Genomic DNA, 71,246 nt, shown 5'->3' on the forward strand with positions numbered 1-71,246 from the left:
CTGATGTTTTACTGCCTTGCAACTCAGTTCTACCTCCCAGAGGGAATATTATCAGGTAAACATTTGTCGACTACACTTCAGTCATTTCAGTTAGTTTTGCCAGAAGACTGGATGAATTGCCTCTGTTGAGAACTGGCCCAGAAACTCCTCCACTTTATTTGCAAATGCACGTCGTGTTTTTCTCCCTTCATACACTGTTGATAAGTAACTGAAGTGCACAGACACAAGAGGTTTCACAATGCATAAAATCTTGTTATCATGACCCAGTGTCAGATATTTCTGATGATACTGTTGCATTCTAAGCTCTTTGGTAAACATTTCTGCTGATGTCAATTTGCTTTTTATTTGCCTCTGTGATCCAGAATAAACCCGGTACAGAAAATGAGCCAGACAGTGGATATACCTGAACAAACAAATAAGCTGTCATCTTACAGGAAGGCCAGCAGATCTGAGCTGTCAGATTTCATCTGCTGTGTACACCACCTCGCAAGAGTCTCGGAAGATTGGACCGCATGTGAAACTTGTCTATTTTTAATCACAGTGTTCTCTATCAAGACTTACAGGGACATTGCTGCCTACCTATCTGAATCTTTGTGCTTATTTAGTAAATCAGATTTCTCTGCTTCGTGAACCAGAGACACGAGGCTCCCCGAGTCTGTCTTAAGATTAGGCAAAAATGCATATCTTTTATTGTTTGCTTTGTTTGATCGTAATTACAGTCAGGAGCAGTTTGTGCCTGTCACTGTGAACTTGATCTTTGACCATGAGCGTGTTTTCACTTCAGTCTCAAGTCCCGGTGGATATTTGTGCAAATTTTGACAAAAATTTGCGAAAGGTCTTTCTTGAGATATCTTAATCATGTCGGGTGACAATGACCTTCACCTTGACCACTGAAATCTTTTCAGTTCATCCTCAAGCCCAAGTGAATGTTTGTGCCAAATTTGTGGAAATTCTCACAGGTGTGTCATGGACAACCTGTCAGCCATTTGCTTTCATCCATTTCCGCTTTGAATAAAGCTTCAATCCTTTAAACCTGGACCAGAACACGCGGACACATCTCACCCTTGTCAGCCCCCTTGTGTTTGAGAAATCTATTTGAGGATCTTTTTAATTACTTTTGAGGCTCTTCATGGTCTATCTTGGTGTTCTAATTCTGACCTTTAAGTACCCGACAAGTCTTGTAAGTAGTTTAAGATCCTCTGGGAGCAGTTCTTACCCGCTATAGCAGCCCCGTTTGAACCCAGAGAGGATAGAATCTTTCCCTGCTTCAAGAAATCCAGTTGGCTGAGTCAGCAACATGATTTAAATCAGAACAAATATTTTAAACAATTATTTTTTTTCCTGATTTAACTCAGCCTTTCATTTTCGCTGTGGTTGTTTTTCACTTTTAACTTTTTGTCTTTAAAATGTCACATCATTGTTTTTCTGTTTTTGTGTTGACGCAATCTTGCCTGCAACACTTTGAGCCCACCGCTTTTATTAGAGATCTCTTTCACTTTCAAAATACTCATTAAAAAAAACAAACCTGTTAAGCCTAATGAAAATTCAAACACATCTAAAGCAAACTTGTTAAGTGTAGCTAGGTCCGGCGAGTGAAACCAGCAAGCGAGGCATCAGTTTGTGTTAACTGTTGGCTCCAAATTAAAATTTGCTGAAGCAGTGCAGACTTGGCATGATCTAAAAAAAAATAAAATAAAATAAGCTCAAGGCCAAATCATCACTTGAACATCTCTGTCAGCATCCCAGCATAATTTGTAAAAGAAAAAGAGATACACTTGTGTTACCATCTTCTGGCCTAAGATTGCTGCAGCTTACAGCTAACAGCTAAAACTCATGAAGACCTGTGAACAAGATAAGATGAGATAAGATAAGATAAGAAAAGATTCATTTATTAAAGAATAAATATGATCATATTAGATCATGAAAAAATGCATACGGTAATACAACTTTGTTCAGTGTGTTTGTACTAGAAATTATTAAAAAGCTGCTATAAAGATATCAAAACTGTGCGTGTCAACGCTTTATCTCTTCGTTGATACAAGTAATGTTTGTGTTGAGTTCAAAGATGGCACTGAAGAGGCCTCAAAGATGAAATCTAATATCAAAGCCACTGTAGCCACCCATGCACACTGTTAAGCAGATGAAGAGCAGTTTTTACTTTCACAAGCTGACTTTGACTGTCATCAGAGGGAAAGCGCTACACTACAGAGTCTCACACACACACACACACACACGCACACACACACACACACGCAGCGTTTTACATGGAGACATGTACAGGAGTTGTCTCAGCCACTCAGCTTGTTCAAGGAGAGATCTGCCCCTAAAAATAGTCTGGACTAACTTGCTGTTCGTGTCACTTGTTGTGACACAAAAATGCTTCTGGTAGGATGGTCCAAACTCGCAGATAAGCATGAGAAAAGAAGAGCAAATGACTCACATTCATGACCATACGCTCATAGTTTACTGTACATGGTTTTTTATTTCGATTGAACTTGGCCGGAGAAACAAATATCAACATGTACAAAAATACATTCATCTTTCGTGCCATCAGTGCTGGGTCTAATCTTGATGAATCGGAATCTGAAATGATGGTCATACAATGTCAAGTCCAGGGAAGAAACATATTGATACAGTTGCAAATCACAGCAAAAGTTAAATCTAGTTTAAAATCAAACATTTCCTAATAAGCATGTACTTGGTGACTAAAAATAACCCAGGAACATTAAGGAGGGCAGAAATCTGCCTCAGCCAGGTGAGGGGAAAGAGAGCGAGCGACATGGACATAATGTCTATGGTTTGAGTTGGCAGAGTTTCAACAGTACTTTATTAAACCCTCTTACTCTCAAAACTGCAGTGAGTCCAGATTTCAGGCTGACTTGGTGGAGATATTCTTCACTGGGAGGCAAAAACACATCCAGCACCCAAATATATTGCCCTTTTTTTAATCTTCATTTAATTTAATTTAATATGGTTCTTCAGGCAACACTAGAAATGATTCCAATTTTAGATGATGATTTGGTTTTCTGAACTGCTGACTACTGGTGTCTTATTGCTTTCCAAACATCGATACACCCACAGAGGATGGAGAGTATTATTTTACAAATGGCTACAAAATGCATTCATGGGTGGCACTGTGTTACCTCAACTGGTTAAGAGGCTGCAAAGTGGTAGCAAAAGTTGCACAACACTGCCCCCTGCTGGTTCATCTATACACAAAGTTGCTGATCTAAATGTTCTGTTTCTTATGAAAGAATAAAGTGACAAAGCAACGCTCAAATTAGGAATAAAGCAAGTTGAATTCATCCTCTTTATATGTAATGTAGCTTACATCTTTAATCCAAACACACGTATCAAATTGGGTTTTTTTTAAATGCATTTGATCTCATATTATTAAACAGCAAACTATGTATAATTCCAGGAGTCTTACCTTTTTCTCTGTCACAGTGAGCCACCAGTGTACATCTGTTAGACTTGTAGTAGAAGTAATGAAGAATAACTGACTTCATCCATCAAAACCAACCACTCAACGAGTGTAGTTTTCATATAAAACAAAATCCGGACTTATTGAGTTATCGAAATATGCTGGGTTTGAAACTGGCACACGAGCCCTGTTTACTCCTGGGTGGAGTTCATCTTCCGACACCCAGACTGAGTTGATTTCAGGATCAGTCACCAGTTGTTACCAGCCTGGAGAAAAGAGGGACCGAACTCACAGAATGATTTAAATTAGCTCAAAAGTAAAGAGGAAAAGAAAAGAAAAACGTGGGTTTGTGTTTCAGTGAGCGAGGAAAGATGCTCCAGACACCTAAAGTTGCTAAATTGGGCCTCATTCATGAAATGCACTTCGTCCCAGTCTTACAGACAGGATGCCCAGCCTGTTGTTGACTCTTTGCTTCTGACACCGATTGTGTACCTCCTGTAACTGTCAATCCCACAGGCCTGCAAAGACTTCAAGTTATGAGAGGAACACAACAGATGTCAGAAGCCAAAGGCTTACAAAAATACCCAGCGGGCTTTGCTTCCTTTCTGTGAGACTGAATTGGGGTGTAAAGAAAAATAAATACTTGTCAAGAACAAGAATTCCAGAACTTAAAGCAAGTTTGTCAACGCTTCATGAACGAGGTTTAATGAATGAAGGTACACTGGCACCATTTCAGGGGAAAATAGAAGAGAAGTGTTTCACTTCCCATCTCGTCCTCTATGATAAGGTATTGGGAACAACTCGATATACGTCATCATTATTGCTGTTTAAAAAAAAAACAAGTTGCATCTCCTCTTGTTTTATAGTCAAATAATAGTCAATATCGCTGTAAAGAACGGTATTATTACTCGTTATACTGCGTCGGTCAGTGTCACGTGTGAGAAGAGGGCGGAAGCAGCCAATGGGTTTTTGAAATGACGTCACACGCTTGGATGACAAGGCAGCCCTCGTCGGTAAGTTTCACTTTCTTTTGACTGTAAAAGGAGGGTCGCTGTTAACGTCCTCGAAGGTAAAATAAAGCGAAAATACTCTCTTTTTTTTCTTCGATCTCACACCACAGCGTTTATTTAGAACGTGGTTATCTAAGTCAAGAGAAGAAAACCCTTCTTGTTTATACTGCATGAAGAAGAAATACTTTCTTGGTAGGTTAATTATCCGTTATTTTACAATCGTCCCATAAATGTGGCTCCATGAGGTTGATGACGCCGAACCAGTCTTAGAGGTGTTGATGTATTTCAGTGGTCATTTTGGAGGCTGTCCTCAGTCTCTGTTTCTATTTGTCATTACTAAATCATACAAATGGGATGAGCAAAATATTAGGAACAGATTGGACAAAATTACCTTCATAAAGCAACAGATATTTAACAAAGAAAAAGCCGAGATGTGCTGGTAATGCTTGCATCTTCTTTTCATGCAGGTGAAGCCATGTCTGCTCTACTGAGAGAAATAAGCAAGCAATACCAAGAAGTAGCCAATGAACTGCAAAGTAAGTCACTTTAGTGATGGTGACCTAAACAAAATGAGAACATAGAGTGCATGAGATCACTTTTACAGGCACTGACAGTGAGGCAGTGGTCTTTTCTGTCTGCCTGTCTGGTAGACAATTCAAATACAACATTGGGAATTCAAATTTTGCAGTGTTGTAAGCTGTTAAAATCGTTCTAAGCCCGATCGCTCGTCCGCGTTTACAGATGCAGGTTATGAAACGGATTCAGATCTCCAGAATCTGTCCCGGGAGGACCTGCTAGAGCTGTTCCCTAAAAAAACACAACTCAAAATGAGAAAGCAAGTATTTGAAATTATACACCAACAGGTAAGCTCACAAATCCAGCTTCATAGCTCAGATTAGATTTAGTCATTTTAGGTTACATTACAATTCTGAATTGCACATAACTGTTTTGTGTGCTTGACATGAATGATTATATAATGTGAAAATTAAATGGGTTCGTTCCATTTTGTTTCAGAAACCGATCAAGTTGGTCCTGAGAGAACTGAAGGATTTCCTCCCTCTGGAGACTTTAGGGGGTATGTGCAGGGTCGATACCAACTTTCTGTTGTTGCTGCAGAAATTGAAAATACAGTGTAACTTCTGTTGTCTTTTAATTTGCATCGCAAACGGAACGTTGCCTCCAGCTGCTCTAAACAGCAGTGGGGTCGTGGTTGATTATCTCAACATCCTGAAGGATCTGAGGAACCACGTGAATGAGATCCACACCTTCCTGGACGCTCATATTAATCTACTGGAGGACGTGAAAAATCAAGACCGGCACACCAGCAAAGGTTCAGAACAATGTTTTAAAGTTTTGTTGTCGTTGTTTTTTTTTTGGTGTGTTTTTTTTATTGCACTTTCCAACGAATTGAGTGCTGGTACAAGCTTGACAGCGATATGCAATATTCGGTTTTAAATATGTAGTATTTTGTAGCATAAAACTTAAAGAATAGGATGAAATTAGGATTTAAGGGGCAGCAAATAAAACTGTTTCGTTTTATTTGAGGCCTTATAAACTTGAAACTATGTCAGATCATTTCGGAAGCAGGTACAGTCAATCTAATTTATCTGATTTGAAAGTTTGTGTTTCCTAACTGATGAGCATAAATTAAAGTAAATGTTTCCACACTTGTGTAGATGTTGAATCAGCGCTCCAAACCCAAAGGTTAGTCATGACATCTGAAGCCTGTCATTACATCACTTTATGTGACAGATTCCTGCCATGATGGTGACATGATGGTCAACGCTGGTCAAGCTAGCAGCTCCTCACAGAGAGCATCACGATATAACCCTTCACTTAATCCCTGGGATGCAACACATCAAGACCGGCAAGCCATTAAAGGTTCAGAACAATGTTTAAAGGATGTTTTTGTTTTTTTTGTGACCAACTTTTCTTTATTGCGTTTTCCAAAGAATTGAGTGCAGGTACAAGCTTGACGAGCATTCATCCATTCATTCACTCACTCTCTAGTTTGAACTATTTAGGCTGAACAGCTTTAAAAGATTCCCTCTCCTTTCAAGTTCACTGTATTCTCTTAAATGTATGAATTTGTTTTGTCTGCACAGCAGCGCTCAATGGTGACACAGTGAGGTACAAGAAGGTTGTGTGCAGCTCGACCTTTAATGCCGATCATCAGTTGCTCGGCAAAGTGGAGACTAAAGATTTTCGGCTGCTTGAAAGCAGTGGCGATCATGACGTCGTTATTGTCTTCTGTCCGATCACTTCACGTATGGATTCAGATGTTGACGCTGCCATGGCGAATGTTAAAAGTAAGAGAGCCGTTTCCTACATGCATCTGTACTTGTACATGTGTACTTTTACAAGATTTTATGTGGCATTTGTATACAAAAAGAAATTTATGTTTTTCAAACATAAAACATGTAAATATTTCGCAACTTCACAATGACAATTAAATTTCTTTCTTTTCTGTTTTCTTGCTAACATAAAAAAAAACATGTCTTTTAATATGAACAGCGTCGCGCTCCTATCTCATGTCCTCTTTGCCTTTGGTGTCTGCAGGTGATAAACCCATCATTCTGGTGTTGATGCACCACTTTCGTGAGCCTAGACCCGTGCCCAAAGCATCCATAGATAGCAAGAACGTTGTTTCGCAAGTCTCTGTTTTCTACCACCAGACGATATCTGGGTTACTGGAATGTCAGCAGAATGACTCAGCCGCCAAAGAGATATGGAACAAATTACAGCAGTACAGAATTCATGGAAGTACAAGGAGCAGTGGCTACGAGAGCCGGTCTTTCAAGATCTGGAAATAAGTAGGTGTTTCAGTGTTGTTGATGTTATGATGAAATGTATCAAAAATAAATTCATTTGTGATGGACCATTAGCAGCTTGTCGGTTAAAAAAAAAAGAAGACATGTTTAGTTGACCTCTTTAAAAAAAAATGGAAGGAGTGATTTGGAAAGTGATGCGCAGGCTGAATATTTACGTTGTTCTGGTTGAAAATCATTTACCTCATGTGCACTGTTCTTTTGCAGAGTCGGGGAAACTTTGACACATTTTCTGCTGCCGAATTTCTGGAGTTACATAGTGTCATTACCTTGTATGTGACACCAGCGACTTGTATGAAGTCTTGGATAATTTATTTTCTTTAAATCCTTTACTGTATTGAGGGGGGACTTACTGTACTTACTTACTCAACTTTGATATTTGTGATGTTATTGTGACGAAATGTCCACTATATGACAGGACCAAGAACTTAGTCTCCTCCAATGTAGTCTTCTGCCAGTCTGAGTTTAAAATATCCCATAAGAATGCAGAGTCAGTTATTATAGGGTCCAAAACACATAGTAAGTAGATGGACCTGATCAAAATACTGTGTAAATAGCGTACAAAAATGGTGAGTAATGCAGACACTAAGTGTTGTTTAGAGCACAATGTTGTTTAAACAGCTTTGTTTGGAGATGAATATTTCTGAAGTTTATGATGGTTTCACTGACAAAATATATACTTTGCATAAAGTACATGTGGGAATATCTGTGTCTGTTTCTCTGGGATTTAAAAAAAAAATCACACATCATGATTATGATCAAAAGTCAGGAACTCCAAATCCTACACAAGTATAAATTGGATCAGAATTCACTGTCTATTATTGGTTACGCCAATTTCAGGTTCTATATCATATTAAGACCTTTGAACCTCGCCACACTAAAGTATATCAAAAAACAATTAGTCCAGATTATTAATGCCAAAACAATATCCTGCAAGGAAGGCTGCTTATATTTCTTACACAAAAAGGATTTTGGTGTTGTGATATTGGCTTTCAGTGTTTTATTTTTTTAATTCATGTTCTTACCTTACTGTACATACAGCGACGTCACATTTGCTTTTATTCTGAAAAATGGCAGCTTTTATTCAGAAAAAAATCTTAACCGGAAGTATGACTGTTTACAAACAGACGGGGATTCCGGTCAGCGGTAATCCTGAAAAGAGTGAAAGTAGATCCTGTTTTTCATCGTTTGTTCTTTTTTTGTTGTTGTTCTTTCCTTAAATAAGTGACTGACACGAGCGTTCTGGGTCGACCGACAAAAACTTGCTTAAAAATATGATACTTCCGGTAGTTTTAACGACTCGGCTCGGTGACGGAAAGCTAATAGTTAGCAGCCTCAACAGATGTTCCGCAACATGTCTGATTGATTCATTTCAACAGGTGTCACTGTCAGGGTGGAGGGTTTAATTTTTAAGTGCGCAAAAATGAGCTGAGGACTATTTTGTGGGTCACATTTGTGTTCTTGCTAACAGGAGCTAACGTTGTCATTAACGAGTGATGCTATCCCTATGTTCCTCAACGTGAAACTACAGTCAACTTTTTGCAAAACTTTGTCAAACGGGAGTGTGTCATGCTCTCCAGTCGCGTCGTATCGAACCTCAGATCGACGTGTTACAGAAATCTTTGTGTCCCGAAGAGTTTTACTGTCAGCGAGCGGTCAGTTTTAAGGCTGCATCACAATTCTATCAGTTATCGCCCTAAGGTGAACCCACTTTTTCCTCCTGCACATCGGATCAATCTCAAGGTAACAGTCCGAAAAGTCTTGGAACTACAGAATTCACGCCGACCGCCATGTCTACAAAAAATATCAGGATTATGTAATCCCTTCTGTCTTTAGTCCCGTCTGTATGCGCTTGCTGTGAGTGACATGGAGCCTGTCAGCATCGTCTACGGGGAAGAGACCGCTGCCGTTACCTCAGATGACAACGACGACGATGCTGAGGGTGGTGGAAATGAAGATTTAGCCCAAGACGAGAAAGTTCCAGAGGATGAAGAGTTGAAGGAGATGGTGGAGACTCCACAAGGGTTGACTGATTCCTCCAAAGTGTCAAGTGAGTTGCTGAGGGGTTTCTAAACTTAACTGTCTGTGGCTGATAGAAGTAAAAGTAAGAGGTCGAAAGTGTTACCACAGGCGTAGGTGCACTAAAAGAGTAAAGTTCTGTACTTGTGTGTTTGCTCGTATGCTGTTACATCCCACTTTCAACCCCCAAAGGATCGTGTGAGAAGAATATGAAGAGGAAGAGGAGGAGGGAGAAGAGGAAGCTGATGAAGAAAAAGCTCAAGTCACCTGAACCATCTGACAGTTTACTGTTGCAGCTTCCGTTTGCTCTGACCAGCCCTGCTGCATGGAAGGAGCTGGGATGTACGTTCATTCTTCATTTTCTTACTACCATCGGATGGTTGAACTTACATTTACCAGCCTAAAGGTGGCGTCACTGGTCATATTCAGCAGATATCCCCTCAGTCTGCTAGCAGGCTCTTCTGTGTTTGCATGCTGAGAAGTAAAAAAGGCGTTGATCTTTGCAAATGTGTTGCTCAGGCAGAGGAATCCTGTTTTAAATGAACTTGTCATTGAGTTCATGCCTCATGCTTTTGTCCAGTCCCCAACCAAGAATCAAGCCAGAAGAAGAGGAAGAGGGGGGACAGTGGAGCGCGAGTGGACAGCGAGGAAGATGCAGACAAAAAGAAAAAAAAGAAAGACAACCGGCGACCCAACTACTTTGTCTCCATCCCCATCACTAACACACAGGTAAAATTTTTTTTTAAAAAGGGCGTACTTTAGAGTATTTAAAGGCCTCGTTCTAGAATTTGATGCCTTATTTTATTATATTTATTACAAATTGTGGATTGTTAAAATGTTCTTTGTTTGCCGTGTTGAATCACAGATGTTAGATTCTTTAAAGTGTATTATTATTCGTGATCTCGGCGATTACGAAACACCAGCCTCTATTTTCCTGCTATTGTTGGGAGAACCCAGAGGCGTAGGAACCCTACTATCTCCTATAGAGTTTGACCAAAGATGAGTGTTAAGGGTGTGACACAGACAAAAGTCCAGGTTTGGTGCGTACCTCAGTTGAGAGGTCACTGTTTGGTATGTTCTTGCAGGGCAAACAAAAACAAACAAAGACATAAATTGCATCATGTGATTTAACAGTGGTTGACTAAACTATTTCTTCTTTGTTTGTAACTGAAAAAGTTTATTAAATTGACATTCAGCACATCAAAATAGGTGGTCCCAAATACATAGAAAGGGCCATAACAAAACAAATATCCTCGGAGTGCAGCCTTCAGAAAATTATATGTACTGTACTTGTTGTTTAGAAGAGCTGGTTTGATTTGTTGGCTGAAATGTGAACAACAGGGCTCAGTTGCTTTCAGGTCTCCTTCAAATCTGCGTTTTTAACAATAGCGAAGCCGCGTGTACGCTGCTGTAAAAACACTTGCAGGGAACAGTTGGGTGGAATAGCGATATCTGACTTGACGTGAGCTGTGTGTGTTGGTAGAGACTGCTTCTACCGTGGAGCTATGTTCAGGCCCTGCAGGCTGTGTCACAAAGATGCGCAGGCAGATTCTCATGTGATCTCTTAAATCCTGCTTTCTAACAAAGTAATGTGATTGGAGCGGGCATGGATGAAGACGGCAGGAGCGTCAGATGAAGGAGAACTTGTTGTTCCGGAGTTGATTTTGTTTCTAAGTTCCAAGTACGGAAAAAAGAAAATAATCAAATATGAAGTACAGTATGGTTATTTTGGACCATTTCTTAATTTGATTGTGATACTAATAGTGTTATGAGGTTTATTCCTGCTAGCTTGCTGCAAATAAGATCCCACTCAGACGCCACGTGGAGCTTGTTTTACTCTTCTGTTTTCCTTGTACCAGTGACGTTCAGGTGATAAATGAGTGCAGCCACTTAGCTTACGTAGTCCATGACAACCCATGGTTGCATATTACTTTTGCCGGATCCAACTTCACCTGCCCATCATTAAAGTCAATAGAGAAACCGTGATGTTCCACTTGAATTCTCCCTTCTATGAAGGGAACTCTGTTCCCTCTGGATTGCAAGTCCCCAGATTTTTTTTCACTTGAAGAGCCAAAACTGAAAGTTGGGCAAAAACAAACTGTGTTGTTAAAATTCTCTTTGTCCATGCACCGCTGTCTCTGCCTCTCTTTTTCTTTACACTTCACTTGCAGCAACCTGTCGCCCGAGTGGCGCTCCACCGCGCACCGAATTCAACAACAGCAGCAGCTGTTTCACTTAATCACAACTACTGATGATGAAAACAAATTTTGTCCAATGACAGATCAGCTCAGCTGTAAAAGAAATCCAAGAGGCGGTGCTTGAACAGGAGCCCAGATTGGCCAAAGCCATGATCCCCGTCCCAACTCTTCACATCACGCTATTAGTGACTCATCTCGCCACTCAAGAACAAGTCAACCAGTGAGTGGGTGCACATGACAACACACACACAACCAGCTCAGCCTGTGTTCTGATGCACATGGTACCGTATGGGTTCCCCAGTATACATATAGTTGATGTCAACTCTGCCTCTTGTTGTCAACAAACATACAGCTTATGTTGAAATGATAGCTTCTACATTGTCCTCACACAGGGATGAAAATGTTAGCCTTTGATTCTGTAGATCAGCCCGTCTGTAGTTCAGACCAAATTCGGTTTTCATGATGAATTTCGAGGCTGAAAGTTGCTTTAAAAAACTCTGCAGAGTTCTCGTTTTTGCCCGAGATGAAATTGAGCGCCCAAAACGTCACAGCACCTGAGCCCCACACACACACACACACACACACACACGCACACACACACACACACACACACAAACATGTCTGTATTTAAATGTCAAACAGTAAAGGTTGAGCCAGCAGAGAGAGGAAAAGTTCAACGTCTCAAACAGAATGTAATCCAATGCTTCCGCCTGGTGGATCAGTACTATTGAATGCGCGTGGCTATATGAATGCCAAATGTTGCAGTCAATGTCTATTGATTTGGAAATGCAGGTACATTGATCAGCTTGGTGACATATCTGAACACAGACCTGCTTTCTCTCTCTCTCTCTCCAGTCACTGAGTGCTCGTGTCATTTGGGATTTAGAAGAAAAATAAAATGTCCACTTTCTCTTATCTTATTTTCTACAGGATAAAAAAAAAACCCCAGCACCATTCAAATTACTTTACTACCACAATAATTCTTTTCTCTGTTGAACGTTAATATTATCATGTAATCCATCAGATAGCTAAACGAAGTCATGCTGCTGGTGTTTGTAGCAGAAGTGAATGTTCCCAGACTAAAGGAAAACTGAGAACAGGGATGCAGTGTTCTGCTGTGACTAATTACCAACATGTTGTGACTGATACAGTTTCTGTCTTACTGCCTCCTCTCAAAGCTCCTAGGAGTACTGGTGAAAAGGACAGTGGTTCAGTGTGCAGATTCGGATGAGTCAGAATAGACTTGTTTATCTCTAAAACGTGTTCAATTCCATTTAAAATGATTCTTTAAACCTGTAGCAGGAAATGTTAATGACCATAGGCTCCTCTAAGGAAGTAATGTAATCACCAGCATGTATGTTGTTTTTTTTATCAGGATATACCAAGAAAACATAAAGGGATTGTGATCAAATGTGGTGGAAAGAGGGCTAATGTTGCAAAGAACAAGTAACCAACAGTTAGATTAGATTATTGGGTCCACTTTTAAAAAAAAGTTGAAAGAAACACTTTGGGTACCGAATTGCTATTCTGGATCTGGAATACCTGTTTCATCTTGTCGAGAGGAAACTTGACGACAGATTCTAGATATTCCGTATCCAGACTCCTCCCTTTACCAGAGGTGTGTGTTATCTGGATGTACTTGTAGTTTGTGCATTGATGATTTATATATGGACTGTGTGTATGATCTGATGCACCACTTTCATCATCATAAAATAATCCTATGTGAAATTCCTTGGTGAGAATTAAAAAGACTAGTTCTATCAATGAAGAGAAACGCTACAAGCTCACATCATTATTTTTATAATTATTATCGTCACTCTGTGGGTTAAGCCATGACCCGTTTGGCATAAATTGAGAGCTGACTTGTATTTCATAAATATGAAACTTAAAACCAAGGCTACGGCTTTGAGACGTCTCCAGCAGAACTCAAGAAGACATCCAGCCATGGAATGTGTGTTGTATGGTGATGGTGACGTTTAATCTACACTAAGTAGAAGATTGTGACATTAGTAATCACCGGATTCTCTTGTTATGTAATATGAGCGGGAGGAAGCGAGAGGATTAAATTGTGATGTGGCATGAGTGTGTGTGTGTGTGTGTGTGCATATTCATGTGTTTTTCCTTTTAGGGCGGCAACCTTGCTGGCCCAGGTCGAGCCCTCATTGGCCCAACTGCTGGGTAGGCAGGACCTGGTGCTGCCCTTCTCAGGGATCAGTCATTTCAGGAAGGAGGTAGTGTTTGTTGGGCTGGCCCCGGGACAGCACAGACACACTCTGGACAGCCTGGCAGGTCAGTGATGTTCAGCTCTCTACTTTCCCTGTCTTTTTACTTTTTTTTGGTGTCAATATTTTAGAAGAGAAGTCTTATTTATAGCATGTTAATTCATCTTTATTGCGATGTTTTGGAGGGGAGCTCTGAGGGAGTTTTAATCTTTTAGGTCACATTAACAGGGTGACGCTTGACGTCGTAGAAGCTTCGATATGAAAATTTAAGAAATTGTCAAGTATATTATTCTGGGTTGTTACTGTCAATTAAGTCTCATTTTCCCAAGGTCATAGGTGATCTAATCCAGACTTTGGTCACATGTGGCTTTGCAATGTTACTCTCAACTTTCTGTACGGACAGAAACAGAACAGGGTGACAGTGCCTTCTTGAATTCACATGATGAGACGAGCGTAAAGCCAGTGTTGTGTGGTTCTTTAAGCAAGCCAAGAGTCATGATGATGGGGTCAATTTGACCGTCATGTTGCGGAATCAACGGTGAAAGTGACTGTAGATGGACCCAAGGAGCTGCTCTCCACAGAGGTAATGGCTGTAAATAGGCACCAATTTGGTTTAACTTGTACTAAAGTCTTGAATAATAAAACAGACAAATATACTCCAGTTGAAGGAGGCTGTCACCTGTACTGACCTTTACTTCTACTTGGATAAGTGGATTTAGTAAAATAATGGTTTTACGTCTGCGCATGTGTGGGGGGTTTATTCAGAAGCATTTGCGTGCAAGTCTTTGTGTTGCGCCTTTGGTAACAACATGAAGCCAACATTTTTAAGCGGATTCTCACCCCGTTGCTCTTGCGACGCTTGCACACAGTGAAAGTGCTCCAATCTTATCCGGTTTCAATCCATGATATCGGCTTAATCTGATATTGGATTGTACACAAAGACACAACAACAAATAATGAACATGTGAAAAATGTATTCACATGTGATCCACTCCGTATGTTGAGATGTGCTATGTTAATTCCTACTGATTCCCTTATAATTCCCATGAAAATCTTCCAACTCTTGCGATAGAATAAGTAAAAATTCCTCAAATTGTAACGGCATTCTCATGAGAATGTACTGGAAACTTTCACCCCTTTGCATCCCAACATCGTCCTGTCAGTCGTGGCTGTAAACTTTACAGACACACGTTTCTTGATTTGCAGTGTAAAGAAAGAAACGTGTGCGTCCACTTGTCACTGTCTCATACCTCTGTGCAGAGACAAAATTGGGACTGTGATTTTTTTTAAATTTTATTTTTAATCAGGCATTATGCCAGCTGAACTATCTCATAAACACAGTTACAGGACTGGGAAAAAGAAGTATCTCCCGTGAAAAATGATTAGAAGAGCTTCAAAAATGTTTAATGATTCACCTACCAGAAGTCCTAGTTTTCTTCTGTTTCTGTAAATGAACCCTTTTTGGGTGTTACATGAACTGTGAACAGTTTACTCTGTAAACGTCAGCGTTATGATTTATTACTGCCACTTTTTTTGTGTTTTTTTTTTCTTCCTTAGAAATGTATTTAAAGAACAAGCAACAGCAGTTCTGAAGTTGACAAGTTCAGAAAGTATTAGAACGACAACCTAAATCAAGAGTACGTCCGGCTCGTAGATGCACTCTTGAACTCCTTGTGCGACCTTGCTCGCTACTGCAATTGTTGTACGAAACAACAAAACAAAAGATGACAGTGATAACGTGCGTTTTGTTGTTGCAAGAACAAAGTAAGGATGAAGGAGGGCGTCGGACTCTCCTCTCATGTCTGCTCCCTCCATCAGTTATTGATTATGTACTAACCTTTCTCTCTGTGATGAGCTCCTCTAAAAATATCTGTGGTTTCCCTCTTATCCTCATCATTTGGTGTGTGTGTGTGTGTGTGTCCGTGCGTGCGTGCGTGTTTGTCTATTTGTCTGCCCTTGTGGGTTTTCTGGGTTGCATGTTCATGCCCTTGTTCGTTTTTTGTTTTTTTTTAATCTGTGTTGTCAAATGACCAGTTGTTGCAAGCCCCAACCTTCTCCATCCTCTCTTTTTGTGCCCTTTTTGATGGATTTTACACTCATCAGTAAAAGCAGGTGATATTGTTCAAATTAATATTGATGTGCTGCAAAAAGTTGTCTATTTACATCCATCGTGTGACCTCCGCCGTCCGCAATGTGTTTGTGTGCAGAATATAGCACGTGTACCACACTGCAAAACTCCATCTTCTACAGTCTTATCAGCAGATGAGATTTTTTATTTATTTTTGTAGATGTTTTATGTAGCTGTACATAATTTATACACATTTTCCGGTTGGGCGGTGTGTTCATACTGAGTTATCTGAATTGAAGCTTTATTTGTATGTTGCAGAATTGTTGCGCAGTCGTTTTGAGGAGCAGGGTCTTCTAGAAGGAGACAATCGAGGGTTTGAACCCCACTTGACCATCATGAAGCTGTCCAGAGCATCAAAACTGAGATCTCAGGTATGCAAAGACACAGAGACTTACACCAAAAAAAAAAAATCATTGAAATGCCAACTCATTATTTCAGTTGGAGGCAGCTTCTGTATGGTAATAATCGGAGGAGAAAAGAGATAAGTAGAGGTGAAACTAGTAGAAAAAGGGAATGGGTGTAATAGATGAGGGAGGAAGAAAGAGGAAGGGAGAGCAGTGAAAGATAAACCGAGATGAGCAGTGGTCAGAAGGAGGCAGGGGGTTGAAGGGTGAGAAGCAGAGGAAGGACGGTTATGAAACCTTTTTTCCTCTCTCTTTTGACATCCGATAACATCCTTTCCTGCCTGGCGCCTGCCCGACGGTGCTTTTGTGCTTCCCCAATCCGAGACTGTCAAGCATGAATGTGTAGGGGAATAACTTTGAGCATTTATCTTTTTTCTTTCTCAGGGTATAAAGCATGTGGACCCCACCCTTTACTCCAGCTTTAAAAACAGGTAGGAGCTTGATATGAACAGAAATATGACTTGGAAAACCAATTACAATAAAAAAAAAAAAAATCAGCGGTGAGGTTTTCAGCTCAGTGTTCTTGTATGAATGTTTTCCACGCAAACGGATCTGGATCGTTTGAATGTGTGTTGAGTGACTAAGTGAAGCATCATCGCTCTCCCCTCTCGAGTTTCACCGTTTCTTCTGTGACACTCAGGTTCTTTGGAGACCAAACAGTGGAGCGGGTAGATCTTTGTTCCATGTTGAAAAAGAAGCAGCAAGACGGCTATTACCACACTGAGACGTCACTGCACCTCAGTGAGTACACACACAAACACAGGCACGATACCCGCGTAGGGTCCCTCTGGCTAGCAAGTGCAGTCTTTAGCCACGAGAGGGAGCTGTTTGCCTACAAACTTGTGCACAGACTTAGCAGTGGGTCAACTTTTCATAGCAAAAAAACAAAACAAAAAAAACCCACAAGTTTTAATTTATGTCATGTTGCATTTCTGCCGGTGAGACTTGGTTACGTTTTCAGTCCATCCATTCTGTTTGTATCCCCTCATGAGGATATCTGTCTCATTATGTGGAGTAACAACACACATTTGGAGAGGCCAATCATGGTGGCACTTAGCAAAGATGAGCGTGCTGACGGTGAGACTGGCCATCTTTGATTTGAATGCCAATAAAGTTGGTGTGCTTGGCAGAAGCTCAAAGAAACTGACCTGTTTTTTTCTTGTGAAACTTGTTAGCTCAGTAAAATAGCAACTACCATCCATGCAATGCTCCTGGGCCCTGATATGAAACAGTAATTTGTTAAAAAAAAAAAAGATGAATATAGATGCAGTGGAAGAGGAAAATCTGATGATGTGCATTTCCTGATGTGCAAGGAGAAAATGGCCCTGTTCCTTTTAAAATTTGATGAAGAGCCAGCATACGTACTCTCTCTCCTCTGCCAGAAGGGCCAGAGGCAAAGGTACATGAAGTCTTGTTTTGTTGGTCTGCAGGTACAGTTGTTAAAATAACAGTCGATTTGTGCAACAGCCCACTACACTGGGTGTTAATATTGAACGCCAAGTTATGCTGCAGAATCTGACATGAGGAATCCATTGTGTTGTCTCTTCATGAAAGCTTTGTGACTGCTTTTATTGCAGTTAAAGTATACAGCCGCACAAGAACTTGACACATTGCCGTTGACCACAGTGGGACAGGAAATGGAAGATGGGCAGTATTTCTGGGCTTCTATATCGTATTAAGAAAAGCCTACCAAGAGCCATGAGAGAAATTACCTCCAAAAAAGGGGGGGGGGGGGGGGCTTTTGGAGGATCAGTTTTTATACCCTGGTCAGAATAAGATTTTAATGCCACTAAATTTCATTTAATGGACTAAGTAAATGTTGTATGAGGCAAGTTTTATTTTTAACAATCATGTTCCAAGATTGTTTGGCGATGATAACTGTCTGAAAAAGGTGTACAAAAAAACCCATCAATTAAGATAACTGCTGCCTTTGTTGTCATTTAAAGAAGCAAGGGGGGGAGGGGGGCACTTTTTGGGATATGAAAAATGAAAGCCATAAAGATTCAAGTGTGGAGTGGAGCTATAATTAAAAATGTTTAAAAAAAACCCTCTTCTGCTAGCTTTTACATTCAAAGTACTGAGCAGTAGTAGTTGTGGCTGTTGCAGAACAGGGCTCCAGACAGCATCCATTTAGTTCCATTTTACGACTATTTTGGAGGCAGTGTGAATAAATCTTAGGGGTGCACCAGAGCTACATGCATGCCTGCCTTTTGTTTGTTTTGTAAGGGTCATCGTATATTCAGGGATTAAATGTGTCCCTAGTGGAGTGGTGTTGATGTCTGGGGCACCGTGAGATGCAGCATGTAAAACTTTCTCAGTCAAATGTGAAAGAAAAACTGCTGAATTTTTTCCAACCTGTTTTGCTGATAGTTTTATGAGCTTCTCTATCCTCTATTTTATGCAGGCGCGCGCGCACGCACGCACGCACACACGCACACACACGCACGTATATACTGATGTCTGTCTTCTTTTTTCTCTCAAAACTTAAGTCAGAATTCCAGTGTAGGGAACAGCATTTGTTTGCAATAAGATAATGTTGAGTATATACGAAGAATTTGCAGTTGGCGCTCCAGAAAAAGTTATGTCTCATTAAATTTAAAGTAAAACTCTATTCTGAACCTGCTCCGAATTGAAGATTAAAAGGGAAATTATAAATGAGAAGTGGTAAACATATCAATAAAGAAGCTGCAAACTCTGGCATCCATCCATCCATCCTGAGCTGTGGTAACACACAAATGTACCCGTTGTGGGATCAATAAAGTTCTATCTCATCTTATCTTATCCATTTTCTTCTGCTTATCCTGTTAAGGGTTGCGGGGGGGTGGAGCCTATCCTAGCAGCCTTCAGGTGAGAGGCAGGGTTCATCCTGGACAGGTCACCAGTCCATCACAGGGCCAACACATAGAGACAGACAACCATTCACACTCACAGTCACACCTACGGTCAATTTAGAGTATCAATCAGCCTCGTCCCCTCTTGATGTCTCTGGACTGTGAGAGGAAGCTGGAGTACCAGAGAGAACCCACACAGGAACAGGGAGAACATGGAGACTCACACAGAAAGATCCCATTCCCGAGCCGAGGCTCGAACCCAGAACCTTCTTGCTGTGAAGCAGCAGTGCTGACCACTGCACCACCGTGCCACCTGCAAACTCTGGCATGAAGGAAAAATTTAAAATAGACACAATACTGGAAATTGAGAATAAACTCCTCTTTTCACTAAAAGTTACTGTTGTCCAGTCCTCACAAATATTACGTCAGCAATATTGTATTTTATCATGTGTATCATAAAATCATCAGATGTCAGCGTAATGCAAACTGCTTAACAGCACAGTCTTGGGCAGAAAGATCAATTTATGCAAATGTGTCTGCTACTGTCAGCAATAATAGCATGTAAAGGGAATTATTGTTGTCATGGAGCTAGCAGTTGTATTGCATGTTCAAGTACACGTGTGTGCGTGTGTGTGTGTGTGTGTGTGTGTGTGTGTTTTGTGTGTATGTTGTGTGTGTTATGGGCCATCAAAATGAAGGGAACTTGGCTGCCTCTATGTTTTTGTGGCTCATGGGTCTGCCTGTGAGAGACAAAGAGTGACAGTGTCTGTGGGGGAGTGAGAGACGGCGCAGGGGGGTGTTTACCTCACACTTCTCAGCTTGTGGTTTTGTCGAACACAATACTCATTTAAAATGCATGGAAGATCAAGTCGGACACAGCTAAGTGATATAGTGCAGTATCAACACCAGTGAGTTGCAGTGTAAAAGGTTTAAATTATACCCCTCTCACACTGGACTTCATATCCGCTGACACCCACGAACACCTGGCTTTTGTCTTCAGTAGGGAAGGGGTGAAACCAACATCAGTTCCCTGAGCAAATGACAGCAGGATTCACGCATGTGTGTGATGCTATGATGCACATTGCCTGTACCCAGACACATCTGTCACCTGCTCAGCAAGGCACTGTTAAAACCAGAAACACAATTATGCTAACAAAACACATTTACCAAACCAAGCGTGTCGCAGGGAGGCTCCAAAACTGACAGGATCAACAAACCGCAGATGCAAAGAGACGCAAAAAAAGATCCATTTAACCAGACTTTACAGCAGTGAGGAGCTAACTCTTACTCCTGCTGTTCAGCAACAGACTGCAAAACAACAAAACAGAAAGGCAATCAAGTCGACCGGGATCGTATTTTAAAAACCTGCAGATAAGCACTCATTTCGGTTGAAAATGATGATAATGAAAGAGCACATTAAGAGCCTGAAACCCTTAAGCTTTAGCAAGACTAATTTTTTTAGAGGCAAACACACACCCTTGCTCCAAGTATTATCTCCTGGGCCTTCTCTGTTAGGGGGCATCTTTGTTAAAGTCATAGCTGAACATGCCAAGGAACAAGCATGGATGCTTCCCGAAGTAATAATAAGTTTTTAGATCAATCAAGACCTTTTCTCCTACTCCCCTGACGTACAGCACCCATGAAACCACTGACGAAACAGAGTCTTCTTTCACGGCGTATTCGATGCAAGGATAGTGCAATCCTTAAAGAACAAAGATGTATTTTACAGTGTGCTTTGAATGAATGAAAAAGTCATAAGGAGGGCAGGGAAACGGTTTGATTAATTACAAAAAAAATGTAAAGGATAATCATGGCCAGCATCGGTACAAGAGATGCATTTCTCTGTGTCCTGTTCACGAAATGGCGAGCATCAGTCAGGCATCTCGACCAGAAAGCAGTTACTCATCCAGCGCTCAACTGCCTTACTGCTCAGTGTAATCTGAGAATATATTATATATATTAATTTTCTGTAAGATCTTATAATTATGTTAAACATATTGCATTCACGGCCATTGTGATTCTTCTCCTGTGCGTATCATTGAAACTGCTGCTACATGGTGACGTTTAATCCCATCAAGCTGTGTAAATTCCACTAGAGAAACGATGGCAACTGGTTAAACTGATTATTACTGATTACTGTTGCATTCATCTACCCCTGCATACCTGCTAATCACACAGTGAGGTTCAGTTTGCATTTTCTGTTTGTGCACTGTGGTCTCTTCATGGTCATGTGGGTGTCACGTAATCCCCAGTACAGCAACATCAAATTCGGAGCCAACAGATGAAGAATGGAGCGACAGAATTAAAGCGATACTTCACTCGAAAAGCATGTAATTTACCTTTACGGGACTCTCTTCAACTCACAAAGATATTTTCTCTCTGACTCCAGATGTCAGAAAATGCCAAGCACATATTTTTACGCTTGAAGCTAAAGTTCAACAGAATGGAGTAGTAGCTCGTGCTTGTGCAGAACCTGAAGTCTTCTAGTTTGTGTGTTTTCTTTTAGGTCTCATCGAATCAAAGTTGTTTTTTCTTTCGGGGGGGGGGGTGGTAACTGGGCATGCAGCTGGATAAGAACGACATAATTTATATCAGATGATTTTTTTTATTTTTTTAAGAGCACTTTTTTGCTGTTTTGTTTTTGACAGTTTTGCTGTTGTTAGTAGCTGGTTCCATTAGTTATTAGCTTTTATTAGCTTCACGCTAAAAATGCGTGGCCTCTGTTTTCTGACTTTTGGAGTCACCAAGAAGTCATGCAGGGGGAAAATAGCCTCTTTGTGAGCTAAAACGGTGAGTCATTGAAAGGTTCATTACATTTTCTGTGTGAAATATCATTCTTTGTCCGTGAAATGTCAAAAATGTAGTATTTCTGAAAAACCCAAGATGGGTTTTAGATGATGACTCATAACACATGAGTTAATTCATAGTAACACTAGTTGATTCCTTCCAACACCTCATCACCAATTATCGTAGATGTATAGATGTAGCAATTAATAACACATTGCAGTTTTACAACAAATTCCGAACAGTTGTACAACAAATTACCGATAATGTTATAAACATTAAACCCCTACCCCCCAAAAATTGTTACGTCACTTTTGTTGTTGGAAGGTCATTTTTGGAAATGTTGTGTTTATTTCCCTCCCTGAGTGGGAATTGATATTTTCTCCAGTTTGCAGCTTGCCAAACGTGTATAAAGAGTGAAATTTCAAAAGGTCATGGCCTCAGAACCGTATCGTTCTGGGGTGGTGTTTTCACATACACATTGTCAGTGTGACATTTCCAGTTGATCTGTAAAGTGGTGATAATACTCTTTTCACTAGACGTTGTGGACAGCGAAATACGCACTGCTTTTCAAACAGAAACACAATGCAGTGTACAGGCATAAATACATACACCAACACAGAGCATTCAAACAGTACTCACTGACTGATGAAGGTGATGAAGTTGAAGTGTTTCAGTGTGACCTTTTGGTATTTTATTGAGATGTACACACTGTGCCGCTCTGCCTTTTTCCACTAAGTGAGTCTATCACAGTGCTTCTCTTCCAGTTGCCGGGCATGAGTGCCAGATGACGCAACTTGATCATTTGCATTTAAGTGGGCTAATTTCTCTCTGGAGAATTATTGATTCAGGAAAGTACAACCCATGCAGGTATTGTTAGTGCTCGAATGTAAATATAGGGTAAAAACTATTTTAAAGGTTTCTTGCGGATTATATGGATATGTTTGCTCAAGGTAAATATTCGTCAGAGCATGGTAAATGCTGTCGCTGTCAACAGTGAATTGTATTTTTGAAGCACCGTGCATTGCAATTTGAATTGTAAACATGCTTTTGTACTGTAGTAAAGAACACAGCTGAAGCTGTATCTCCTTTTTTTCCTAAAAACATACTTCTTTCAAAGCTGTCATTTGGACGTAAAGATATTCAACACCAAACTTAGAAGCTTTTTGGAAGATTCAGTTTGATTTCAGGCAGCCCTCATGGAAAATAGTACCTTTGTTTCTAATAATTGTATTGAAGAATTGGTTTTGAAATCCCTTCACTCATTGCTGCTTTCTTCCTGTCACTCCCTCTGCCTCTTTTCTCTACTCATGTAAAATTCAAATTTATTTCAGAGGCCCACATCTGAAAACCTTTGATGCGGTGTTGCATTCATGCATGTTAAGCCACAAAAACCTTGCTGAATTTGTTTGGCCATAGTAGCAATGCACTTTAACATGTTTGAGCCTAAGTAATTCCTTACCTGGGAAAACCATTAAAGAGCCGTGATTAAAAGTGAGTAGCAACAGGGAGAAGTCTTGCCTTCAGCATTAGTGAACCTCTTATAGGACATCTTATAGATTTCAGTCACCTACTCTTATGCCAGAATCCCACTACGTGTTTCAAGCGAAAAACATGACCTGACAAATGTTGGTCAATGGTAACGAAACTGACCATTGGGCAAAAGGTTTTTCTCTTCTGTGCCCAATTTTGCGAAGCGAAAAGACCGACGACGACGGTGGTTCCTCCTGCAGATCAAGAAAGATGGCTAGCTGTGATGCATCTGATGGTTTCTTTCTCTGAACCATCAGAGACACCATCCGTGGAAATTGTTCACAAAAGAGCAGACAGTTTCTTTGCTCTTCATTCAAAGAGGAGATGCTCTCCAGTTCTGAGAGAGATGACGCCAACCGCTTCAAGGGCTTCCATTGTTGTTGTGATTGAACCTGTGTTTCTTGCTGCCATTACACGTGAACCATGCCTGTATCTCCTCAAAGTACACAGATGGGTTGAACCACTTGTGGTTCAGACGCAAGTGCATAACATGAGGCTTGACAAGATAGTTTTCCCAGGTGATCTTGTGATGAAACCAGCTGCTATATCTCTTGACACGACAGTGTTTGGGGCCAATCTTTGTCGTTTGGCGAGACAGGGCGCAGTTTAGACATGACAGCAACAAACCAGGCTGTTCTAAACGACAACGGCGTCTCTGGAAGAGGTTAGCATATACATTGCTGGAGCATCCGTTTGATCAGAACTGGAGAGCATTTCTTCTGTAGAGGAGTAAAGAATGCTACACAGCTTCTACTGTTATGAGCTTGTTGATCTGATTGGTTGACTATGGCGTGATAGCACGTGATTGGATGAACCATCCGTCTATCAGTGTCTGAGTATTTCCAGCACGCGCCAGCTCTTTTCCAGACCATTTCTCTGGAGGACTTCCTTGATGATTCTGTCTGGTGAACCATCTGGCTTACTTGCTTTGGACTCTTTTGACAAAAATATCTGGTAGTCTGACCCGAGTGTTAAACCATGAGACCACTTGATTCAGGCTGTCTGATAAACGTTGACCAGCTGCCAGCATCATCTGCAGAGTCTTGAATATGTTCCGGTGGCAAGATGTTGAATTTTTTTAAAGTCAGCAAAGTAAAGTGAATGCTTTATCTAGTGTTGGAGACTAAAGCTGCTGAGGAACTTGCATTAGCAGTGAATGCTGACAAGATAAAGCAAGGGCTGGAACCAGATTAACCAGATGAGAGGAGGAAAGGAAGGCAGAAGGGTGGGCGAGAGAGGAGGAATGGCGGCACTAAAGCAACAGTGATGAGCAGATAGGAGGATGTAAATAGAAGTGACGGAGAGATTGAAATAGATGAAGAAATGAAATGAATATAAAACATGAAACAAATGAGCAGAGAAGGACAAAGGAGAGGAGAATGGGCACAGCAGAAGCAGGATTAAATAGAGAGAGCGAGGAAGAGCAGATTGGATGGCCAGACAGACGGCGACAGACAATTGAGTGTCTGAGTGGAGTTGGCATTAAAGAGACGGGTATTGGCATTGGATATTAAAGGGAGGGCAAAGTAGTCAGACATGGGTCAAGCAAAGATGAAGTCATACAGGGAGCTGGGGAGAAATGGACAGGGAATAACAGAATATGGCGACGACGGAGGAGGATTAGATAGAAATTCAGAATGGCAGCATTGTCCCTGTTGTTCTGCGTCAGATGTAACAGGAGTCACCCAAACCAACTGGCTCTGCTCAAACCGTTTTAAGTTAGTGTTGATAATTCTTAACATTTATTTAGACAAGATCTGTCAAACACGCTTAACCAGGAAATCTCTACTTGGCTGTTCTGTTGTGATTAACTTGTGTTGCACTACATGAAAAATGCTACTTTTGGTTGCAACTGGTGGTCAAAACAATTAGACATGCTCTATGAATAACCGGAGTTTATCATTGCCTGTTGCTCATTAAAATGCCACAAGCGATACGAATATTTTATATGGTCCTCTAAATGTAACGCATAGCCTGTAAATGATTTGACCAGCAAGAAAATGTCAAAGAAATACAGCTCGACAACCGTGAACGGGACAAAGTTTCACAGCAGCTAATCCTGTCAGACTGAACCTTCAACAATCAGATAAAGCGCAAATAAAAATACCACCATTTCTAATCCAGCAAGTAAAGGACTGTTCAGCCTGTTCACCAAGGAGAAGAGCATTAACCAAACCAGTGAATGATATATCAAGGCTTGTAGCACTTTGTGAGAGACAACTTTTTTAAACAGACACGTCAGTGCAAAGCTGCAGCAAAAACACTTCAGTTGACGATAAAAACATTTGCCAAGTTGCCAAGTCCTACAACGTATACAAAACGAAACTCTCAGCGAGTGCTTCACCGCTAATCCAAGTTTGCTTTGTTTTGAACTCCTGGCTGAAATGTGTGATGCATATAAATAACCTTTTTTCCTTTGTCACTCGGACTGAGTGTTCTAGAAATTTCATGGTGAAAAAAAGAGCCAAAGAGAAAGGTTCCTCTCCAAGCAACAGCGAGAAATAGCAGAAAGGTTTTTGGGAAATTTGCAGTTTTCTGACGCGTTAACGGCACAGTACCGTGTGTTGGAGCCAGGAAATTAGGATATGTAAGAAGGAAAATTTGAAAGAACCAGGGAGCAATGAGCAGCTGCTGACACCGCTCCTTGAAGTAACTGGCAAGGCACCCAAAATAAGAAGTACCTATCGAAGTACTGATTCAAAACTGGGGATTGCTAACAGCTGTAAGTCAGTATGAATGGCGAGCCTTCATTTCATCTGTTCATGCAGGTCATTTATAGTCTCATATTTACATTACGAAGTATGTCGAGAGGTCGAGGCCGTAAATCAGCACCTAAAGATAGATGTAGAAATGAGATACAGGTTGAGACAATGTCCTTTCCAGTGGTCCAGTTTGATATTGTAGTGAATCGATGTTACAAGTTCTCTGAATTTCACCACCACTTTCCCTCTGCTCACAATTGCACTGACTTGGAAATCACTCAGGGAGAAGGGCGGTTAAGTAAATTTGAAAATAAATCGGTAGCTCAAAAGCAAAACAATGTTAAAACACGTACGAAGGTAGATAACAAGCTATCGCCTAATTATCATCAGATGATAGTCAAATCCTCAGAGAGGGCCTGACAGCTGTTGTCTCAACTGGAACAAAAGAATTATCGAAAAAAAATTCAATTAATTCTCTCATACAGAGTCATTAAAATCACTTAATACATCAGTGGCCTCCTGTTGCTTTGCATAAAAAGGCCTAACCGGAATGAACAAAATAAAAAACAAACCCTTTGTATTACACTTGTAATATTCCATAACCTCCCTCTTATAACTGAACATTCAGTTTTTTTGTAGTATAACCACAGATCCCTGGTTCAAATTTACCACTTTTGTCAAATTTGTACCCGTCGTATGAAAATATAACTGAGTTGTGATTTGTCTGTTGGCATGCAAAATTAAAATTGCTCCAAAAACGCTAAACATAACATAACATAACATAAACCAGATGTTGCAAAGAGGACTTAAATCATCATACTTGGGTGTTCATATATATTTGTGTATATATATGTATATATCTGTAGTTAATAATTCATGAGAGAATTATGATAAATAGTAAGCCCTATAACAAGACTAAAGTCCCTGTTATCTGCTCCATGCAGTTGTCCTATTCCTTTGTGTGCATAGCCTGTCTTGTGACAAACTACTGAGGCACCATGTGTCGACCTTCAGCGAAACAAAGTCAACACTGCCGGTGTTTTCTTAGCTCTCTCTCTCTCTCTCCCTCTCCCCCCCTCTCTCTCTCTCTCTCCCTCCCCCCCCCTCTCTCTCTCTCTCTCTCTCTCTCTCCCTCTCACCACATTGTGAAGCTTTATCAACTACACACAAACATATAAACTGTGTTGGAGCATGTAACATGGATCAGTTCTCCACTGGTTAATCCCACAAATCAAACATAAATACCCACAGTTAACCGCTTGTTCATGAAAACGCTTCCTGACCTTTATCAATGTGTTCGTGGGATATGTGTGTGTGTGTGTGTGTGTGTGTGTGTGTGTGTGTGTGTGTGTGTATATATGTGTGTGTGTGTGTGTGTATATATATGTATATATATATATATATATATATATATATATATATATTCTTCCATTCAATTTATGTGTGTGTGTGTATATATATATGTATATATATATATAGATAGATAGATAGATAGATAGATAGATAGATATTATATATATATATATATATATATATATATATATATATATATATATATATATATACACACATATATATAATAGATATATATAGATATAGGCTGCACGGTGGTGCAGTGGTCAGCACTGTGGCCTCACAGTAAGAAGGTTCCGGGTTCGGGCTCGGGCACAGGATCTTTCTGTGTGAGTCTCCATGTTCTCCCCGTGTCTGTGTGGGTTCTCTCTGGTACTCCAGCTTCCTCCCACCATCCAAAAACATGCAATTGGGGACGAGGCTGATTGATACTCTAAATTGACCGTAGGTGTGACTGTGAGTGTGAATGGTTGTTCGTCTCTCTATGTTGGCCCTGCGATGGACTGGTGACCTGTCCAGGGTGAACCCCGCCTCTCGCTCGTTGACGCTGGGATAGGCTCCAGCCCCCCCACGACCCTTAATGTGTAGGAATAAGCGGAAGATGACGATGGACGATATATATATATACACACACACACACACACATAAAATGAATGGAAGTCGATTCTCCCCTTTAATGGACTGGTAGATTGTGTCTATTTAAAGATGGTGATGATGATGATAAGTGTGCATGTACAGGGTTTTGTTAACTGTTGCTCAGTAGGATTTAGGTCTGGTCAATGGCAAAACTTAAGCCCTCCGAATAGCAGTTACCCCAACTATATGTGTGTGTGCAGGGACAAGTGTTAGTGTGCAGAGGAGCAGTTGAGAATGCATGCTTCTGCAGACAGGAGACACTTTGAGCTCCTGTGTATTTTTGATGTGGTCCTGTGTGAGAGAATTTATTTGCTCTTACATCCCTCTCCTCCCACTCCCATCTCTTTACCCCTTGTTTCTAATCCTTGAATAATCCTGCAGAGAAGAGAGATGTGGTTTTAACGATGCCTCCTCCCTACTGAGTTGTGCACACGCTGCCATAAAAACTGGAACTGCTGCAGATTCATTGTTTTAGTTCAAGGACTCATCAGCACAGCTGCTGAAGTGGGCTGTAGAGAGGACCTGAACTCCCAGCTGTGTCTCTAATCATCTTCCTACCTGCATCCACGTCGTTACAGATGACAAGGAGGTTAATGCTTTCACCCTTGTCTGTTGTTGCTGTCTGTCTATCTGCCTGCCTGCCTGCCTGCCTGCCTCTTCCAAGAATTTAGCAAAAACATCCAGGCCAATTTTCATGGAAATTGGTGGAGGTGGGCAGCTTGGTCCACAGAGTAACCCATGGCAGAGCCGTGACACCCAAGAACCCCTCTTTCAGCCGCATTGTGCAAAGACAGTCCTCATTAAATTAAGGGGGTGGCGTATGCATGAAGCCATTATTGCATTCATTTGTCAGGAAATGCTACTTGGACTTATGTGTAGAGTCCCTACACATACGTCCCTAGAGATCCTGCTCCAATACATTCTACCAGTTCCAGTTCCAGTACATAATCCACCAATACTGATTCCAATACCAGAGCTCTTATTTTCTTCAATATCATCGTTATTATGATTGTTGTTGAAATCATGTTCATGGGCACATCATCTCACAACAACAGCTTTTAAAAGAGTAAAAAATATACACAAATGCATTGACTTGCGCTGTGCGTACCGTTGGGTGACAAGTCCCACGTTAGGTTGCGGCGAGTTCATTGTCAGGTGCAAACTATCGAAGTGAATCTGCATCATTCATTCAGACGTCAGATGTCCATTCTAGTTTTTTCTGTGTAACACAAAACGGCACAAGACTGTTAAGTATGATGTCTTTTTCAAAATTTCAAAATGTGCCTTTTAATTTCAGTTTGATGTCGTTTTCTTCGTTGTTTCCTGAATTCAAATCAGTCTTTTGTTGTTGTTGTTTTTTAACATCCAAACATAATTTCCTGTCTTCAGAAGCACGAGTTAATTCATGAATTAGCTTTACTTCTTGTATTTTTGAAGCCGTGGAGGTATTAGTTCTCTCTTGACGCTGCAGTGACCAGCAGCTTCTCCCTGGAAACTGCTGGTATGAGCAGCTGGCGGTTACAGATCACTGGTCGGCATGCAGAGCTGCATGGTTTCCTCAGCTTAATGATGTGCTTAAGCAACATTTTAGAACAAATTTTGCTAAAAAAAAAAAAAGAAAAAGAAAAAGAACCAACCTGCAGTTTTAAAGCAGCAGTATTTTTGTTCTTGTATAAGTACATTCTCAAGGACAATTTATGTTGTGTTCCATTCAGGTTTCACTCAGTGCTGCATATCCCATACTCTGTTGTTTTTTTTTAAATTCCTATCAGTGTAAAAACACCAATTTTTTTTTTTCTTTGGGAAATGGCAAAGTCACATAGTTTCCTTTTGCTCTTTGTCAGGTAGCCCTAATATTAACACCACCTCCCCACTGGAAGGATCAATGCAACAGCAGGACAAGGAAACAGCAAACCTTTTTTGCTTTGTTGGCCTCTGTCAGCTTAGCCAGAACAAGGAGCTCTGACTGTGAGCACCCAACAGATCATTACATCAGAGTACTGATATCATCTAACACTGATCAAGAAACTTGACATTTTTATGTACAACAGCAGTACAGACGGGCGACAGAAAACAAGTGTCTCTGTAAAATGCAGTCTGCTTCAGCGCGCTTCGGCATTGATTCTGCAAGTTCCAAGAACTCAAGCGAGCCCACTTATCGAAAACACGGTGAAGCGTGACCTTCTCTGTGTCTCCCGCGGACCAATGCCTGTGAGATTTTTTTTTTTTTTTTTTTTTTTACATCTCCAAACTCTCAAATGAACATTCACAAAAATGAAAGTTCTGCTTTATGGTGCATTGTCGTCCCCTCCCAACCTTTCATGTTGTTGGTGGAGCACAAATCCCCGCTGCAAATCACACTCACAGTTTAGAGGAACACAATTTATTTGCCATGTTTTTTATTGCATAATTATTAATAATTACTGAACTTTGGGTTTCTTTCCAATTTACTTTAAATATGACTTCTATTTTATCTTTCACTTTCAAAATGTATTTGTTATCTGGAAATGATGTCCCGACCCTCCAGTCTGAGCCTGCTCTACCACATGGGAGTATTTATAATTCATTACTTTATCTGCAATTTTCTTGAATGACTGCAACATGTAAGAACAAATACACTGAATGTAAATGTGAAACTGCGCATAATTTCCTTGCGTCTTCATATTCCCTTGACTTGCCATCCATGTGACACTCAGCGCCCTCACCGAAAGGCTGAAGTTGACCTTGAATTTGGCTTATTTTCTGCCATGGATTTGAATACACTTTTTTTGATGCTTAAGATGGAATTTTGGCAGTGAAGAAGATTATCAGAAGTCTTCAAAATAACAGGTACGTGCAGTGGCGAGCCGCAGCTGCCGGCAATTCAACAACCATTATTCAAGCTACAGTTGACGTGGGGAGGTGGAGCCTGTAGCCCCCTCCCCTCCCCTCCCCACACACACACACACACACACACACACACAGTAGTCGCCTGTCTCCTTGTATATACTGCTCCCTTTTCCCCACACTTGCCACACTCGCAGCATACTCATTCTCTTTCTTAAATAAACATCAAGCTTGTTCCGACAGTACATCTGCCCTCATCCGTCCCCTTTCCATTAGCACACAAATAAACACACTCACACTATCTTGTTCATACATGACCCTCCTTTGCTTTCCCCAGTTTACACATGAGAAAATACACATTTTGTCTCACTCAAACACTCCAGCTCACCCATTCTCTCTCCGTCTCCCGCCCTCTCCAGCCCTCTCTCTCTCTCTCTCGCTCTACACGCACACACCCCTCCTCCCTCTCTATGTCAGTGCAAAGTAGAGCGAGAGCAAGGAGACACTCGTTCGTATTTTTTCATCATCTGCAGCGTTACTCCGGCTTGTATTTTGCCTTCCATCCTCACTGGTCCAGCTGTCCTTCGAGGTAGGAGAAAGAGTGGCACAAAGGGGAAGAAAAAACAGAGATTAGGAGTGGGAGAGGCAGAGGCAGAACTCTGGCTCCATCTGACTGTCTCAGAACAAGGAGACTAGAGAGAAAAAAGGGTGAACAGCAGGGTGAGGGGGACTGGAGGAGAGAGTAGGGAGGTGCCATGGGTCAACTGTGCTGCTTCCCTTTCTCACAAGCTGAGGAAAAAATCAGTAAGTGTTTAATTTTCCTTTCTCCATGTGTGGGTGTGTGTTTTGTTGGAGAAACCAGTCAGACTGATATGGTGCTGTCCATCGTGAAGGTCTGTATGTGTGTGTGTGTGTGTGTGTGTGTGCGCGCGTGTCACTGCGTGTCATCTGCCACTGTGTGCATGCAGAGCTGCAATCGTGATTGTGTGTCCTGCAGATGGACAACAAGTGTTTGTGTGTGTTTGTTTGTGATAGACCGTGTGATCACACTGGTCCCTCTGTCTTCAGCACAGTATTGTAGATGAGGATATGGTCAATTTATGGAGTTTCACAGGAGGTCAGCTTCATCCCCGGATGTGTAATTCAGCTCCCAGTGCTCATTGGCTCTGGTCAGCCTTAGATTTGCTGCCTTCTGCACTAAGACACAACAGTTGGCTCGGGACAAGTTACTGTTTCTGATTAGCCACTTTTTGCTAATGCCAAACTTAGTAATGCTCTCATAACTTGTGCTGAAAGATCTGCTTTATATGTCCAGACAACAAACACTGGCACCATAAATTAATGGAAAAACACAATATAATGGCCAGTTAAATAAAGATTAACTTTATGTGGTGTGCATGTTGATATTTTTTTAAGGCTTCTTGTTAATTCATCCATTTGACAATTTCCTCATTCATGGCTGTCATTATTGGCACAGATGGTTCAATAAGCTTTTGTCTCTACCGCTCAGTACTCATATTTATCAGTTTAAAACCTCCATTATATTGCTGGAATACACTCGCATAGTTCTATTGTGTACATTTTTTTTGTTTTTTTTTTTGGTACCACCTCCACTAAGGTTCCAAGAGAGCTGAGTCGTCATTAAGGTGATGTGAAAAAACACAGAACGGTCAAAGAGCCAGTCACAAGCCCCTAGAACCATTGCGTCATCTTTACGACAGATTTAGCCAAGCTAGTAACGTGAACTGTGGTTGACTCGTTCAAATGTCAACCTGTAAAACCGCTGGTCAACAGCCACACAGAGGGAGTCCTCCACGGTGTTGAAAATGAAGTCCTGAAACCATGCAGTGGAAAGCTCTGGGTGTTAGCATGCTAACGTCTGCTATTTGGTTGTAAACAGAAAGGACATCTGAGGCTGGTGGAAATGTCTTATGTTTTGCTTGGGTCATAAACTCAAGTACTGGACAAATTCAAATGTTGACATAAATTTGCTACTTGAACTTGATCAGTGCTAGCCAGCTAATGTAAGTGAGTCACCAAAGTGATTGTACTTTTACAGTTTTAACCACCGGAGAGATTGATGGGTTGATCTGTGGAACAGACCTTGTGGTGATACTGGATGAATCATTTGGGGCTCTATGGGATCCCTCTGAGGACCATGAATGTAGGTCCCTTATTTAAGGTCAACACAGTTGTCAAGATAAATAATTACAAACTCAAAATGCCAACCTGACGACAGTGCTTGAGGAAAATTCCCTGGTATTTATACTGTGGGGACAATGGATGCCTGTATGAAATGTCATGGAGAGCCATCAAATAATTGTTGAGGAATTTCAGGTAGTGGCCGTCAGAATAGTGAAAATGACCTTTAAAATGGCTCCTCGGGCTCTTGTTCTGCTTTTCTTTGCACATGACCATGTGGTTTAGATTTGCCAGATATCTCCACATCTCTGCGACTACAACTCTTTCTGGATGAGTGTTTTGGAGCACGAGCGTTATCTAACGTGTTGTTACACAACATCGGCTGTCAGTTAAAGGAACATTAAATGGGTGAATAAAGGACCACATTTTCCGCAAGATGACAAGGATATGGAGTGGAAACTGACTTTTCTGCATAGGTTCACGCGAAATTGGAAAATCTCTGGTGGAATTTACTCGATGCAGCATGTGGCTTGAAACTCAGATTTCTCTCCTGTTATTCCGGTGCAACTGTTGTGTGAGGTCATTTAGGTTTTAGGTGAATGTACATCTCAATTTCAGTGCTACTACACATGGTGGGAGGAAGACAGATCTTACAACTGTATTATTCTGTACTACACTGTTATTGTTTTGCAGGAAGAGGATCTCCTCACAACCTCTACAAATATGTTTGGGGAGAAAGTAACATTTTTCAAAACACTCATTACTTAAAATTGACTCCGTTGTAACAGGATCATCATCTTCATCATGCTCTGTTTTTAACTGAGAAAGAGCGTGACATAGATTTCTTGCAGTGACTGGAAAGCTTCTGTTAATAGAGATTATGTTGCTCTTGTAGTGATTTTGGAAGTAAAATGTGTTAGTTACCTTTGTCCAAGTTTTCACTCTAGAGTAAGAAATTGAAAGGGATACTTTTAAAAAAGCAAGCTGTCAATGAAATGTTGTTTTGAATTAAATAAGCTATCTAGCCCTGTGTTCTTGATTCAATTTGTCAGCAACTCCTTCCAGCAAAAGTGTGTATAGCGTAGGACATCTGTCTCCATCCTCTGGCAGTGATCGTTGTTACAAACAAATGCTGTAAACAGGTAGAAAACTTGGTTTGGCACACACAACCCCAGCAAAACAACTCATTCACTAACAGAATGTGATGCTCTTGTTCCGTTAACATTTGGAAAGTCTATGAGAGCCGCATTGTTAGATCATACATCCACATTACAGTTAGCTGAGAGCTAACTGGAGGTAGCCGTCTCGGCTAGCATCGGACCCTGCTCAGCATGCTCCACCCATAGAGAGAATGATTTACTTGACAACAATGACCTTGATAAGTATTGCGTGAACTCTTGAGGCAAGGTCTTTAATGTTAGGTGTGTTTATTTATGTGAATATGTGATGCACTAAAGCTAGGCAAGCACATTGTCTGTTTGTTATCACTGCTTTTCACCAGTCGGTTGGCTTGATGGTTATACAGTCACGCTGTGTGTGTGTGTGTGTGTGTGTTTGTGTGTGTGTGTGTGTGTGTGTGTGTGTGTGTGTGTGTGTGTGTGTGTGTGTGTGTGTGTGTGTGTGCATTTATTAGATGATGGCAGTGTTGATTGTCCAGTCATAAACACAGACTTTGACACTGGCTGATAGGGCGCTCTGAAGATTGTGGTGTGTGACTTTGTAATTGGAACACTGAACTGGTTAAAAAAGAAATATAATATTCTTGTGTGTAATGTCTTCCAGCATCTGTCTGTTTCTCCCCTCCTGTGTGTTCCCCTATGTATTCCTCTCCCTCTCTCTCTCTCCCTCTCCCTCTCCCTCTCCCTCTCTCTCTCTCTCTCTCCTTGCTTGCAGCTGCATTGCTATAAACAGTCGAGCCACTGTGCCCTACTTCTGAGCAGAGAGGGAGATGGAGGGAGAAGGGGATGCAGAGAGTGACGACTAATGAGGGGAAGGGAGGCAATGGGCTTAAAGAGAAATGGTGATACTGAGACAGAGGCAAACAGTGGGAGGCGGACAAAGACAGAGTGTGTGTGTGTGTGTGTGTGTGTGTGTGTAGGTCAGATGCTACCCCTGTGATGTGGTGACAGTCACCCTCGTGAGCACAGCAAGAGATGTGGTTTTTATGCAAGCAGCATGTCGGTGTGTGAATTCAACCATGACCAACAGGGGAAGGTGTCATACAGTGGTTAGCCATCACTGCAGGTGGAACACATACAAACAACAACTGAGTCTCTCACAACCAGGTCGATAATACACACACACACACACACACACACATTCTAGCAACGGTTAGATGTATTTTTTTACATTTTCTAATGTGGAAATAATTTATTAGCAGTCAGTAATGAACTCAATGGTCCAGCACAAGAAAAACACAGGCAAAGACTCTCCTGAGAGTTGACTTTTATGGACGTCCCATTCCCAGTTTAGCTAGCCCCGATCTCACAAAGGACTGTACAAAAAAGTAAATAAATAAAACCTTTTGCTGGACGATTTGCAATTTACAGAAAACACAAACATTATATTGAGTAAACCCTAAAATTGATCATGGTTAAATCATTGTGGGAATCTACGTATTTCCTTAAGTCCGTGAGATGTCCTTGAAGTTAGCGGTCACCATTCCAGTAAAAGCTGCAGAGTCAAATCATCAAATATGTCACGTCAAGATTGGTTGAGGTGGACAAGTTTGCTGGAACCTACGAATTTTTTAATTAATGAGGAAACATGGAAAAAGCAAGTAAGCGGCACAACTTCACACCTGGAAATGTTTTCATACTTAAATATGCCAACTAGTAGGACATTCTTTTTTTTCTCAGTAAAACCCCTAATTGTGTCCAATCACAAAAATAGTGCCGTACTGAACACTCGTCCTTTCTCTGTCTCACTGCTGCTCTTTAAGACGTCTTAACTGTTTATTTCCACCTCTTTTTGTTGAGCACTCCTCATATTGCCTCACCAAGGAACCTCAAAGCTGCCAGAACAGATTTCAAACACTGAGATTACTTTGTGTCAATGCGCATAGATAAGTGGTACACTTTGTGATCTTTTAATTAAAGTGCAGCCAAACAGCACCACACATAAACGCCTTATTTACACTCTTGATCTTATTTTCCTCTTCTAACACCAGTTAGAGGTGACGCAGTGTTTTTGAAACTGGTGAATTTATTTATTATTTTAACCTGCCGCTGGTTGGTCACCATATGAGCTGCATTAATGGTGGAAAGAAAAGAAAAGATCATAGGGAAAGAATTTTTTTCCCTTCTAGCTGTCAAGGTTTACACAACTGTAGTATCACAAAACAAGATAAAATCCACTTATGTATGCATTTGTGAGACACTCGCAGATTCAGAAAGGAAGAGAGCTGGTGAAGAAAGCTTTGTGAGGAAGAAGGTGGAGAAAGATGAGACACGAACAGAGAGAGAGAGGAGGAGGGAGCAGAGACGGGGCGAGGGGTGCATACTTAACACATACTCCCATTCAGCTCTCCAGTCTTCTTTCATTTTGTTTCAATTGTAGAAACGCTTAAAACTTTTGTTTTTGCCCGCGCACAGAAATCCCAGAATTCTGCAGTAGCAGTATTTGCAGTATTTGCATCCTTTCCGGTGTCTCCGGGTTGTTTTTTTTTTTTGTAGAAAGAAACCTGTGCGCAGTGAAACACCTGAACAATAAAATGGCTGAACAGTCAACCTCTTTTCAGACAGAAAAGAATAAAACGACCACAGGTAATATCTGGTGAGGAGTAGGACCGCCGAATAAATCACTGTCTAGCTGCTCAAATAGCCTTTGAGTCTTTATGTTGGGCTCAGCGAGGTATTTAGGTGATTGTGTGTGTATGTGTGTGTGCGTGTGTGTGTGTATTACATTGATATATCATTTCTTTATTGGTTTACTTTTCGAGATATTAGAGAGGCTGCTTTCAAAAACAGCAGGAAAAAAAAATGCAGCAGCTAATCTGAAGTTGTGGCAAGATAAACAAATAATCATGGTTTGAGATCCAGGAACCAAGCAAGTCAACCAGTGACAGGGACGAAGGGGTTTTTAATGTTGGAACATCCACACTCTCAGACAAGTCTAAGATAAACACATGATTCCATGTGCTCTCTGAAAACACTCATTATTTACATTAGTCAAGGCCATAAATCAGGAAGAGAAGTTGTACACTGGTGACATTTATTTTTTTGTATTCCCTCAAACTCTTCACAGTGGAGGAGAATTCTAATTCCTTGGGGTGAGCTGTAGTGCTCAAAGTATATAACATTTATTTTGGACTCTAGACATACATGGAGGTTTATGTGGTCGGATAACAGAGCATATATGACATTTTTGACCTTATCACGGCCCAGAGGCACTGCTAAGGCCAGGCCAGTGTTTTAAGCTTCACGCAGTCCTCTTGACTTTTTGGGAAAGTCTTTTTTGTTGAGGAAAAAGGCTGCGTTTACCCGGCGTAGTGTAGACGTACTCTGCAAATGTGAGTCTGACAGTTGACGACAGCTCTGTGAGCCGGGTCACTGGGCAGAAGACGCCACGTCTGAATACTGACTGACCCTGATGCAGAGGAGGAGAGGTACAGCTGGGCTTCAACTACAACGCACATGACATGAAACCTGGCCACAGGGAATACGGCTTTACTGTGCAAAGACGAGGTGAAACAGCTCAGCATTTGCCTTTGTAGAAAATTAAATTGATAAGAGATGCTCACCTCTTTGATTCTTTGTCTTCACAGTGTTTGATTATCCGTGCCAGCATGTTTTGACATAACTTAGTCATAGCTGGAGTCGGTTTGATCTAGAGGTTCAAAAACCTTCTCTAGTAACATTATAAACACTTTGTTTGTCTTTTTTTGGTTGGGTTTTTTTTTTATTTTTCTGAAATCACAAGTGGCCTATTGTTTATCCACAAAATGGTGGGTGTTCAAATATGTGTCATCATCAACAAGACTTTTCTACCAGCAAAATCCCATTGTTGTCAAGTCAGTATCATATCAAGGCAAATTATCAGGTGGCACATTGCCTGCAAACCTCAGTCCCCTCCTTGAGTCTCCATCACCTTCTTCATCTTGCTTGAGAGAGATGAGGGGAAATAGTGTCGGTTTTTATGATAGCAAGAAAAAGACTCGTACGCTGTCGAGCTCCCGTGGCCTCAAATGTTAGAGAATTTAATTTTTTAAATAATTTTTGTTTGTGGGTGATTTAATAACGAAGCTGCAGAATTTCCAGAGCTCTCAGTCTGGGTTATTTTTGACACAGTTCATTAATAATTCAATATTTGTAATGTTTAGCAGTCCCTGGTATAGTAATGGCTCTGATGCTTTGCTTAAAGGGTAACGTGATGAAGACAGTCGGCTCTAAGTATAAGCTGCAGCTCATCTTTATTGATCTTACTTGCTATAAATAGTCAGAATGTGTTTTGGTGGGTTTTTTTGTTTTTGATAAACCCCAGTTTGTCTGTCTGTTGTTCACTGATGCTCTGTTCATATCTCCCTGATTCTGTTCTGTCTTTGTGTTTAGCAGGCTTGAATATAAATGTGCTGTATTGGACTGTAGTCAGTACTCTGTGTCTGAGAGTCTCCGGCATTTCCTCAGGAAGCAGCCCCACCACTAGAATGCCTTACACCAACCTAATCACAGCTTCTCAGCCTCTGTGTGCCCCCCTTTGACCACTTTTTCTTGATCTATTCTTCCTCATTTCTCCCCCTCACCCTCCCTCCCTGTCCTCGAATGCACTCGCTCCCCCTTTTTTTCCCTCATATTACACTCTTTCCAACCTCTATTAAGGAATGCCTCCCCCTCCTCCCCTTTATCCCATGTCTTTTCTTGTCCTCCTCCTGATGTGCCCATTGCTTTTTCTTACGCTTCATCCACCTCATACCAGGGATGGCTGCACTAAATTTCTGCCAGAGGTTTCTGGAAATCAGTTCATTTGGAGCTAAAAGAAAATTGCATTGCAACAGATTATTAGCCTGGATATAAACATAATCAGTTATGCTTCTTTGTCCAGTGAATTTTATTCAGCTGAAATGTGATTATTATGGGTCCTTTTTTCAGTGCCTGCAGATGTGTGCTTGTGTAGTGAACATACCCAGAGTAGCTACTGCAAGAACTGAAGATTATATAAAGCTGGAAAGTACAAGTATCCAAAAGACTGACTGAAATTTTTGGCAGAGTTCAGCAGAATGTCAGCTCCCATCCAACCAGGAAGTGGAGTGCATTCGTTATTTGGAGAAATGAGTTGCCCAAAGAACAAAGATAAATAAGAGCATAAGGGAGGTATTTGAAATAATTGTGTTAAAAGGTTTCTTACACATCCCCAAATTAAATCACAACATAGCAGTGCCCAGAGGAAGACAACGGAGTCCAGCCGTGGGGATTAGCGGTGCTGGCAGTGAAATAACACCAAAGCAGGCACACAGCAGTTGTCTCCTGACAATGTACAGACGCACAGCTCACCAGAAGGGTTCAGTTATGACCTGAAGTACAACATCTACACACAAACGACCTTTTTGAATGACAAGAATACCAGAAATGATTTCACTGTATCAGAACAAGTGTGAAACAGGAACTTAGTGGGAGTGGAGGACAAAGTGCAGGACCGCTGGTGACTCTTGCTAAATGCTAACATCACATTCGAACAGGGACAACGACGTAAACACAATGATAGCAATAGCAGCTGTCCAACAATAACACTTTTTTTCTGCATGGAACTTGATTTCACCAGTGGTTCTAAGCTGCTGGTTGATGGGGAAACAAGAATTTCTCTGCATTAAAATTGTCCAGGAAAATATTAAAATAAGAAGGCAAAAAGCTGCACTGCTCACAGCTCGGTTGTCTGTCTCTGTCCATAAAATTACCAACTCATCAAGCCATGTTCTTGTTTATGTTTGGGGTTGTACACCTTCACTGCTTGGAGGTTGAAAATTTCAAGCTGGAAATGTGAGGTCGGAATGTATAATATTATTAATTTTAACATTGGTAATTTGCATTTAATAGAGTAGCGATGAGGCTAATGTAAAGGATTTTTTTAAACCAGTTTGAGAACACACAGATGTAAAGATTTCTTTTAATATTTCATGAAACAGATCTAATCTGTAAATTTGAGAAAATAAGGTGTGTATTAATGTTTAATGAGAAAAATAATCACTAGCTGTGCCTTAAGTTCAGATCTTTAGCCTGAAATCCCGACATTGGCGTTCCAAGAACGATGCCACTTGCATGGTAAAAAAAATAAAAATAAAAATTAAGGGCTCTGACAAAGTGGGAGGCAAAAGCTAATGCTGCAGGGCCCGAACAACACGAGCTGTTCTTAGTTCATTTCTACTGCTGGTGAAGGCAAGGAAAAACAACTTTATTTGTGACAAAAATATTCACGCACATTGCAAATCAAAGGGCTTCTCAGATCAAGGACCAAAACATGATCAAAGTGCAATGAAAGCAGATTAAAAGCAATGAAAGCTTTTGAAAGAATTCCACGCAAATAGAGAATCCTTTACAAGTACCAGCAAAAACATAGGTCTGTATATTTTAATGCATTCGGTTTCCGATTTAGGTATCATAGTGGCTAAAAGCAGCGTCACCATGTTTAGTTCTCACCATGGGGAGAGCCAGCTGACCCGAGAGGGCTGCAAGGTTCATCCTGGATCAGGGGATTGGAGAATGTTTTGGACCTGCGCCATTCACTGTTTTGTGGGGGAGTAGCAGGATTTTTAAGTCAATTCTTTAAGATACAGTAAGGCGATGCAGGGATCTGAAAGGTAAAGTTATGTGCTGAGATTTGTTTTTTTTTAGTCCTTGTTCCAAACCTTGCAGAAGTATTGTGTCAACTGGATGTGTCTGGTAGTTGTCCAGCCTGCTATGGACTCATTTGTTCTGGTTCATGTTCCACTTCAAGTTTCTGATCCCAGCAGTTTTTCTGAAATTGCACAGGCGAGTAATTTTAAAAAAAAAATCTTTTAATGTGAAATTCAATTATGAGGACGTTAACCTTGATAGCGTAACCCCCCTCCCCCCCATTCAGTCACTCTACTGAGATGAAAGTGTTTCTTCTTTTGCAATGAACACAATAAATTACATTTCTATTGTTGCTGAACATGGAGGACATTTAGGAGCTACTGATCTGCTCAATACCACGTCCTATGGAATCAATAGATTATAATTGATTGTTAAACAGCTGTGTGAAATGAAACAGCATGATTTTTGGTGCTGTTACTTGCAGGGAGCATATTACAGTTAAATAACAAGAGGTCCAAGGGCAGGTCCTTGGAGCACTCCATGTGTTCATGGAAGATACTCTGATGTGTAGTTACCAGTTTACTCCATATAAGTTTCTTTCATGAAGGTACGACCTAAACCAGTTCAGCACCGTGTCAGATACCAAAAAGTGCTCAAGTCTGTTGATTCAAATATTGAATGGCTTGGAGATGTCAAGACTTGGCCATTTTCAGTGCGGAGGCAGATGTCATTCAGAACCCCAATGAGATTGTAGGGCATTCCTCCAGGGTGTCTTTAGTTTTCCAGAAATGGCTTCATCTCTGAACGGTGCAATGTCATCAGCCAGCATTTAAGATTTGCCAGCCATATGGTCAGGCGTAGAGGGCGAAAAATTAAGCCGTGTGCAAATGAGGTCCAGCGTGTGTTTTATTAATGTGACCAAACTCTTGTGTCATACAATAACAAGACTCAAACACTGATAGGTTGAGATAATCATTAGTCATCATTCATCACAAGTGTAAATGATAAAGAACACTGTTAAATAATTACTTTATTCAGTTATTAAAGAACGTTATGTTAAAACTCGGATGTCCGAAAATAAAAAAAAAGACTGTTGTAATTGGCTCAGTTTGTGTTAGTCCGGCAGAGATGCACACTGAAAAAGGAGGAACTGATATTCCGATTTTTTTTTTTTTGTCGTTTGTCAGGGCAAAATCAGCTGCGTGTGGAGAGAGGGACCCAGTGAGACACACGGTAGTAGGAGAAACCAACGCAGAGAAAAAGATGTTGAGATGTTCGTGAAGGTTGAGGGGGAAGAAAAAGTCAAACACACAAACGCAAACACAAAAGGACAGGAGAATGTGAAATCTGCCAAAATGAGGTAGAAGTTAGAACAACCTCGTGTTGTTGTTTTTTTTTTCCTTTTTTTTTTTTTTTTAAGTTGAAGTACCAGTCTGATTCTAATCCTGTCTCCATGACAACAACTGTCAGCCGGAAATTAAAAAAAAAAAAAAATGGTAGTGTCAAGAAGTTCTAGATAAGAATGATGTTAGGAAATGGTAAAGACAGAGGCAGAGGGGAGGTTGGGGGTAGAGAGAGAGAGACCTGGAGGGAGTATGACAGACGGGACAGAGATGAAGGCAAAGAGAGTAGAAGATATGGAAAAAGAAAAAGTGGGGGAGGATATAAGCTTGAAGAACTTGCAGGGGTGGGCAGTTTGATAGTTTAAAGTTGGGATTGTGACATTTTATGTCTCTCAAATAAAGCATCTAATCATTAATGTCATAGTTTCGACCTAATTCGACACTAGACGGCTGGCATGGCTGATGAAGTGATGTCACGCTGCTATCATAGAATGCCTTTCCTCCATATTTATGAAAGAAAAAAAAAAGACTTTCAGTAAGCTGTTTGCAGCAGCCAACATTTCTGGAGACACTTCAACAAACTTTAATAGAACCAAAGAAATGAATATACCTACCAAGGGCGTTATCCATGTCTCACAAGGTCCGTAAACGGAAACGATCATCGTGTGGGTCATTAGAGTGATTATGGGGGCTCAGTGGACGTGTAGCCTGGGTCATCCTAGGTCCGTTTTGGTTTGGACCCTTTCCAGGGCACTTTTAGAAAGAACTGGAGCTGCTCCCCAGGTAATGCACACTGGCTAAATGAGGAGGATAGATTTTCTTGTAATTTATACAATGACAATAAAGACTGAAAAAAACATTAGCGTAACGAATGGTTGTGTCGTGGACTTTAATAGAGCCAAAGGCTGGTGGAAGTCTGGATATTCTCTACAGTACCTTTTTAAACATTGGGGAAGAAAGATCACAATTTAGATTGTGGACCAGGTTGTGATTATTTGGGAAGATTGCCAACCCTTAGAATACTGTGTGTGAGAACCTTTCGAGTGTGTGTATGTGTGTGAGACAGAGATAAATTGTGAGGGAGAGCCAGCCAGCTTTGTTGACGTGGAATAAGTCCAGCCACAGTGTGAAGGGCTTATCTGCGTCACTGTAGGACTTTGTATGTGTTTCTGGTACAGAGGACAGCTTTACAGCAATCATAAAGGCCTTCATTTCCTCAGGTGGAGATTTAATAGTCAGATAAAAACCCGTGCCGTCAAACACACTCTTTAAATGACGCGGAACAGACCTTTGACAGCAAGCTGAAGTCCGTGTTTGGAGGGTTATCTCGCTAATGTTTAAAGCGTAATGTTGATTGCAGCAGGAAATCTTGAACAAAAGATTAGAAGAAGAAAAAAAAAAACCCTAAAAGGATTTAGTCCCACTCTACAATCTTCAAAATTCATTTTCTAAATTCATTTTCCTCATCTGAAGCACACTCACACAATTGTTCATTTTTGCATTCTTAACACACTTCCAGCGCCGGACAAAGGTTTTGCTCAGTCAGTATGCTTATATTCAACGTGTTACTCCTTGTAATAAATGATGCTTCGGCTGTCTTGTCTTGTACACAGCACCCAAAATGTGCACACCTGCGCCCCGTTTTTACACTGAAGAGACTTGCAGATTTGGCAGTAGGAGTCAGTGAGATAATAACATTTCTCCAGGATTTTTATGCGTCCATTTGAGTCTTCGTGTAGCCCTGGGGTTCAAAACTAATCTTTAAAATCACTGCTCTCTAGTGCCAAAAGTGTCTCCCTTGTGTGAACAGACAAAGAGGCTTTTATGACCGTGCTACTGCTTCACGACCGTATGAAATCCACGAGACCTCAAAACATCCCCTCTTGTGATTTTTTTTTTTTTTTTTTTTTTTTAATGCATGTGTCTCTGTTTAACATGGAGTTTGTGCTTGTGTTGCAGATTTGTCTCAGAGGCCACTCCGTACCAAACGCTCAAGTATGTGTCGTCCTCGTATCTTGTGTCAACAATCAGCCTCGGGAAGGCTGATTTCAAACCTAATTATTCCTGATTATGCGGGATGGAATTTCATTCTGTCGTGTAATTCCTCAAAAGAATCAAATTCACCCTGATAGATGATGATTGGCCACCTCTTAGTTAGTCCTCCCATTGTATTGATTGAAGATCACATCATCAAAATGTCATTCTCTTCGAAACATATCTGAGATCTGTTTGGTGATGGAGCATGTTGGAATCAGGAAAAAAAATGATTATAATTTTTCCTCTTAATATTCGATGAATTGCATGGCAATCAGAGAAATAAGAATTCCACAAAGAAAAAAATGAAAAAAATCATAATTTGAAGAAACTGTATCCCGCAGGCAGATCTGAGGCTGCAGTTCTGGGATTATTAGCATATAATCAGTTAAAATCCAGTTAACCACAGTGATCCAAGTTAAAGCCCTTTAGGGCGACAAGGCAGTAATTTATTAAGTACAATACGTTCTTTTTTCCTATATTCTGCATTCGCTGTTGTTTGGAGCAAAGCAGGCTTTCATGTTGATGTCCAGTTTGTTGTGTATTCTCATCCCTGCTGTGGCACAAAATCAAACAATTTTCTAACTTAAGTTTACTGAAGTATCCCACTGATCTCACCCACCCTGCTATAAACGACTTTGTTAAAATTAACAATCGTGAAGTCGCTACTCACTTCAGTTGGAAATACAGAACATGATTGATTTTGGTAGGATCCCCAGAGATGACACAGTGAATAACATTTTCCCTGTCAACATTCCAGACATCAGCCAGTGGACGGCAGTTAAAGAAGCACCAAAATCATGTTCCTCAGACAAAAGAACATTGATAGCAACTGTTAGCCACGTAGCCGAGGACCACAGTCATGCACAGCTGACCCGACCACAATTATTCCCTTTCCAAGTGGCTCCATTGTGTATTTACAATTGCAATGTTTTGTGGTTGCGATTGTGAGAAGTTGTGCAGACCAATGGTCGGATCACATGATTGAAATAACTCAACACGATGTAATCACACGTTCACATTCCAGGAATATCACATACTGGTGCCTACAGTTTGCCAAGACAGGCACGTTTAGAATAAACTCCATAAAACCCCTATACAGTCCTGAGATTGCAGCATCAGTCAATCTGACAGGCAGGCTCCAGGAAATCCTCTCAGTTCAACAGCAGCATGGCTTCTCAGGGGGCTCGAACCCCGGAACTACGAGTTACATGTCCTACAACAGGACAATCACTCCGACTCAGATCAGTTCATGAAAGATAAGAGAGTGACGCTGATGTGGGTGTCGGATGGCCAGGATACGGTAAATGGAGAGGGCTCAGATACATCCTGGCGTGGCTTCTCCTAATCTGTTTAGCGTGCCGTTAGCAGGCTGAATGTTGGGCATAAACACGGGTACATGATGGCTGTCACCAGCAGAACGAGCTGATTGTAGTGAATCACGTTTATGTCCAGTAGAGTGGGGCCATGTGGCGTCCAACCAATGTAAATTATTTTCAGTTTTTTCAAACTTTTACCCCCATGAATGAGAAATTTCACCTTTGTACACTGTCTTCATAGTTCCCTTAACATCTACCACCATCAGCCTTTAGTCAGTGACGCTAAAGTAACAACACATCATACACTTGGACCCCCACTGAACATTTTTCGAATGACATTCTTAATTGTTCTCCTATTAGACGAGCTTTACCAAAGCCTGCCCCATTCCCAAAAATATGTCACTGATGCAGGGTACAGTGTCCAGAAACATCGCAAATATTGTCACCAATTTTCTTTAAAATCCATGTAATTTGTTTTTAATTTCTTGCTAAAAAACAAAAAGAAACATGCCGGTGATCACATGATTTAGTAGTCCAGCCCAATATGGGATTTTTGAGCCCAACACAGATTTTAGAGCAGAAAAAACAGCAATAACTGCTGCTATAGTGAAGGTTTCTGCTAGGCTGAAAATACACCAATTCTTTGCTCTTTGCGCGCCAACGTTGTACCGTTATGACTTCGTAAAGGTAGAAGGCAAACTTCTTAAAGAAACAGCATTATTTCTGCATTTTATTCGCACAAAAAAAAAAAAAAGCGTTTTAACACTGGCACATACTGGGGAAAAAAACATGTATGCCAATAAAATACATGTGTGACAGGACCGAGACAGGCTGATAGTGGCTGGTAATTTGATGTTGTGTACTATCACAGAGAGAATAGCAGCCTTTTTTCTTTCCCACGCCACAGCCTCAGCTTCACTGTGCACTGTGCAAATTGGGTTGATTGCGTACAGTCGCTTCTGAAAAGTGGCCTGCATACACAAGCAACACAAACTCTGAAACTTTCCCTGACTAAGTGCTTTTTTTGGCCTAATTTTTTTTTCATTTCTTCAACAGAGGTTTGCAGGAGTTTTCGCGGCGGGATTTGTGAGGATGGTCAGGAGCAGTAATTTGTGCGGCGCAGTCTTAAAACTCCCTTGCACCTTCGCTCACTCCCCTCCGCCACCGGTGTCTTCTTTATGGGGACAGGGCCCGAAGTGTGTCATGGTGTCCAGAGTGTGTCAGACAGTGTATCTGTCCACTCGCTGCCCCCCCTTCCTAGCTGCAATTCCACATGAATTATTGACATTCCGTCCATTTGACTATGTTTTTCTTCCTGGCTTTATGTCTGTCTGTTACTGGCATTTTATCTGCTGCAAAAGCAAAGCCTTAAGTGTACTAAAGAGCTATTTGTTGTTCAATTAATTCTCTTATCTGTCACTCCAGGCAGTAGATTACCCTCAGAATTCGTACATAAAGGAGCCCAAAGACAATTGTTCTCCTCATCCTATCAACTCTCTGACTGTCACATCTTGTCTGTTGTTAACACATTCAGCCTATTCTTGCCAAAAATCGATGGTGATTGAATAAGTAATCATTTATCATTGGCAGAATAATAGTTATTTTCTGCTTCCATGTTGAATGTAGTGAAATCCATCCTGGTGTTATGAAAACACACCAGAACACCACATAAAGATGCGCATCTCTACACTTTCGCTCTGTGTTTTGATATCAGTTTAAAAGGCAGGAAATAGATTACCGTTGCTTTAAAGATCCGACGTGTTCTCATATCCTCGAAGCCTCTGACAGACGTGAACGTACTCTCATAGAGTTCATATTCACATTAGCAGAGCTTTAAAGTTAAGTTCTTCAAGGAATAATTTGATAGATCCAAAAAGTTCTCATGACAATGAAAAAAAAACAGAACTACTTGCTTCATAACTACATAGAATATTAAAGGAAGATAATTTCCTCCAGTAGTGCCAGCCCTTTTTCTGCGGGGGCTCGATTTCACTTTGTGGTTTTGGTTTTATTGCTCATAATATTTCTGTTCTCTAATCAAACCGGTTTCCCACCACAGAAGGCAGGACAAAAAAAACCCCAAACCGTTCAGATAAACCAAGAAACCTCCCAAACCAACCCAACTAGCTTTTGAAAATAACGGAGACTACAAATCATCTGGCACAAATTTGCCGCTGCCATTTTCTCTACATTTGTCACTGCAATCTGCATATAATCAGTGTCTGGTTACGCATTTACCGCCTGACACTCTCCTACAGGTGCGTCATGCAAATGAAGAGGAGCTCACAAAGTTCAGACAAGAAATCAAGGGGTTCTTTACTTTGCCTGCATGCAACTTCTCCTGAGGGGAAAAAAAACAAAAAATATGAAACTACTCATCAAATGATAATATTGAAGGGCACAACACTTAGGTTTGCCCAACAAGATGAAAACACCAAACTGGAGAAGATGACACATCAAAGCTTGACTTCACCCAAAACAGGGGTGGGCAATCATCACACGGCCCTCCATGGCACATGATTGCCCACCTCTGACCCAAAACTTGGTACCAAAAGCTTGCAAAGACATTTTCTTCAGCACTGGATTACGTATGTTTGACTCCAGAATGAAGAAAGAGCCAGCCACGTACACCCCGACTACAAAAACAGCAAAACCGTCCAAAAAAACATCATTATCTGGTTTAATCCACATCTTCTTTATCCAGCCGTATTCTCAATAATCCACAAATACTTTGATTTGAGCTGAAAACTAGAATTCCTCCTGTCTGCCGCTCGTTCCCACTCGTGCTGCACCAGAGGTGTTGGAGTTCGTTTGATCGAGCTCGAATCAAAGTGTTGTTTAGTGCAGATTATTGACAACAGAGCTGGATAAAGAAGGTGCAGACTGGACCAGACAATGCACTTGTGCAGCGGATAAAGCAAAATATGTTGAGGCAACAAACGGACTCAAAGCAAGTACATTTTTGACCCACTTCCCCATAAAAAAACAAGCCCTAATGAACGCGATGTTATAGTCTTAACTGTTGAATTATTCATATCTTAGGAGGCAATAAGAACAATCATGAGAAACACAAAGGAGGTGCTGTGAGTGTTGTTTAAAAAGATACAAAATCCACACAAACCAGCGTAACCAGTAGGGAGGGAGAGAGCAGCAGGCCGGCCCAGCAGTTAAAGGCAGAGCAAATGGAGGTGGGAATGGGGTTGGCCTGCCTGTACCAAACATAGATTTTTTCTCTAAGGTAACGCTGGGATTTTTTTTGCAGCACCACAATACTTCATTCAGGAAGGTATTTTGTCGCATTTTTTTTTCCTTAAGCAAATACTACCTACCACCTACTGTGGTGTCCATTCACTTTTGATCAGTTATTAAGTCCTCGTCCAAAAGAGCTCTGTTATGGGTTTATTTTGTGACAAACATTTTGTTAAATTAACTGACTAAAGGGATTTTAGGGAGAGTCGTGTCCACTGTTTCCAAGAAAAATAATTTAAAAAAAAAAGATGCTGCTTGGTTGAATCAATCATCTTCCCATGATTTGCACAAATTGGTTTTTAAGAAATAATTCATGAAATCTGTGAAATTTAATCATATTTATGCGTTTGTTCTGCTTGTCCTCAGGTGGCCGTCGCCGGTCTGAACCAGATGAGGCGGAGCTTCTGAGAATCAGCAAGCGATTGGTTGAAGATGCTGTCAATCGGGCCTTGCAACAATACAAACAGGAAACACTCCAGAATGGAGGCGGTCCTAATGCCACTGCCGTTCAGCCCCCTGGAAACACTGATGAGACTGCAACAAAGACGGACACTACAGCTAACTCCACCACGGACAACAGGAAGTGACATCATCGGACTGAGCTACAGAGACTGAACAACCAGCTGCCTGAACGATATCCACCAGGCCTGGCTAACCAGAAGAAGAGTCAATAAGCCCTGGGCACAAAGCCTGAAACAGCCAACCAGTCAGCCCAGTTTGCTGTCCAGCTAACCCAGCTAGCCCACCACAACAACTAGCCAGTCATGCTAGCTACCTGCCCACCTAACCTAGCTTGACACAGCGCTAGCTAAAAAGATAATGTAGCCTCATATCAGAGCGAGGTGATCATCCCAGCAGGCCAGCTAGCTGGAGCCTGCTAGCTAACCATCTAACTCTGGTAAGTGAGGATGCAGTCCTCACTCAGCTGAGGGTGTTGGCGCATCACACCCAAAGCAACCCATCTGAAGCACTCCTGTAGACACACTCGTGCACATGTAGGATTCACTGTGACTCGTCACTCACAAACTGCCCTTTTAGAATAACTGACCGTTTTGTAGAGAATTTGATTTCCTTTGAAAATTTAAAAAAAATCGAAAAAAACCATCCTTTTTCCTTCACCTGCTTGTTTGAGGTGGATGATTTTTACTTGCCATGAAGCAGAAACATGGGGGAAATGGCTGAGGTGTGTTTGGTTGGATGAATCATAGCATGTTGTGACTTGCTCAGTGTTGTGTTTTTTGCGATTTCATGTTCAAAGCACTTTGGATTCATTCGCCGTAGGAAGCATTTTATTTAGTTGTAACATCGTGTGTGTTTGTGTGCGTGCGTGCCTGCACGCGCCACTTTTTCATACATAAAAGTTCATTTAAAGCGATCGGCCCCTGCTGTTTTGTTGTGTCCCATCAAGGTGGCAGTGAGACAATCAACAATTTGAGGAAAAATTCAATTACAAGCTGAATTAGCTTGACACTACGTGAATTTAGAGCTCGCTCAAGAATCAGTGCTCGAGGCTGGTGAAGACATCGCCTCCCCATCCCAGGTGTCCAGCAGGCTAACTGTCCAGATCAGTCAGCCTTAACAGAACCACAACACTACTACAAGACAGTTTAAGATGCCAAGAATGCAGTTTTAATGCCAAATCCTCCTTTATAGTCCTGGCTGGCTGGTTTGAGTTGTGTGTGTCAGCAGACGTTCATTTTACTACTCAGCTTCTGCGTTAATTAATATTTTGTTTCTCACATCATATATCATCACTTTATTCTGCAGAAACACGCCGCACAGATGTCATATTTCCTGTTTTGAATCCATTTGTAAATTGTTTGCAGCCTGTTAACGCACGCTGACGTCTGGCTGAGTGTTTGAGCTGATCTGAGGAGTTTTCACTCCACTCACTCGTGTTGTCGGTGTAAAGGAGTGGAGGTGGCGATGCTGATGCTATGGAGCTTCACTGAGACAATCGTTGCTGTCGGCTGTGACCCCCAACACCCCCCCTCCTCTTAATTTCAGTGTCTTCCATCTTTTGCTTTTTTTAAAAACTTGAAAATATCCTTCGGTGCCCCCCCCCCCCCTTTGGCATATTTAACCCCTTCAGCTCATAAATCCCTTCCAGCCCTCATCCAACACGCGGTCATCAATGTGATTTTTACAAGGCGATCGTCTGGATTCAAACTCCCGGCGTTATCAGCTGACCTTTAGATGAAGGTGGTTTGTTTACTCTGACATTTAATGTGATGTTTTATCCTTTTCTGTTTTTCGAATACTGTTTTGCCTTGCAGATGAATTCTGTTTGACAAAAAAAAAAAAAAAAATTGAATTTAATGTGAAACATGTAAGATTTTGAAAGGAGAGTAACAACACTGCAATTGAAGCACAAACCTTTTTGTTTATCTCTCGTTTCAGATTGCAGGTAAATATGCTGTTAAATCACATCACCTCTGTGCAAAGTGGCCTTGTGTAAGTGCTTATGCATAGATGAGTGATGAGTCTCTTAAATGCTGACCTGTGGCTAAGAAGTTGGATTCTTGAATTAAATGTTCAAAAAAACACATCCACCATAAAACAGAATTTGTTTATTTCTGAGTTAAATCGATTACTGCGAACGTCCAGAAGCGGTGACTCAAGTTTTCCAGCCACATGAGGTTTGTTTCCCTCTTGTGCAAACAGCTGAGCAGTAAAATGTGCTCTCATCCCTGTGAAATCCACTTAAGTCCCGTCACTGTGGACTCTCCAGTACATCATGAACAAAGGTAAATTCTGTCTTAAGGTGGAAACATTTTCGTTTTATCTTTTATTGTCACCGGGTCCTTAATCTCCTTAAAATCCCCTTTAATACACAAGTTGGCCTGTATGGTTAATCTCTCCTTGTGCTTGTATGTGTGTGTGTGTGTGTGTGTGTGTGTGTGTGTGTGTGTGTGTGTGTGTGTGTGTGTGTGTGTGTGTGTGTATGAGAGAGATGAGTGCGACAGAGTGAGTTCACACCGTATCTGTGGGATGTTTGATCAGCGGTTCCCCAGAGAAATTCTTGTTTCACTTAATCATAACGACAAGGAGGTGTGTGTGTGTGTGCGTGCGTGCGTGCGCGCGTGTGTGTGCGTGTGTGTTAGGTGTGGGTGAACATCCCTACATATTTGTCTTTTCTGTTTGTCTTTCCATTTTGTCCCCGTCGGACCGTGCGGGTGTGTTGTTCGTACTCTGTTGTGTATCTTTGTCTGCCATATTTCAACAATAAAACAGGATATGAGATTCCAAACCAATATCCTTCTGCAAGTCTCATGATTTCGGACGTTGCAGCACAGTCGTGGCGGGTTGTGTGTGTTCCATTATGTATACTTGTACTGAGAGAGATGGTTCTAAGGTCGTCAGTCTGCATTGACCATGAAGAGCAGTTGTTGGACAAACCTGTCAGCAGTAAACCATGTTTTCTAACAGATAGGACCCCTTAAATGCCAACTGTGCATTGATGTGAGAAAGTTTGTAAAATGTCATTGTCATTTTGTGGGAAACGTCTTAAATTCATCAGAGAGCCATTGAACAACAACTCTGTCCTGTGGAGGGAAATGTGCCAAAGCAGATGTGTGAAGGTGGCTCATCTTCTCCTCTTCATCATAACAGAAAGATGATACGATGATTCAATATTTAAGCCAAGTTCTCCTCCGGTTTAAAATGGGGTTTACTTCTCGTTCCTGCAGTCGAATGTTTGAGCTTCACTGCGTGGAAGGATGCAGGTTTATGTGAGCCGACTGTTTAGCCAAGCAGCTAATATTTCTGTTCAGCATGACCACAGAGTACTTCAACTCCATGAGACCCTCTTGGAAAGAGGGAAAAATAGTGACATTCTCCTAAAACGACCGCATCTCTTGAAAGTAATCACGTGTTTAAGCTCTTCTTCACAGTGTCTTTAGAGAACTAATATTCTTTCATCTTCGCTGAACCTCCCCTGATATGAGACAGTGTGCAGCCCCCCAAGGGGATCCGCCTCCCACTTTGAAAACCTCACACACTAGAAGCATGTTTTCACATTCATTGTGACACAAATGAAGGTTTGATGGGGATTTTTTGTCCCTCTCCCCTAAAGCCTCAGCAGGCTACAGTATGGCACAACACAGACAACCTCCTTAATCCTCCAGGTTTTATCTCAGTCCATTATTTGTAAAGTAGAAACCCTTTAAAATACAAAAGAAAATTAATAATTTTTTACAGAAAATAAAGTTAATTTTCTCATGTAGAATCAAATTCAATTATTAAAAAAAAAACTTAAATATGTGAACTGGATCACATGTTAAACATTAAGCAGGTAGCTCATTAGCATCATCATTAGCCTTTGCACGACTGGCATTTGCAACATTGAAATGAGTGGCGTTACATCATGTTAGCATTAGCATCGTTTGCTTTGCGCGACTGGCTATTGCAACATGGACATGAGTGACGATACATCATGCTAGCATTAGCATCATTAGCCTTTGGACGACGGGCTACTGCAACACTGACATGGGGAACATTAGCATGATGTTAGCATTAGCAAAACAAGCACAGTGACATTCATTGATATGGTGATGTATTGCCTTCTTCCAACATCCAGACAAAGCTTTTAAATAAATGGGGAAACGGAGAACCAGGGTCACCAAGGTGATACCAGCTCTCGCCACAGCTTCCCTCCCAATGTGTGAATCTGTGGAGTGACGCTGCAGAGGTGATAATTGTGATGGAGGCCTCGGCTCACCCGGAGCAGCTTTGACGTGATTCATCAGCACTCATGGAGAATCGAATCATTCTTCCACTCGTCCTTCATCCGACGCCCAACCCACAGCCCTCCCAGTCAGTCTCGCATCTCTTCCACTCGATTCGCGCCACATCGAAGAACTGGCTGCCTTTCAAACTCTCAAATTGACGTCTATCTTCAAGGCACATTTTGGAAGTATCAGCAGTTGCATAGCAAGAATGGGGATCTCTTGCCTCAGCTTGTTTGTAGCTTGACTTTCACGTGGGCGATCTTTAAAATTGAATGGGCTGATTGAACCTCAGGCCAAAAACACTTGATTAGATATTAAATCAGTGCCTCTTATCTGGAAATTCACACCAGTAGATTAATTGCATTTAAGAGACGAACGCAAATGGGAGCTTTTATCCAAACTCTAATTAGAGTGTCTTATGTAAGTAACCCACTGTGTCTCATCATAGATGAAAATCATCGTTCACGCCTTGAATACTGATGAAGTCTGTCTCCTCCAAGCGTTTACTGTATATTCAACCCTATAACACAAAACATGACAGTTCAAGGGGCACATCGTCACCCCGTGAGAGGGCGGAGCTTTAATCAACCTGCTGATGTCATCATGGTAGCAGGAAACCAGACAACACTTTGCATTCAAAATGATAATGAAGTTTGAAAACTATCTCTCTCAGGCTGCAGGGAGGAAGTTTGCAATGATCCCTATAATCATTTTTAAAAAGTGAAGGGCAGACGGGGGGGTCATTATTTGTTGTGAAGAGGCCCAGGCTGCAAGGTGACTCAAACATGACTGGAATATGAAAAAGATACACTTGCCCCAAGCGCGTGCGCACACACACACACACACACACACACACACACACACACACACACACACACACACACACACACACACACACACACACACACACACACACCTGCATACAGATATGCAAGAAGAGAGACAGTGATTGTTTGCTCAAGAAGGAGACCACAAATTACAGACGTGATTGATTGACAACGAGAGCAGTTAAGTGATACGACGGGTGCCGGAGTAACTGGATTTGTACCGGACAAAAGGTTGAGATGAACTCAACAAAAGATTTTTCAAATAAAAAGTGTTATTCTAATTCATTTTGAAAAAAAAAGAGTTGAGAATATCAGGATGGGTCCAGGCCTGTTAGTTTGACACATTTACTCATCGATAGAGCCTGGACTCTACCACTAATTAATGTGTCATAGGTCAACCTCAGACCACAAAGCTCACATTTTAGAATGTAAGCATCCAAAACAGGAAGTTGAGGAATTATTTGGCTTCTAGAAATCTGAAAAAATAAAATAATGCAGGTTTTTTTTTTCCTTCCAGCCTCCAGCAGAGATTTATCTGAATAACCACAGTAACTGACTCTGCAGGGAAATGTCACCTGTGAAATCCCACAGCTGTTGTTACACACCAGTCACGTCTGTGAGTGACAGGGAAAAACACCACAAATTACATTCAACGTTGAACCCAAACTTCTCCCTCCCCTGCGGAGACTGTATGGAGATTTCATAAAGCATTAACAGATTTTATAGATCCAGTGGTGATTGATTATTGGATGTAAAGTTGCTCCGTGTGAATCCTTCCAACGGTAGAACAACTCATAAACCACGGAGTTAATAAATAAATCATAGCAGCGACAGGTTAGCATATAAAAAGCGGACTCGTGTTCCAAAAAGTCTGTGCTTTGAACCCGCACCCTTTCTTACGGCCAGCAGGGGGCGACTCACTGGCTGCAAAAACAAGTAAATTCTTGAGGACATGTCCCTTCTCATTACATTTAACTCTTCAGTAAAATTCTTCTTTCCTGGTGTATTGAATTCTCAGTGGCTGGTTTCAAGTCTTGCTCTTTGCAGCGTGATTTGTGAAGGATTGCCAACTCAGAATAAAACAGTAACTAAGTAAGTAGGTAAAGGAAACATCTGGATGTTAAGTGTTGACCACGGTGGCTCTGAAGCAGAATAGAGGCACTTCCCCTCCAATACTTTCCCAAATATGGTCACATCTTGTTCCCAAAAATACAAGATGGCCATAAGTCAAGGCTTCAAAACGGTGCCACACTACACAAAAATACATACTTCTTTATGTTGTAAGCCAGTTGAAAGCTCAAAATGTCTTTTTGTTTAAAACACAAAAAAAAGCAATTTGAGGCGAGATCAATTTGGAAGATGTGATGAGAAATAATAATCCCGTCTCGCTCTGCTTTGAAAAAAGAAATCACTGTGACCAAATTTTCCTTGAGTCGTGAAAGCTGCTCAAATATTTTCTCCTTCTTAGTGAGACACACACTTGTAAATATACCCAAACAATCCCGCCCACGCTGCACACACACATTAGAATGAATACTATGAAATATCTGCTGTCGTCTGACTGTTTGCACCGAAAATAAAAGGTTACCAACGCGTAAATGTGCAGCGAGTGTTTACCAGGCTGTTCTGAATGATAAAAACACTCCGCTCAGACTGTCAAATGTGTTTTAACTGTTTTTTTTTCCCCCAGAGAGCTTCAGAACTAAAAACATCGCATGGAGATTTTCAACATCATAAGGCCTTGTTTTTTTTGTCCTCCAATTAGATATCTCTCTGGATTATGTCAAACTGCTCTTCTGGGATAAATGGCTAATCACTCACGGCTCAAAATGTTCAACCCAAAAGTCATAGATAAGGATGTTTTCCAGATCTCAGCCATGAAGGTGAGACTGCGGCTCACCATCTGGTGTCGCACATGCCGCTGAGCGGGTGGGACGCGTTCAAAGTGCATTTTTAAAAGCGGCACATTTGGAAAAATTAGTCAACGGGTATCATCTGGCTGAGCCCTGACTAAGCATCAAGAATAAAACATTGTGTGTGCGCGCGCGCGTGTGTGTGCGCGCGCGCGCGTTCAAGTGGAAATGTGTGTGAGGATGATGATACGTTGATACATTCTGGTCACTGCATTCATTCCAATGCAATATTCGTCTGTGATTTCCCATCATCCTGAAAGCTGCACAAGGTTATTCGGTGTGTGATGGTGATGAAGTTTTCTTTGGGAAAAAAAAAAAAAAAAAAACCTCTAATCACTTCTGGTAATCAGCATTCAGCACACAGGGAGAAAGAACTTGAACAAGTTAGACATTTCAGTCACTCTGTTTTCCATATTCAGTGTTTTCATAGTAGAAAAACTGTAAAGGAAGCTGTAATGGTCTTGTTTTTGAAATACGGATTGTAATTGGTATGTTAAAATTTGCCATTTTGCATAACATGATGAAAAAAAATACAAATATGTCATATCTTTTGTGCGGCTCCTAAAAAACATTTTCAGCTCATCCACGAGTCCCAGTGGATGTTTGTGCTGAATGTGAGGATTCAACAGAGGTATCCCTAAGCATTCGTCTCAAAAGGGACGGGCGGATGGAGGGACAACGTAAAAACATGATGCCTCAGGCCAATGGCTTTTCCTGGCATGGAGGCGTAAAAACAACAAACCCTTCGCCCCTCTGCAGCGTGACTCCGTCCACCGGCAAGGTCAGAAGCAGCGGGTGGGACGCCACAGTCACTCTGACCACCTCTGTGACAACAGAGCTAGGTTTTGTCCTCCCCTGCTTTCTGTGTGAGCCATGATTTACTTGAGCTATTTAGCCCGTAAATCAACTTGATGTTCTCTTTGTCCATCTGTCTCTGTCCTCCGCCCTCAGCTACGGTGTGGTTGATTGTAATTAGGTCAATAGTTGCTTCCTCTCTGGCGTCATTAGATCAAAAACAAACACTTGTCTGCTTGATTCTCATCCCGGCTTTCAAAAAACAAAGGGGAACCCCCCCACCCTCAATTTGTGCCACGGGGGCATCACCTTCCTCCTGCACTTTTCTTCACGCTTCTCATCTCTCTCTCCTTCCCTTCTCACCTCTCGTCGTCCCTCATCATCCTCCCTTGCTTCTCCCCTCCGACACTCCTGTCTGCTCTTTGTCAAAGAAATAAGATCATCGGACCAGACTCACAATAAAAAGGTTGGGAGATCATCATCATCATCATCATCATCATCATCATCATCATCATCATCATCATCATCATCATCACACACAAAATACTTAAAGTCAGAGAGATAGCCAAACACCTATTCGCCCCCCCCTCCCCAAAATGTAGCCAGTCACCATGGCAACCGCAGAGGAGGAAATGGACTCTTCTGCGTTTCCATGTGTGTTTAGCTCCGAGCTTCCCATTTAAAGATGATTGAATGCGAAGGATGAATAGAGGGAAGACTTGAGAGTGCATATTGTTTGTGACTGCGGTGGCGAGTTCACAAAGCAGCTGGGCTTTTTGTGTGTTTGTGTGGGAGAGAAAGAAAAACAAAAAGGGGGGGAAACATCAGCGTCTGTGCCTAATAACTATTTTCTAGTTTATGTGTATTATCTTATGAATGACTCAACATCCAGTAAACATCTGCATATGAATGATGAGTCACAATGGTGATGGAAAATCAGTGTGAGAGATCCTGGACCACCAGACTTTGTAACATACGTGTATCTCTTATTACATGAAACTTGCGTGGATGAAATTTTTGGATGTCCTTAGATGCGTGGACGTGGATCTGGTAAGACAGTAAAAAAAAAAAAAAAAAAAGTTTATAAAAGTTTATTCCTTTTTTTTTTCCTTCTAAACGGAACGCGGCAACTTTTTTGAAAGGTGAGGAGCTGCAGAAGGATTTCTCCAACTTTTAAAGGTACACTCACATACTTTGTTCATCAGCACAAAGCCAGTAAAATGCACCAACATAGATCAACTTTCATACCCGATGCATGCATTCAGCGGTAGATTTATCAGTTCCTGTTAGCAGTAACAGTAGCAGCGACAGAATTTAGCAGAAGAGCTGGATTTAAAAAAACAAACAAACATCAAGTTGTGATTACTTTTGCTGACATGGAGGGGATAAATATCAATTTACTGATTTGCATTGAAAATCTCATTAAAACTACGATGGTTTGATTTTTGCGGAGATCTGTATCAAACCAAATGTGGTGACGCACATTTTTTTCTTGCTATGTGAAAATGTCATGTTGTGATTCATTTTGGTTGATTGTGCCGGAGCTCAGCGCAGTAACACTATCCCTCCACTAGTTGGGCCCCCACTCCTGATTTTCATCATCCGGCGCGACATCAAGGTCAAAGTTCGACTGCTGAGACACGAAAACCTGCAGGTCTATTCTTAAAGAGTGAACCACCTCACATTGCTGTGACGGGGCAGGTCGCTTTAAACTGCACTGACTGGCAACAGAGGGAGAGACAGAGCATCAGATAAAGTCTGCCTCACACGGACGACACGCTTTTTTTCTTGCTACGAACTCAAAATAAATATCTCATGTTGTTTAAGCACACGGGGATTAATACTGCATCGGTTTAATGAGTGCATTCTTCTCCGTCCACTCTGGTCTCATCTCTGAGAGCAAAATGGATGCTAGCGCTACCTGGCTGACGGCTGTCAGGGCTTCCTGAAAGTCCGCGTTTGCAGTTTGTTATGCACCACCAGTACGCGCACGCCAACAAGCGTCTCTGTCAACAACAGCAATGATTCAGTTGTGGTCTGCCATGTGTGTCGTGTACGGACGCGTTTAATCCATTTATCCATATTTATCCTGGAATGTGTTCAATCAAAAATAGAGAACATATTCCTTCTTTTCTGAGTTTTTCCTGTTTGGCCTCAAAGCAGGTAAACCTTCTTGGTTGCTAGGCAGACTAAGCAAACCCACTCCAACACTGTGTGAGTCTTGTGATTAAATGTGACTTCTGTCCAGACTTTGATAAGCCCCGAACAGGTGTTACAGCAGAGCAGAGCATGCTAACCTGCCCATACATGACCATTCGTTATGCTAAGCTAACTAACAGCGAGCCCATCTGTGGCGCTCTCAGCTCCCTCATGCACACACAGAGGAGAGAAGGGTATCTATCTTCCCGCCTGACTCTGGGAGGATGATCTCTGAAAAAGTTGGCGTGTTCCTTCTCATGTTTCATTTTTATGATGTTAGATGGTCATAAATATAACAACATTGTGCTTATTTTCACTTTCAGGGAATAAAAATCTAGAGCTGGTTCTGATATTTGAAGAAAAATGGGAATGGAGCAGAAGTGATTCATGAGATCGATCCAGGATGACACACTGATGCTGCATACAGTCGCTCTACAGCTCATCAGCCTATATTCTGCCTTGCTAAATTTAATTCCACGGCTTCCCACGCAACACCAGCAGAGCCTGAACAGAAACACACATATGTAGCGGCAGCTTTACTCAGCCGTGCTGTGATGTGAATCCACTGGTGCCACGTTAGATTTAGGACCACGAGAATTTAATACCACGGGGCCTGACCTACATCTTTGACAGGCCTTATAGAGATGACATGACTCATGCATACACTCAAGAAGAACAGGATTAAGAACACGGCATCAGTTGTAACACGATTAAGTCACAGCTGACCCAGTATACATGACACCTTAATGAAGAGGAATAATAATAACAGGCTTTGTGACTGGAAAAAAATCTATATTTCTCAAGAAGCCACAAGCAAAGGTGAGTGAGAGCTGAATTGCCGCTGTCACCACATGGTGGAAATCACAGGAGATCCTCAGCTCGCTAATGTCATTAAGTAACAGCTTGTATAACGCTCATGTAATTCAGTTACAGCTGACCCAGTGACGACGTAATGGAATTGGGAATGATGAATTACTGTTTTTTAACCTTCAAGCTTTCTTGCTTTATGTGAACACCGGGAGAACATTCTCAGAAGAATCTGAAAGAAACCTTTGTTGGTCAAACAACTCCAAGAGCTACAACGGCGTGACTTGGATCAAGCCGCAGCTGTTGAATATGCTGCGGGGGCGTGGCAGTGCGATTACGCCGGTGTGTTTTAGAGGAACGATAATCAAACAGCAGATGATCCAGAATGCAGCAGCACGTCTGGTCTTCAACCAGCCCAAAAGGGCACGTCACCCCGCTGCTGGTTTCTCTTCACTGGCTTCCAGTGGCAGCCAGGATCAAATTCAAGGCACTTCTCTTGGCTTACAAAACAATCACAAGAACGGCTCCAGCCTACCTGGAATCCCTGATCAGGTCTACTCTCCTTCTCGCCCACTACGCTCTGCATGCGAAAGACGCCTGATGCTTCCAGCCCAGCACTGCTCCAAATCTCTAGCCAGACTCTTCTCTTCTGTTGCTCCCAAATGGTGGAACGAACTACCGAACTCTGTGCGTTCTGCTGAGTCCCTTTCTACTTTTAAGAGACAATTGAAGACTCAATTGTTCAGAGAGCACCGAGGCACTGAACCTGACTCTTCTCCTCTTTGTCCTGTGGGGTAGAATAAGTCAGAGGGTCCAAGACCCAGCACCTAGTGATTATGTAGCACTAACTGTGTTGTGTGATGTTGTATGTTTGTCAAGAAAAAAAAAAGAAAGAAAAAAAAAGCGGGGGGAGGGGGGCGACACTTCTTCTGCCACTAGATGGCCTGTGACCAAATCACAACTGAAGCACGCTTCCTATGGGTTTCTCCTTAAGTCTGAATTCTTGCTTGTGTTGTACGTCGCTTTGGACAAAAGCGTCTGCTAAATGAAATTGTAGAATTGTAGCCGCAGTTTATTTAAATGTGGTGTTACAGCAACTGTGGAAACATGCATTATTTCTCAGTGTTCTTGATGGTTCTGCACACTTCTAACGTGCCTCGACAAGTCAAGGCTCATCAGTCAGCGTCTAAATGCGTCAAAGACTCACATTTAACATCTACATTTATTGTTATGTTGTCTTACAACGTGATTTTGCAGTATTTGCTTCACTATGGAGGGAGATTTGGGAGGATATAATTTCCGGCAAGGCAAAATGAGAAAATGTAACGACCGAACCATTCAAACAACAACCTGGCATGAAAGATCTCTGATGTCTGACATTGAAAAAGGACCTGAAGTCACGCTTGGGTCAAAGGTGACAGCCGCATCGTCACAAAGCTTAAATGCTCCTTTCCATGTTGTTTTGATGTGGTTGAAGCAGGTGTTCATGTGTCTATTAGGAACAAAACCATTTTATTTGTGGATGGAGGGTGTGTTCAGTGTCTGAGAGGGTAAACTGAGGGTAGACGCTCTCTTTTAAGCTTCTTTGGTGTTGCGACGCCACAGTTGAGTTTCCTAAAAGATGAAGAATGTCTCCAAGGAGCCCAGTTCACGGAGGGTCTGGGTGCCGCCGCACAGTTGCCAACTGAATGCGAGAAAAGTCACACAGAGTGTCTTTGTTTGCCTTCTCGCACTTTTTTACAAACTGTTCCACTAGTAATTTGAATAGTGGTGTGATTATCGCAGCACTAATAAATGGTGGGCTGCAGGCCAAAGACACACACACACACACACACACACACACAGCTGTTAAAATGCAGAACGGTACAAAGATCTCAAGTTCATTTAATGACATATGATTAAGCCAGTTGAATGACCACTTGACACTTTTCTGAACAAAGTCAATTTACCAAGTGTGCAGGGGATCGAAACCAGAAGCGCACAAATGTACTGTAGGATACGGAAGAAGTTAACTTCAGAAATCCAGCGATGAGTAACTGCAGCGTGAGACTGACGCCTCGCCATTATGACAAAACGATCATCATGAGGGATCGCATTGTATTTATACAGCTTTTTATAACAAAAGAAGAGCAGCAGCAGCAGAAATGGTTTAGTATTTACAGTGTTTTCATTTCCTCTTTTGAATCCTGTTTTTTTTTTTTTTTTTTTAATCCGAAGCTCCACTTCGGCCTCACTTTGAGCAGCAACCCCGACCCTGAGAATCAGTCGACACCTCAGATACTTGAGTCGCATTTGATGAAATTTCGTAAGAAATGCAAAACTTATCTTCGAAACCTTTTCCGTGCTGAGGGCTTGAGTTCTTCCTGGGACTGTTTAGTCAATCAAGAACTGACAGGCTCGCATCAAAATCCTGCAATGACCCTCAAACAGCCAATAAAATATCTGACCCATCGCTGTGTGGAGAAAAAGCTTTATAGACCTTATCCAACATAAATGCAAAAATCAGTGTTTTTTTCCAATAGCTTCAATATCAAGCAACCCATTGAGTCCAAATCAATACCAGATATTACTAGATCAGAAAAATAAGCTGTGAAAAAAATGGATTAAAAAATAAAGTGACTTACTGAGGAGCAACAAACAAAATGCGCAATTTGTATTTCATTTGTTCCTTAATTTCCTCAAAATGTGAGGGAGTCACATTGATTGTGACTTGTGTTTGGTTCGTCCATTCTTAGCTTCTGTTGAAAAATAAATGTGAATATTGACTGTAAACACTGATTACACTAGAAACCATCGCAATTCCCCGGTTTGCTGTTGGACCAAAAGGGATCTCTTTAATTAGAAATTGATTCACTGACCCGACAAATATTCTACTGGGAGAACTTCTCTTGCCATTAGTTTTATTGCCAATTGTCAAATGGCAAAAATCCCAGATCCAACTGGCCACCAACTTCTGAAGTGTTCTTGGCTAAAACCTGGACTTCATCCACTTAGATTGGAGATATTTTCAGGGCAGAGATGAACAAAGCAGACATTTTTAATGCTATTACGGGCAAACGCAATTAACCTCAACTAGGAAACAATGAAGAGGAGAAAATTTAGACATTAAGGACCTTTAGTCGGAACTGAAAACACAGAAAAAGGTGTTGAGGCAGAGAAGGAAGAAAACATGTCAGCTAGAGTGGATGTTCAGTAATTTCATATAGCTTGCTTACGCTTAAAGGGTATAAAATAGTGCACTTACACATTAGTTTCTATCACTTCAGAGGTTATTCACAGAGGAACTTAACTGCAACCCTGTACCTAATTTAAAATTAAATTAAGTCTTCACCCTGAAACTTAATGCACAACATCCCTACAGGATAGGTGTCCCCACAACGCAGTGTTCTGACAGGTTCATTGTCCCCACATGACAAATACCTGGAACGCACCTGTTTGTAGAGCTTTGGTAGTGAGGACATTGTTACCCTAGCGCAAGTGTGAACAGACTAAGATGCAGAAAAAACTGTACTTGTGATAAAAAAAAAAAATCTTTTTTTTTTAATGAAGTTACTTAGAATAAGTTTACAATATAAAAAGTGACAATTAAATCAAAATAAAATACGGTCATTACAGCCACAAGAAATGCTGCATGATCATGTCACTAGCAAAGGTTTCAGGTGATGATCATGGTTCTGTTCAGTTTCTTCTGACACAGCAGTAATATCAGTGCCCCCCCGGTCTCCATGGTCCTTCTTCTTCAGGGAAAGCCACAAAAATAACAAATCACAACAACAGGGAACTAAGAGAGCACATTCCTCTGCAAAGGCAAAAGGGCATCATGAGATGCGGATCGTCCCCAAAACTGAACAGACTCCTCAGCCTGAAGTTCATCAAATTCCAGCCTCAACCTTTTGAAGTTAACAGTCAGACAAACCAGCGCTGTTGATCACATGACCTCCTTGGCAGTGGAAACAAGGCTTATTAATTGTACAAACTATCTTTTTACGATCACAAACACAGTCACCTACATGGAGGTGTGAGCGTGCTGTGAGGAGGAGGAGGAAGGCGAAGCAGCGGTGGTGGAGGACGACGAGAGTGACGAAGATTGCTGAGGGGTGGAAGAGGCGGCTGTGGAAGTGGAGGCAGCGGTGGCGGCCGATGACGAAGTCTCGATCTTGCTGCTGTGTGTGATGAAACGAAGACGCAGCTTCATTGCCGGACGCAAAGTCATGATTATTTTCTCCACCTGGATAAGAAGAGCAGGGGTAACAATCACGTTGTTGATGTCATTGAATCTGCTTCAGTTCCGATGACGTCAAACAACAGAGAGGCCTTACTGGTCAGGAGGCGGCTCTAAATCCTGAACTGTGTATTCTGAACATTTACCCTGATGATTCTGAGCTTCCAGACAATGTAAGGTGCCTGTTTAATGTGAAGTTTCTCGTAGGATTTATCGCCTCCTCATGGAACAAACTATTTGAACAGGACGGCTTCTTACCTGCCCCTTGAAAAGAAACGGGACAAAGCCCGACAAAGTTTGGGAGAGCTCTTTTTATAGCATTCTGGAGCATACTGACTTGCAAATCGACGAGGACAACAACCACAAACAAAATGAATCTCATATTTCCACTGTTTTCTGTCACTAGAAGTATTGACACGTGACACTGGGTAACATTTCACAGGTGACACAAACGCTGTCACGTTGAGCCACAATAAGAGTTCTGAAAAACCCCTCACTTCCTAGTTTGGCAGATACTAAACATGTGAGATTTCCCACTTACCGCAACGAATGTCAACCTAAAAGGACCTGAACGACCAACCAGAATTTCCAAAGAAGAAGCTCGGATGAAAAGCAATTTCAAACAGCAACTGATAGTTAAATTCCAACAGTCAAGTGAATCGAAAGCTCCGCCGCATTCCAACGCTGAAATTAGTCAATGTGATCGCCAACATCTTCACTGGGCGTAAGTGACGGATCGTTCAGAAACGGCTAAATCGCGACAAAGGGATTTATAATAATTAGGCAGTGGAGCAGCTCAAACTGAGGAGCTGATGATGACTCAGACAAAAGTGGAGATGTCCTGAAATACAGTATGTATTAAAAGAAGAAGAGTGAGTGCCAGACAAGAAGGAAAGCAACTACAATCAATATATAACCTGAGGAAGCACTAACTTTATCCATGTTAGGCTTTACAAGTACACTCATCTTGGCCTGCAGCACAATGCTCAGCTCCAGCTTCATCTCTAAATAACTCAGGCGTCAGGTGTGGACACAGGTGGGGAGGCGTCCTGCTGAAGAGGACGGACACATTCAAACTAAATGCGGACAATACAGACACAAACACTTCACCAGGAGGGCAGAGAGTTCATGGATGTCACCTTCCATGATGTCTAAGTGAAGGTCTCGGCCTGCTTCCACTTATAGTAGGTTTATCAGTTGTGCTTCCTCATTTCATGTTCTTTTTTACCTCTACGGCTGGCTACTCTTCAGCTTAAATGTCCTGAAACAGAAAGCTAAAATAACAGCCTGTCAGAGCAATAAAAGAGGTTGTTTATTGCGTTGGAGGTGATGATTAAATTTCTATTTAGAACACAGAAGCTCACCTGCTCCTTCACGCTGTCTCCGGTGTACATGTACTTGATGTGATAGAGGAAGTCACAGATGGGGTCCATGTAGCTGAGATGTTGGCAGTGTTGATCTACTGCCTGAAGCATCTCATAGAAGGCTACCCCAATCTGGAATAAGCACACGCGCACACGCACACGCACACACACACACACACAAATGAGAACACTTTCAGATACAGGCCTGTAATTTCAGTTCAGGCTCAATTTGAGTGTGTACCTCCAACATGCATCGTGTCCTCTCCTGCTGGAAGCGCTGCAGGAACGGTCCGACCAGGTGATACACGTAGAGTAACTGGAACTCTGTCTGGACGATGGGCTTCAGTGTCTCTGAGAGGAATCTGAACACACACATACACACTCATAAATATTGGCGTATGAATAAGTAAGACCAAGAAATACCATAAGACAACTTCCTCACTTGGGAATCAGCGACAGCTGCCCGATGGATGAGTGATGCCAGACGGCATGCGCTAACGCTAACACATAACTGCAGTTCATCTCGCTGTAGCTCTGGTGGCAGGCTGTGAAATCCAGCAAGGCGAACGGGTAGCCGGCCCACTCCGTCTCCGATGTCAGTGTTGGCGAGCCAATTACAGAGACGATGCGGTCGTGAAGAACAATCCAGTAGGGTTCCTGTGAGAGGGGAGTGACTCTAATGAAGTCATACAGTGAAGGACAGGGCCGATTGTGTGTGTGTGTGTGTGTGTGACATCTCTCTTACAGGCAGTGCGGTGATCACAAGTCCTATGGCGTTCATCCAGGCTGTGATATTCTCTCTGGGAACAAGTGGTTGGCTGTAAAATGTAAAAGAATATTTATTGACTTATTAAAAAAAAAAAAAAAGTAAATAAAACTCCAGTGATTTTCCAAACAAGATGCTGCATTTCTACCTCTTTAACACGACGTTGAGCAGAGCGTTGCCCACATCTTTCCCTGGTACGGCTAAAGCCATCAGCTCCACGCAGGTGACGTGAAGGGCGTGTGCTGCCGGATTTGGGAACTCATTGAACCTCCAATCACAGTTAGGGAAAGGACCGGGCGACTTCCCCGCCATGGGTGGGAGAGAATTAAGGAGTCACTGCATGAGTGAATGAGGTTCAGTTGTGGCACTCATGTGCGCTCTTCTTTTTACTGCTGTATACTCCACATCTGTCAGTCAGCGCCGCACCATCAAGATTTCATTTCCCCTTCTGTGCTGTGGGAGCAACTTCAGCTGCAATCAAATTAAACCGGCGCTACGAGGCACAGGGGGACGCTAGTAATATTAGCTGAAAGGTGAGTATATTACTGAAGTACCCGAGAGGCCGGTGAGACTCTCTTATCCAGGGCCAGTAAGAGAGGAGTGATGAATGTGACTACCATCAGCTTGAGACATGTTAAGGATATTATCCACCAGGCGTCCAATCAGCTTGCAGTAGTAGGTGTCGTCAGGGATCCACACTTCCTCTTTGGGGTTCATACCAAACTTCAGGTAGGTTTCACTGAGGCACCAACCTGGCGTTCGGTTATCCTGATTGGTCCAGAAAACAATACACAAACTGAACCGCATATATTTAAGAAAAATAAATAAATCACCTTTAAAAAAAAGAAGAAGGTGTCATTAACATGCATGGGATTGAGATTAAATTGCTCAGATGACATTCTTTTAGCAGGGTGAAGGCAAATGTACCACTGAAGGCCCACCACCAATTCAACTGTCGTCCTCTGCACAGAACTGATGTACACAGGCGGCTAAATCACATACCAACAGCAGCATATTATCAATTCATAATTCCTTCAAATTTTTACAACAGTGTGTAAAACAGGTAGGGCAGTGATTTGGCTGGTTTGAAAAACACCAAGAAAGAGACCCATCTTGCCCGGTGGTGATGACTGTTGCAGTCTACACGTAAGAGAAAGGCACACGACAGCGTGATGGACACGTATTTCGGATCTGAATTTCTTTTGTCATGGTGCAACAATGCAGCTCCCCATGCATCTTAAATGACAGAGGCTCCATAGCAAGCGCAGCAGCGTCCAAGAGGATGGACCCGAAGACTCTCAGACACACATCAGTCAGTCCAGACCTTAAGTTCGGTGCAGTTTCACTAAATAATTCAAGGTGTATGTTACATGATTTATGTGTGTGTGTTCTTTTTTCTTCCTTCGTCTCCCCTCCTCACCTTCAGTGAGGACATGATGGCATGCACCAGTTTCCTCTTCAGGTTGGTTCTGTCTCTCAGGTGTCGCTCGTAGTAGTGAAGGGTGTTGTAGAGGTAGGTCACCGGCCGGTCTGCGCACAAACACAGCCGTGAAACCAGGAACAGCGCACACAAAGAAAGGCATCGACATCCTGGACGAAGGTCCTAAGTCCCCTACTCAACTACAGGATTCACTGTCATTCCAGTGTTTGTCAGTCCTTCTGTTTTATCAATGACTTCCTGTGACTTTCTTACTCACCGTGGAATTTATACAGGCCTCCCAGGTGATCCAGCAATGTTTCCAGGGACTTGGAGACAGGAAGAAGCTCCAGGAAGCGATGGATGACGATGTCAAAGACAGGCAGGAAGCGAAGACACACGTTGCCAAAGTAAATGGGCAGATACTGATGCTGCAGGTGCATGGGAGGGTTGACTTGGTCCGCCAAACCCTCAAAATACAACTTCTCTGGGTATTTCTGGTGGGGGACGATAAACACATCGTAATCCTTCGATTTCCACGAGAGAGGGCACAAGAGAACTGAAATCTCTTAGATGTGAGGTGCTGTGATTTTGTCTGTTTTTTTAAATGATAAATGTGCGTTCTTTTACTCCAAGCGTGTACCTTGTGGTAGCTCATGTGTTTGTTGTGCCAGTCACTCTGCAGCCAGTGCTCGGGAGCGTTCTCCTTCACAAAATCATTGACTCTGTTCCGGAAGTCATTCGGCTTCAGCAGCAGCAGCTGGATGATGAAGTAGCAAACCTGAGCCTCATTGCCCTCATGGCTCCGCATCGCCTGGCAGTAGAAGACAAGACACACACTGAATACAACAGTCTCATTAGTAAACGACCACATATTCCTGTGTGTCTGTCCTCACCAGACACAGAATGAGTCTGTCCAGGGTGACAATGTTGTACTTCCACACCATGTCATTCAGGATTTCGATGCACTTGTTGAGTTGTGGTCCACCGGCAGACGTCGAGAACTCGTAGACGAGAAAATCTGCAAAGGTGCGCACGTGAGCCACGAGTGCACGAGCCCCGATTCGTTCCAAGACCCTGAGGGAAGCGAGAACCAGTCAACGGTGAGCTCATCTTCCCACCACAACACTGCGTATTCCCCCGGGTTCAATTACCAGCAGATGTTGGGAGACGGAAGAACATCCAGCCAATTAGTGTCATTGAAAGCCTCAACATAGTGAAGTGCATCATTAGCACGTCACAGCGGCGCAAACATAACTAGAAGCACGTAAAGAAAAAAACAGGAACTGACTTTTCTTTTTGTGTCCGTTTTACTTTACATCCATCTTTGAATCTTTTCATTGTTATTATTGCATTTTTGGGATCCAAAGCATCCACCACACATAACGTAAAAGAAAAAAAAAACAACAACCCACAATGTACTACTTTTTCAAAGCACCATAAATATGAGTTGGGATGCTGACTGTGTGTATCAGTGGTCACCAACCTGAAACACACAACAGCAGGATTTTATTTGTGATCCTGTTTATTAAAAAAAAAAAAAAAATCAAATGCATTAAAAAAAAACCTTTCTGAAAAAAGATAAAAGGCACATTTTCACATAAGCTTGGAGACGTTATAAGAAAACTCATAGAAGTGTGGACTTTAGAGTTGTGTGAGTCAGGAGAGCGGCATTTTAAAGTCATTTTTCACGTACTCTACAAAATCAACGGGCAAATCATTATTCAGACTTTGCGCGGGCATTATTTTATGATCGGATATGATAATTTAGTCACAGCGACATCTCTGTTGGAATCAGCATATGTTCAAACACACTCCCTGGAGACTGCTGTGAAATGAATCACTCTTCACATCAGTGTCATCATTTCAAACTGCCTCTGGGTATCACCCACCCAGACGAAGACACCGAGGGGCTCAGTGTCTTCATGGGACAATATGGTGATGACTGACAATGGTAAGAAGCAGGGAGTCAACAGTTTATCTAGAAAAAATGAATGTACATTAGACCCACAGCACTGAAGTTCGAGTGGCAGACCTGAAGCCTATCTGGTTAATGTGGTCAGTCTCCAGCAGCATCTTCCACAGCAGACACAGGAAGAGTGGGGGTGAGCCCTGCATGGAGAAATGGGTAATGATGTCATTCTCATTGGCCATGGACTTCCACTTCCTGTACTCTTCCTCCACGTTCTTCTTCAGGTTGAAGCGAGACTCCTGAGGAACATTGTTCTGTTTGAAGAAGGCCTGAGGGGTGGAAGCGGAAGAGGTTAGATGTCGGAATACAGACTGAGACAGAATAACACTACAGTTAAAAGTGACCGTATGTGCACCTGTAGTGGAGCAGGGAAGCAGGAGAGTGTGTGTGAAGCCCAGTTATGAGGGGTGAAGTTCATAATGGTCTGCAGAATGTCTTTACACCAAGTCCCATGTATGGAGTCAGAGCCTGTGAAAAAATCTACACACGGACACAAGGCAGGTGAGCACTAACTTATGAAGATATTTAAAGAGAATATGGAACTAGCAGCAGATACAGGAGAGGTGGAGATCTCAGGACTGCAAATCCTAGACAGATACCAGTGACATGTGTGGCTCTGGCCAAGGTGAGGATCAGGGCTCGGTTGAGTTCTTCTGACTCTGCTGACAGAACTGTCTTCGGGTCGTTGAGGAAGCGGGTGAACTGGGGCTGCACCTCTGAACTTCCCAACGCTGTGATCAACCGTAAAGCTGTGCTCTCCACGCTGAAGACAGAGACAAGGACAAGCAGCTTATTGAGCTTCGTTTGAGCGCTTCTACTGTATCAACAGTGTGTACTTGTGTTTACCACAGATGCAGCTGGTTCTGGTTGGTCTGCGGTACAGCAGCCAGACTGTGTAGGTGACTCAGCAGCTGGACTCGGTAGTGTGGCTGGATGTGGTGCATCCTGTAGCTGAACATCTCCAGGAGAGTGTGAAGGATTCCCCACGCGTGAGACTTAAACACATTGGGCAACAACTGGCCTGAGGAGACATGGAGGGTTCACAATACTCAGCACAGACCAACCTCAACTCAAATGTTCTGAATCGATTCAACAAAAGAAGAAAATTGATTACTTTAGCATTTTTACAAAAAAATTCCTTTGAGTTCAAATTGTCTACACAATACACACACACACACACACACACACAGTACACACACACACACACACACACACACACACACACACACACACACACACACACACACACACCTAATCCACCTCCAGAGTACATGTCATACCATACCATGCCATGACATAACGGTCCTTCAAATTTGCATTAATGTCGCGTCATTATTTTTCATTTTCTCAAAACATTTTATATGAATCAGTATTCAGAATTATTATCAGTATTACTTGTTATTTAACACCTGTCCTGTTGGAGAGGCCTCATTATTATTGGCTCTGTTTTTAATTCAGCAGTTTTCATTTTAGTAAGCGGTAC

At 41.8% G+C, this 71,246-nt stretch overlaps 3 protein-coding genes across 9 annotated transcripts in view; 2 read left to right on the forward strand and 1 right to left on the reverse strand.

The window, feature by feature from the left end:
* The first annotated feature begins 4,390 nt into the window (after positions 1-4,390).
* On the forward strand, positions 4,391-7,979 carry LOC147243129 (uncharacterized). 5 transcript variants are annotated; one of them, XM_086189609.1, is made up of 9 exons: positions 4,505-4,626; positions 4,902-4,970; positions 5,176-5,297; positions 5,449-5,509; positions 5,618-5,764; positions 6,187-6,315; positions 6,540-6,743; positions 6,994-7,247; positions 7,470-7,977. In XM_086189609.1, the coding sequence occupies exons 1-8, from the start codon at positions 4,605-4,607 to the stop codon at positions 7,245-7,247; spliced, it is 1,008 nt and encodes a 335-aa protein (XP_086045735.1). In that variant the 5' UTR covers positions 4,505-4,604; the 3' UTR covers positions 7,470-7,977. The 5 variants fall into 5 exon arrangements, with proteins under 5 accessions (XP_086045733.1, XP_086045732.1, XP_086045735.1 ...); XM_086189607.1 differs by lacking the exon at positions 4,505-4,626 and adding an exon at positions 4,391-4,437 and having other exon boundaries at positions 5,449-5,764; positions 7,470-7,979; XM_086189606.1 differs by lacking the exon at positions 4,505-4,626 and adding an exon at positions 4,435-4,493 and having other exon boundaries at positions 5,449-5,764; positions 7,470-7,978.
* A 399-nt stretch (positions 7,980-8,378) lies between these two features.
* akap7 (A kinase (PRKA) anchor protein 7) lies at positions 8,379-52,248 on the forward strand. 2 transcript variants are annotated; one of them, XM_086189862.1, is made up of 11 exons: positions 8,379-9,005; positions 9,099-9,312; positions 9,474-9,623; positions 9,862-10,010; positions 11,563-11,699; positions 13,608-13,768; positions 16,088-16,200; positions 16,618-16,664; positions 16,874-16,974; positions 44,109-44,144; positions 49,118-52,248. In XM_086189862.1, exons 1-11 carry the CDS (start codon positions 8,832-8,834, stop codon positions 49,336-49,338), a joined length of 1,503 nt encoding a protein of 500 aa, XP_086045988.1. In that variant the 5' UTR covers positions 8,379-8,831; the 3' UTR covers positions 49,339-52,248. The 2 variants fall into 2 exon arrangements, with proteins under 2 accessions (XP_086045988.1, XP_086045989.1); XM_086189863.1 differs by lacking the exon at positions 44,109-44,144 and having other exon boundaries at positions 49,118-52,245.
* An 11,291-nt stretch (positions 52,249-63,539) lies between these two features.
* Positions 63,540-71,246, reverse strand: part of med23 (mediator complex subunit 23) — a 17,795-nt gene continuing 10,088 nt past the window's right edge. For both annotated transcript variants that reach the window (XM_086188680.1, XM_086188679.1), the window contains 15 exons: positions 70,610-70,784; positions 70,363-70,526; positions 70,119-70,243; positions 69,827-70,032; positions 68,688-68,868; positions 68,435-68,605; positions 68,072-68,288; positions 67,795-67,904; positions 67,019-67,142; positions 66,523-66,688; positions 66,354-66,426; positions 66,051-66,265; positions 65,850-65,970; positions 65,609-65,740; positions 63,540-64,250 (listed from right to left, as the gene is read on the reverse strand). In XM_086188680.1, the coding sequence (XP_086044806.1) occupies positions 64,029-64,250; positions 65,609-65,740; positions 65,850-65,970; positions 66,051-66,265; positions 66,354-66,426; positions 66,523-66,688; positions 67,019-67,142; positions 67,795-67,904; positions 68,072-68,288; positions 68,435-68,605; positions 68,688-68,868; positions 69,827-70,032; positions 70,119-70,243; positions 70,363-70,526; positions 70,610-70,784 (2,402 nt within the window). In that variant the 3' untranslated portion in view covers positions 63,540-64,028. The remainder of the gene's footprint in view (positions 64,251-65,608; positions 65,741-65,849; positions 65,971-66,050; positions 66,266-66,353; positions 66,427-66,522; positions 66,689-67,018; positions 67,143-67,794; positions 67,905-68,071; positions 68,289-68,434; positions 68,606-68,687; positions 68,869-69,826; positions 70,033-70,118; positions 70,244-70,362; positions 70,527-70,609; positions 70,785-71,246) is intronic.

The sequence above is a fragment of the Aulostomus chinensis genome, chromosome 20 (genome assembly GCF_037954235.1).
Source record: "Aulostomus chinensis isolate RoL2024-O1b breed Wild chromosome 20, RoL_Achi_v1.0, whole genome shotgun sequence".
NCBI classification, from domain to species: Eukaryota; Metazoa; Chordata; class Actinopteri; order Syngnathiformes; family Aulostomidae; genus Aulostomus; species Aulostomus chinensis.

Bases quoted from the DNA above. Each gene is read 5' to 3' on its own strand.
- LOC147243129 (XM_086189604.1), top strand. From the start codon at position 4,605: ATGAAGAAGAAATACTTTCTTG. The intron at 4,627-4,901 runs GTAGGTTAATTA...CTTTTCATGCAG, and splicing joins GAAGAAGAAATACTTTCTTG to GTGAAGCCATGTCTGCTCTA. The intron at 6,744-6,993 runs GTAAGAGAGCCG...TGGTGTCTGCAG, and splicing joins TGCCATGGCGAATGTTAAAA to GTGATAAACCCATCATTCTG.
- akap7 (XM_086189862.1), top strand. From the start codon at position 8,832: ATGCTCTCCAGTCGCGTCGTATCGAACCTCAGATCGACGTGTTACAGA. The intron at 9,006-9,098 runs GTAACAGTCCGA...TTCTGTCTTTAG, and splicing joins CACATCGGATCAATCTCAAG to TCCCGTCTGTATGCGCTTGC. The intron at 11,700-13,607 runs GTGAGTGGGTGC...TTTTCCTTTTAG, and splicing joins ACTCAAGAACAAGTCAACCA to GGCGGCAACCTTGCTGGCCC.